This window comes from Oryx dammah, unplaced genomic scaffold (assembly GCF_014754425.2).
Source record: "Oryx dammah isolate SB20612 unplaced genomic scaffold, SCBI_Odam_1.1 HiC_scaffold_24, whole genome shotgun sequence".
In the NCBI taxonomy this organism is placed as follows: Eukaryota; Metazoa; Chordata; class Mammalia; order Artiodactyla; family Bovidae; genus Oryx; species Oryx dammah.
Window position 1 is genome coordinate 57516695 of NW_024070208.1, and position 72089 is coordinate 57588783.

Below are 72089 nucleotides of genomic sequence, written 5' to 3' on the forward strand. Positions count from 1 at the left end.
CAAGCCACTTCAGTATTCTTGCCTTGAGAACCCCATGAACAGTATGAAAAGGCAAAATGATAGGATACCAAAAGAGGACCTCCCAGGTCATTAGGTGCCCAATATGCTACTGGAGATCAGTGGAGAAATAAATCCAGAAAGAATGAAGGGATGGAGCCAAAGCAAAAAACAATACCCAGATGTGGATGTGACTGGTGATAGAAGCAAGATCCGATGCTGTAAAGAGCAATATTGCATAGGAACCTGGAATGTCAGGTCCATGAATCAAGCAAATTTGAGGTGGTCAAACAAGAGATTACAGGGTGAACGTCGACATTCTAGGAATCAGGGAACTAAAATGGACTGGAATGGGTGAATTTAAATCAGATGACCATTATATCTACTACTGCGGGCAGGAATCCCTCAGAAGAAATGGAGTAGCCATCATGGTCAACAAAAGAATCCGAAATGCAGTACTTGGATGCAATCTCAAAAACAACAGAATGATCTCTGCTCATCTCCAAGGCAAACCATTCAATAAAGACCTACAAGATCTTTTAGAAGTAACGCCCGCCAAAAATATCCTTTTCATTATAGGGGACAGGAATGCAAAAGTAGGAAGTCAAGTAACACCTGGATGCAGAATGAAGCAGGGCAAAGATTAATAGAGTTTTGTCAAGAAAATGCACTGGTCATAGCAAACACCCTCTTCTAACAACACAAGAGGAGACTCTACACATAGACATCACCAGATGGTCAACACCAAAATCAAATTGATTATATTCTTTGCAGCCAAAGATGGAGAAGCTCCTGACAGTCAACAAAAATAAGACCAGGAGATGACTGTGACTCAGAATATGAAATCCTTATTACCAAATTCTAACTTGTATTGAAGAAAGTAGGGAAAACTGCTAGACCATTCAGGTGTGACCTAAATCAAATCCCTTATGATTATACAGTAGATGTGAGAAATCGATTTAAGGGCCTAGATCTGATAGATAGAGTGCCTGATGAACTATGGAATGAGGTTCGTGACATTCTACAGGAGACAGGGATCAAGACCATCCCCATGGAAAAGAAATGCAAAATCCCAAAATGGCTGTCTGGGGAGGAATTATAAATAGCTGTGAAAGGAACAGAGGCAAAAAGCAAAGGAGAAAAGGAAAGATATAAGCATCTGAATGCAGAGTTCCAAAGAATAGCAAGAAGAGATAAGAATGCCTTCTTCAGTGATCAATGCAAAGAAATAGAAGAAAACAACAGAACGGGAAAGACTAGAGATCTCTTCAAGAAAATTAGAGATACCAAGGGAATATTTCATGCAAAGATGGGCTCGATCAAGGACAGAAATGATCTGGACCTAACAGAAGCAGAAGATATTAAGAAGAGGTGGCAAGAATACACAGAAGAACTGCACAAAAAAGATCTTCATGACGAAGATAATCATGATGATGTGATCACTCATCTAGAACCAGACATCGTGGAATGTGCAGTCAAGTGGGCCTTAGAAAGCATCACTACCAACAAAGCTAGTGGAGATGATGGAATTCCAGTTGAGCTGTTTCAAATCCTGAAAGATGATGCAGTGAAAGTGCTGCACTCAATATGCCAGCAAATTTGGAAAACTCACCAGTGGCCACAGGACTGGGAAAGGTCAGTTTTCATTCCAATTCCACAGAAAGGCAATGCCAAAGAATGCTCAAACTATCACACAATTGCACTCATCTCACATGCTAGTAAAGTAATAATCAAAATTCTCCAACCAGACTTCAGCAATACGTGAACTACAAACTCCCTGATGTTCAAGCTGGTTTTAGAAAAGGCAGAGGAACCAGGGATCAAATTGCCAACATCTGCTGGATCATGGGAAAAGCAAGAGAGTTCCAGAAAACCATCTATTTCTGCCTTATTGACTATGCCAAAGCCTTTGACTGTGTGCATCACAATAAACTGTGGACAATTCTGAAAGAGATGGGAATACCAGACCACCTAACCTGCCTCTTGAGAAATCCGTATGCAGGCCAGGAAGCAACAGTTAGAACTGGACATGGAACAACAGACTGGTTTCAAATAGGAAAAGAAGTATGTCAAGGCTGTATACTGTCACTCTGCTTATTTAACTTATATGCAGAGTACATCATGTGAAACGCTAGACTGGAAGAAACACAAGCTGGAATCAAGATTGCTGGGGGAAATATCAATATCCTCAGATATGCAGATGACACCACCCTTATGGCAGAAAGTGAAGAGGAGCTAAAAAGCCCCTTGATGAAAGTGAAAGAGGAGAGTGAAAAACTTGGCTTAAAACTCAACATTCAGAAAACGAAGATCATTGCATCTGGTCCCATCACTTCATGGGAAATAATGGGGAAACTTAGAAACAGTGTTAGACTCTTTTTTGGGGGGCTCCAAAATCACTGCAGATGGTGACTGCAGCCATGAAATTCAAAGACGCTTACTCCTTGGAAGAAAAGTTATGACCAATCTAGATAGTATATTCAAATGCAGAGACATTACCTTGCTGACTAAGGTCCGTCTAATCAAGGCTATGTTTTTTTCTGTGGTCATGTATGGATGTGAGAGTTGAACCGTGAAGAAGGCTGAGTGCCAAAGAATCGATGCTTTTGAACTGTGGTGTTGGTGAAGACTCTTGAGAGTCCCTTGGAGTGCAAGGAAATCCAACCAGTCCATTCTGAAGGAGATCAACCCTTGAATTTCTTTGGAAGGAATGATGCTAAAGCTGAAATTCCAGTACTTTGGCCACCTCATGAGAAGAGTTGACTCATTGGAAAAGACTCTGATGCTGGGAGGCATTAAGGGCAGGATGAGAAGGGGACAACCGAGTATGAGATGGCTGGATGGGATCACGGCCTCGATGGATGTGAGTCTGAGTGAACTCCGGGGATGGTGATGGACAGGGAGGCCTGCGTACTGCGATTCATGGGGTCGCAAAGAGTCAGACATGACTGAGTGACTGAACTGAACTGAACTGAACTAAGAATTATATTGGAGAAGGGTTTTTTCATTTGTTGTGCCAATAATTGCTGCTAATTCCCTTTCCTGGGTGTGAAAAGGGTGTCTCAGGTCAAACCTCTCTGCTGACAGACTAGCTAGTGTGATGGAATTATCCATACTCCTGCCACTACCACATGATTGTTTACCACCTCTCAACCATATACAGCACAGAGAGTTTTGGAGTATTTTGAAAGTCTTAATTAGCATAGGGCTTTTCTCATTGTTGAGTTAATGATTGCCACCAGGCCTCCATATCCTTAGGCACCTGGGAATATATTAATCAATGTATTTGGAATATAGAAAAGGAAATATAGTATTTTTTAAGTTTAGCAATGCTAGGCTTTTTGAATTAATGAATTTTCTCTTTTGTAATAGATCACTGTACTTTGTTATAAATCACTGTGTCCTTGCTATGTAAAAATGTAACTTTATCACTATCTTAAGACTAAATAGATCTTAAGGGGAACATTGGTGAAAGGATTTTCATTTGTTGGCTTGATGTTTGCTGCTAAATCTCCATGTTCCCTGCCCTTATAATGAATATAACTAGCATATAGGAGAAATAAGTATTAACCTTTAAGCATATAGGAGAAATAAGTATTAACCTTTAAGATTAATCATGTTAACCTTGGGTTAAATAAATTCCTTTCTTGATTGTAACTCGCTACACCCTCACACTATAGGAATGTAACTTTATTTGGAGGGTGGTGCCTGGTTTAAGAAAAAACACGCTTGGAAGAAATAAGTTTTTTGGTTATCAGAAAGGATCATAAAATGTCAGCAGGTCTCATGGCCAGAAGATGATGTAAAATCCCTAAGACCTTTTTATGTGAAGCACCTGATTTTGATAAAGGTCAGGACTGCTGACCCCCGCGTGACTCTGTATTCATCCTTATGTGTAACAAAAGGTATATAAGCAAACCCCAAAATAAAGAAATTGGATCAGTTTCCAGAAAGACTGATTCCCCCATGTCGTTTCTTTCTTGCTCTCCATTTTTCTGGCTGAATTCCCATCTGGAGCATGGATGCTATTCCACATAAACCAAGTTATTCAACCTCTTTTTCTCCACTAATTTTCCTACTACACTATCCATTTCTAATCTCTCTATATATCTGTAATTAAATATGTATCTTTCCAAGGACACCGACTCCATCCCCACCTTCGAATCACCCTGGATCCACCGGGGCTGGACCCTGGCAGAGATGGAAACCCATTCCAGTATTTTTGCTAGGAGAATCCCATGGACAGAGGAGCCTGGTGGCCTACAGTCTGTAGGGTGGCAAAGAGTTGAATCATTGCTAAAGTGTTTTAGCAGACACGTCTTAATGAAGACATCAAGCAGTAGGCTTGGGATAATTTCTATAAAGCAAGTCACATAAAGTTTTCTTTAATGTGACAAACCAACTTTTATGGATTTTTGTAATGCAGATGCTATCGAAGTTACCACTCAGTAAAGAAAAAAAGATGCACAAGCAAAATTTAGTATATTTGACTTAGGCATTTAGCTGATATGACATGTAAGTCAAACATTTGATTTCTTTTGTAGTTATTAAAAATTTCCATTACAGGTTGATACATATTCATTTTTTTTTTGCAACTTTCAGTGCAGTGTTTATTATTATTATTTTTTAATTTATTTATTTATTTTTAATTTTTACTTTACAATTCTGTATTGGTTTTGGCATAGATTGACATGAATCCACCACAGGTGTACATGCGTTCCCAAACATGAACCCCCCTCCCACCCCTCTCCCCACAACATCTCTCTGGGTCATCCCCGCGCGTCAGCCCCAAGCGTGTCATATCCTGCATCAGACATAGACTGGCATTTCGATTCTTACATGTTATTATACATGTTTCAATGCCATTCTCTCAAATCATCACACCCTCTCCCTCTCCCTCTGAGTCCAAAAGTCCGCTATACACATCTGTGTCTTTTTTGCTGTCCTGCATACAGGGTCATCATTGCCATCTTCCTAAATTCCATATATATGTGTTAGTATACTGTATTGGTGTTTTTCTTTCTGGCTCACTTCACTCTGTATAATTGGCTCCAGGTTCATCCATCTCATCAGAACTGATTCAAATGTATTCTTTTTAATGGCTGAGTAATACTCCATTGTGTATATGTACCACAGCTTTCTTATCCATTCATCTACTGATGGACATCTAGGTTGTTTCCATGTCCTGGCTATTATAAACAGTGCTGCGATGAACATTGGGGTACATGTGTTTCTTTCAATTCTGGTTTCCTCTGTGTGTATGCCCAACAGTGGGATTGCTGGGTCATAAGGCATTTCTATTTGCAATTTTTTAAGGAATCTCCACACTGTTCTCCATAGTGGCTGTACTAGTTTGCATTCCCATCAACAGTGTAGGAGGGTTCCCTTCTCTCCATACCCTCTCCAGCATTTATTGCTTGCAGATTTTTGGATCACAGCCATTCTGACTGGTGTGAAGTGGTACCTCATTGTGGTTTTGATTTGCATTTCTCTAATAATGAGTGATGTTGAGCATCTTTTCATGTGTTTGTTAGCCATCCGTATGTCTTCTTTGGAGAAATGTCTATTTAGTTCTTTGGCCCATTTTTTGATTGGGTCGTTTATTTTTCTGGAATTGAGCTGCAGGAGTTGCTTGTATATTTTTGAGATTAGTTGTTTGTCAGTTGCTTCATTTGCTATTATTTTCTCCCATTCGGAAGGCTGTCTTTTCACTTTGCTTATGTTTTCCTTTGTTGTGCAGAAGCTTTTAATTTTAATTAGATCCCATTTGTTTATTTTTGCTTTTATTTCCAGAATTCTGGGAGGTGGATCGTAGAGGATCCTGCTGTGGTTTATGTCAGAGAGTGTTTTGCCTATGTTCTCCTCTAGGAGTTTTATAGTTTCTGGTCTTACACTTAGATCTTTAATCCATTTTGAGATAAACATCTTTGTGTGCGGTGTTAGAAAGTGATCTAGCTTCATTCTTTTACAAGTGGTTGACCAGTTTTCCCAGCACCACTTGTTAAAGAGATTGTCTTTACTCCATTGTATATTCTTGCCTCCTTTGTCAAAGATAAGGTGTCCATAGGTGTGTGGATTTATCTCTGGGCTTTCTATTTTGTTCCATTGATCTATATGTCTGTCTTTGTGCCAATACCATACTGTCTTGATGACTGTGGCTTTGTAGTAGATCCTGAAGTCAGGCAAGTTGATTCCTCCAGTTCCATCCTTCTTTCTCAAGATTGCTTTGGCTATTCGTGGTTTTTTGTATTTCCATACAAATCTTGAAATTATTTGTTCTAGTTCTGTGAAAAATATCGCCGGTATCTTGATAGGGATTGCATTGAATTTGTAAATTGCTTTGGGTAATATACTCATTTTCACTATATTGATTCTTCCGATCCATGAGCATGGTATATTTCTCCATCTATTAGTGTCCTCTTTGATTTCTTTCATCAGTGTTTTAAAGTTTTCTGTATATAGGTCTTTAGTTTCTTTAGGTAGGTATGTTCCTAAGTATTTTATTCTTTTTGTTGCAATGGTGAATGGAATTGTTTCCTTAATTTCTTCTTCTACTTTCTCATTATTAGTGTATACGAATGCAAGGGATTTCTGTGTGTTGATTTTATATCCTGCAACTTTACTATATTCATTAATTAGCTCTAGTAATTTTCTGGTAGAGTCTTTAGTGTTTTCTATGTAGAGGATCATGTCATCTGCAAACAGTGAGAGTTTTACTTCTTCTTTTCCAATTTGGATTCCTTTTATTTCTTTTTCTGCTCTGATTGCTGTGGCTAAAACTTCCAGAACTATGTTGAATAGTAGTGGTGAAAGTGGGCACCCTTGTCTTGTTCCTGACTTAAGGGGAAATGCTTTCAATTTTTCACCATTGAGGATAATGTTTGCTGTGGGTTTGTCATATATAGCTTTTATTATATTGAGGTATGTTCCTTCTATTCCTGCTTTCTGGAGAGTTTTTATCATAAATGGATGTTGAATTTTGTCAAAGGCCTTCTCTGCATCTATTGAGATAATCATATGGTTTTTATTTTTCAATTTGTTAATGTGGTGAATTACATTGATTGATTTGCGGATGTTGAAGAATCCTTGCATCCCTGGGATAAAGCCCACTTGGTCATGGTGTACGATCTTTTTAATGTGTTGTTGGATTCTGATTGCTAGAATTTTGTTGAGGATTTTTGCATCTATGTTCATCAGTGATATTGGCCTGTAGTTTTCCTTTTTTGTAGTATCTTTGTCAGGTTTTGGTATTAGGGTGATGGTGGCCTCATAGAATGAGTTTGGAAGTTTCCCTTCCTCTGCAAATTTTCTGGAAGAGTTTGAGTAGGATAGGTGTTAACTCTTCTCGAAATTTTTGGTAGAATTCAGCTGTGAAGCCGTCTGGACCTGGGCTTTTGTTTGCTGGAAGATTTCTGATTACAGTTTTAATTTCCGTGCTTGTGATGGGTCTGTTAAGATTATCTATTTCTTCCTGGTTTAGTTTTGGAAAATTGTATTTTTCTAAGAATTTGTCCATTTCTTCCAGGTTGTCCATTTTATTGGCATATAATTGCTGATAGTAGTCTCTTATGATCCTTTGTATTTCTGTGTTGTCTGTTGTGATCTCTCCATTTTCATTTCTAATTTTATTGATTTGATTTTTCTCTCTTTGCTTCTTGATGAGTCTGGCTAATGGTCTGTCAATTTTATTTATCCTTTCAAAGGACCAGCTTTTGGCTTTGTTGATTTTTGCTATGGTCTCTTTTGTTTCTTTTGCATTTATTTCTGCCCTAATTTTTAAGATTTCTTTCCTTCTGCTAACTCTGGGGTTCTCTAATTCTTACTTTTCTAGTTGCTTTAGGTGTAGAGTTAGGTTATTTATTTGACTTTTTTCTTGTTTCTTGAGGTATGCCTGTATTGCTATGAACTTTCCTCTTAGCACTGCTTTTATAGTGTCCCACAGGTTTTGGGTTGTTGTGTTTTCATTTTCATTAGTTTCTATGCATATTTTGATTTCTTTTTTGATTTCTTCTGTGATTTGTTGGTTATTCAGAAACGTGTTGTTCAGCCTCCATATGTTGGAATTTTTAATAGGTTTCCTCCTGTAATTGAGATCTAATCTTAGTGCATTATGGTCAGAAAAGATGCTTGGAATGATTTCGATTTTTTTGAATTTATTAAGGTTATATTTATGGCCCAGGATGTGATCTATCCTCGAGAAGGTTCCATGAGCACTTGAGAAAAAGGTGAAATTCATTGTTTTGGGGTGAAATGTCCTATAGATATCAATTAGGTCTAACTGGTCTAATGTATCATTTAAAGTTTGCGTTTCTTTGTTAATTTTCTGTTTAGTTGATCTGTCCATATGTGTGAGTGGGGTATTAAAGTCTCCCACTATTATTGTGTTGTTGTTAATTTCCCCTTTCATACTTGTTAGCATTTGTCCTACATATTGCGGTGCTCCTATATTGGGTGCATATATATTTATAATTGTTATATCTTCTTCTTGGATTGATCCTTTGATCATTATGTAGTGGCCTTCTTTGTCTCTTTTCACAGCCTTTGTTTTAAAGTCTATTTTATCGGATATGAGTATTGCCACTCCTGCTTTCTTTTGGTCTCTATTTGCATGGAATATCTTTTTCCAACCCTTCACTTTCAGTCTGTATGTGTCACTTGTTTTGAGGTGGGTCTCTTGTAAGCAGTATATAGAGGGTTCTTGTTTTTGTATCCAATCGGCCAGTCTTTGCCTTTTGGTTGGGGCATTCAATCCATTTACGTTTAAGGTAATTATTGATAAGTATGATCCCGTTGCCATTTGTTTTATTATTTTGGGTTTGGGTTTATACTCCCTTTTTATGTTTCCTGTCTAGAGAATATCCTTTAGAATTTGTTGGAGAGCTGGTTTGGTGGTGCTGAATTCTCTCAGCTTTTGCTTGTCTGTAAAGCTTTTGATTTCTCCTTCGTATTTGAATGAGATCCTTGCTGGGTATAGTAATCTGGGCTGTAGGTTATTTTCTTTCATCACTTTAAGTATGTCTTGCCATTCCCTCCTGGCCTGCAGAGTTTCTATTGAGAGATCAGCTGTTATCCTTATGGGAATCCCCTTGTGTGTTATTTGTTGTTTTTCCCTTGCTGCTTTTAATAGTTGTTCTTTGTGTTTGATCTTTGTTAATTTGATTAATATGTGTCTTGGGGTGTTTCGCCTTGGGTTTATCCTATTTGGGACTCTCTGGGTTTCTTGGACTTGGGTGATTATTTCCTTCCCCATTTTAGGGAAGTTTTCAACTATTATCTCCTGCATCTGTAAGATGTGCTGTGTACAGAATTGTGTTGCTGAATAAAATCTACATTACGATAAATAATATGTAATAGATGATCTATCATAGTACATTGTTTTGTTTAGCATATATTAGAGCTTGATTTTCTTAGAAAGTCCCATTTTAGTATGCTAGAAAGCTGAGCGCCGAAGAATTGATGCTTTTGAACTGTGGTGTTGGAGAAGACTCTTAAGAGTTCCTTGGACTGCAAGGAGATCCAACCAGTCCATTCTAAAGGAGATCACCCCTGGGATTTCTTTGCAGGGAATGATGTTGAAGCTGAAACTCCAGTACTTTGGCCACCTCATGCGAAGAGTTGACTCATTGGAAAAGACTCTGATGCTGGGAGGGATTGGAGGCAGGAGGAGAAGGGGACGACAGAGGATGAGATGGCTGGATAGCATCTCTGACTCGATGGATGTGAGTCTGAGTGAACTCTGGGAGTTGGTGATGGACAGGGAGGCCTGGCGTGCTGCAATTCATGGGGTCCCAAAGAGTCGGACATGACTGAGCAACTGAACTGAGTGACTATTTGGAAAACTGAACATAATGCATTCTACAATCATTTGGGGAAAAACAGGATTATGCTGTATATAAATGTGACTAGTTGCTCAGTCCTGTCTGACTCCCTGTGATCCCATGGACTGTAGCCTGCCAGGCTCCTCTGTCTATGGGGATTCTCCAGGCAAGAACACTGGAGTGAATTGCCTTGCTCTCCTCCAGGGGATCTTCCAAACCTAGACATCAAACCTAGGTTTCCTGCATTACAGGTGGATTCTTTACCATCTGAGCCACCAGGGAAGCCTATGAATATATTATAATTTGAAATTAAACATTTACTATTTATATACAAAATGTATGCTGTATATAAATAGTAAATGTTTAATTTCAAATTATAATATATATATTATATATATAATTATATATATATATAGTCAGATGCTTGAATCTCAAAGGGTTCAGGTTACTTAACATTTTTATCAATACTAACATACATACAGAAACTGGAATCAAACGAATGGTCTATGTACATTTGAATAAACATATTCAATATAATCATATAGAAAATAACCGATTCAAATAAAAAGAATGAAGTATTTCTACCCACTACAATATGAAGAAAATTTTCTCAGTGGAAGAAGCAAGATATAGAAGAGTAGATATTGTTATTATTCCATTCATGCAAAATTCTTTAAGGGACAAATCTATTGCATAAAGATATAAATCAAAATTTTGGTTGTCAAGATGGTGGGTATGAGGAGACATAAATAAATAAGGTCCAAGGGATTTTCTGAGATTACATATAAATATACACTACACACTTAAACCTGGTGTTGGTTATACATGGTATATTTTGTCAAAACTCAATGAACTATATACTAAAGCATTTGTAGTTTATCATAAAGAATTTATCATTCAAAAATAAGTAGAAATTGTGGTCTAAGGAGAAAAAAGCAATTCAAAGTGTCAACAATTTGCTCATTAACCAGAAAATGTAACTGGAAGAAACTGGTTGGCATTTTTATGAAAAAGAAAAAACATATAACTATATAAAATAACACATCACCAAAAAATACAATCTTCAAAAAGTAGCAACATATTATTAAACATATATGACTAAGAAATTCATTAAAGTAAGCTCATGTGTTCCCAAAATAATTTTTTTTTTTACTTGTCGAGGTACAGTATAAAATATGTCATTGATGCTGTTCTTTACTAAAATGCATATATTTTTGAAAGGAAATTATTTATGCAAAAATAACGATTTGCATGTTCATCAATGTAAGAAAAAAAATGTTTTGGTCTCATGTAGTTCTTTGGAAGGAATGATGTTAAAGCTGAAACTCCAGTACTTTGGCCACCTCATGCGAAGAGTTGACCCATTGGAAAAGACTCTGATGCTGGGAGAGATTGGGAGCAGGAGGAAAAGGGGACGACAGAGGATGAGATGACTAGATGGCATGAGTGAACTCCGGGAATTGGTGATGGACAGGGAGACCTGGCATGCTGCAATTCATGGGGTCACAGAGTCGGGCACGACTGAGCGACTGAACTGAACTGAACTGAATACTAATTATTTGAGAATTTCTTATCTCTCTATAAGTGCCCAGCCTTGAGCATTAAACAATGCTGTCATTCTATTTCTGAGTAGATAACATTAAATCATCCTCATGATCTACTTTGACCTTCACTTTCTGCAAACCTGTCCTCTCTTCAAAATACGCTTGGAAGTTATGTGACACCACAAACCTCATATTTACAGACAGATACTTGAATCTCTAAAGGTTCATTTTACTGGACATTTTTATCAATACTAATCAATTTCAAAAAATTCATGTTTTTTGATCTTTATATTACATATACTATTCTTACAGCAAAGGTTCACACTGTCTCTAATTTGGATGATTTAAATACAGTCTTTACGAGTCTACCTGACCCTGAAAAGTGAAAGTCACTCAGTCGTGTCTGACTCTTTGCAACCCCATGGTCTATTACAGTCTATGGAATTCTCTAGGCCAGAATACTGGAGAGGGTAGCCTTTCCTTTCTCCAGGGTATCTTCCCAACCCAGGGATCAAACCCAGGTCTCCCATATTGCAGGCAGATCCTTTACCAGCTGAGCTACGAGGGAACCTGACCCTAGCCACACATTATCACAATTTTTAAACTTTGATTTCTTATTTATCAATCTAAGAATGTTATCTAACCACAATTTCATGATATATAACAAAAATATTTATTAGAGCAGATCTATGGCATAATTGGGCTTTTCTGGTGGTTCAATGGTAAAAGAATATACCTGCCAATGCAGGAAACACAGGTTCAATCCCTGTGTTGGGAAGATCCCCTGGAGAAGGAAATGGCAACCCACACAAGTATTCTTGTCTGGAAAATCTCATGTACAGAGGAGCCTGGTGGATTACAGTCCATCGAATTGCAAGAGTAGGACACGACTTAATGACTAAACTGACACCACATAGCATAATTATTTAGAAGTTTAGTAATATTGCAGACATTCTAGGACAGTCAGTCTATTAGCTACATAATTTTAATAGAGCTTTTAAAGTACTTATTTGATTTATAAATGTGAATGTTATTGCTGGGAACAGGTTTTTTTTTAATATAAATTTATTTATTTTAATTGGAGGAACAGATTTGGTAAAACTGATGTTCACTCACTCAGTCGTGTCCAACTCTTAGGGACATCATGGACTGCAGCACACCAGGCTTATGTGTCCTTCACTATCTCTCAGAGTTTGCCCAAATTCTTGTCCATTGAGTCAATGACACCATCCAACCATATCATCCTCTGTCATCCCCTTCTCCTCCTGTCTTCAATCTTTCCCAGCATGAGGGTCTTTTCCAATGAGTTGGCTCTTTGTATCAGGTGGCCAAAGTATTGGAGCTTCAGCTTCAGCTTCAGCATGTCTTTCCAATGAATATTCAGGGCTGATTTCCTTTAGGATTGACTGGTTTGATCTCCTTGCTGTCCAAGGAACTCTCAAGAGTCTTCTCCAGCACCATAGCACCAGAATTCTTCAGTGCTCAGCCTTCTTTATGGTCCAACTCTCACATCAGTACATGGTTACTACTGGGTAACCATGGCTTGACTATACAGACCCTTTTTGACAAAGTCATGTCTCTGCTTTTAATATGCTGTCTAGTTTGGTCATAGCTTTTCTTCCAAGAAGCAAGCGTCTTTTAATTTCATGACTGCAGTCACATTCTGCAGTGATTTTGAAGGCAAAAAATAAAGTCTGTCACTTTTTTTCATTTTTTTCCATCTATTTGGTAAAATGGTTAGAATAAAGGCTTTGATGGTCCTTGCAATGACTTACTATGTATATATACCTCATATCTGAGACTTTGAATACTGCTGGAAATTTAAACATGATTAAACTAAGGATGAAATAAAGTTCAAGTAAGTAGTCCATTCAAAGAAAAGAAAATAGTGATTTTGTTTTAAAGATTTACTCATATTGAGCATTTATATGTAAAGATCGCATGGTAAACCAAAATTTGAACTATTTGTATTCATATTTCTTGTAATGCCTTCATCAATATGAGAATTTACTACATGTCATGTGCTATCTGATAATATTTACAAGATAGATATATTATTAATAAGGGAAGAATTTGCATGTATCATTACAACAGTGATGAGGGTCTCTTTTTTTAATTCATTGGGACTAAGAAAAAAGTATCCAGTAAACATGTACAGTTACTCCACAAATAAATATACAATATAAAATAAATTCTAATATAAAACTGGAAATCTGAGGTCTCTGTTGTATATTTATTATGAGATATTAATATCTAATATTCAATGTTTTCCCATAATATTATATTGAGTACCTATAAGATAAGAAAACAATTTAGCAAAACAATAAATTCCAAAAATTATTACCAAAAACATAAGCTACAATAAGTGTACACTAAAATTTGTGATCTGAGGTTCCCACAAATCTAAAATGAATTCTACATAAATAATGGAAGATTTTGATAAGTAGCAATAGATAACTAATATAATCTAGGCTATGACATATTTGGGGCATATTGTTATTTTCTGGCTACTTACAGCTATTAAAAGTAATTCTGCTGCTGCTGCTAAGTCGCTTCAGTCATGTCTGACTCTGTGCGACCCCATAGACAGCAGCCCACCAGGCTCCCCTGTCCCTGGGATTCTCCAGGCAAGAACACTGGAGTGAGTTGCCATTTCCTTCTCCAATGCATGAAAGTGAAAAGCGAAAGTGAAAGTGAAGTCGCGACCCCATGGACTGCAGCCTACCAGGATCCTCTGTCCATGGGATTTTCCAGGCAAGAGTACTGGAGTGGGGTGCCATTGCCTTCTCAGTATAAATCTCCAATTATGTTGTGCATTTAAACTTTTCCTTTTATTCCAACACAGACAAAACTTTGGCTCAAAGAACTTGGAATTCCTCCTTCTTTGATCTTCTTGACACTAGTTCCTCTGGACACACTTTTTTTTTTTTTTTTTAGTATTGCTTACTTTTAAAATTTACATATATGTGATTATGTGTGTCCTATTTACTTATTTATTTTTATTTGACTATGTGACATGTGGGATCTTAGTCCCTCAAATAGGGATTGAACTTGCACCTCCTGTATCCCTGCACAGAAAGCACAAAGTCTTGACCATCAGACTGCCAGTGAAATCCCAATACTGTTTTTTTTATATGAGGCTTGTAAAGAAGCAATTTCCTTTCTGTTGGTGGTTACTGCTTTTCTGCCTTATATTGTCTGGCTACAGATATTTTCTGAATGATAAACACCCCAATGCTGTACTTCTTCTGGTTGCATATAGGTTTATGATGTAAAAAGCTACCCAGCCACTCAATCAGTTGATGGAGAAGGCTTGGTGTTTATCCAACATCTCCCTCTCCACCTTTCCAACCACAGCTCCCACCATCATAGGTTCTTGGGTTCTTATTCCTAGCCTCTTTTTTACTACAAATTCTAGCCTGTTGAGAAGACCTTTTGTTAGGATACTACAACATGACTCAACTATACTTACTTTCCACAATGTCCATATTATCCATCCGAAAATCATGTAATCTCCCACAATATATAATAGGAGTGGTGGCAACTCCTGGGTCAACAATACTTTCTGATTTTCCCTCTCTCTGAAGTTTCTTTGACCTGCTCCAAAATGCACAAGTGTTGATTTTAAAATCCTGTACCCACACAGATATAAAATGCAAAAGGAAAAACCTGTTTATGGCTCTAACAGAAATCCCAAATTTTTCCAACTGTTTTTCCCTGGAGGAACCCTTCTATGTTTACAAGAATATAATTATAAAAAGGGAAAGAGTAACCTTTCAGCAAACAAAGGCACCCCTAAAATAATGGTGACAATGGCTCCTCTTGCTTCTAAAGTGGGAAGGGATTTAGTGGATTTATTATTAAGGTCCTTTCTGCTTTATTTTCAAAAGTCCTACTGAAGGTATCTTGCTATAATACTGGTTATTGTAAGAATATGGATGGTGCTTGCTTATTTTTTTTTTTTTTGTCAATATTAGACTGTAACTGCAATTAACTTGCTGTGTGTTTAAGCAGTAATACATGATGATGTGATCATTCACCTAGAGCCAGACATCCTGGAATGTGAAGTCAAGTGGGCCTTAGGAAGCATCACTATGAACTAGTGGATGTGTTGGATTCCAATAGAGCCATTTCAAATCCTGAAAGATGATACTGTGAAAGTGTTTCATTCAATATGCCAGCAAATTTGGAAAACTCAGCAGTGGCCACAAGACTGGAAAAGGTCAGTTTTCATTCCAATTCCAAAGAAAGGCAATGCCAAAGAATGCTCAAAGTACTGCACAATTGCACTCATCTCACACGCTAGTAAAATAATACTTAAAATTCTCCAAGCCAGGCTTCAGCAATACGTGAATCGTGAACTCTCTGATGCTCAAGCTGGTTTTAGAAAAGGCAGAGGAACCAGAGATCAAATTGCCAACATCTGCTGGATCATGGAAAAAGCAAGAGAGTTCCAGAAAAACACCTATTTCTACTTTATTGATTATGCCAAAGCACTGTGTGAATCACAATAAATTGTGGAAAATTCTGAAAGAGATGGGAATATCAGACCACCTGACCTGCCTCTTGAGCAACCTGTATGCAGGTCAGGAAGCAACAGTTAGAACTGGACATGGAACAACAGACTGCTTCCAAATAGGTAAAGGAGTACGTCAAGGCTGTATATTGTCACCCTGCTTATTTAACTTATATGCATAGTACATCAGGGGCTTCCCTGGTGGCTCAGAGGTTAAAGCATCTGTCTGCAATGCAGGAGACCTGGGTTCGATCCCTGGGTCAGGAAGATCCCCTGGAGAAGGAAATGGCAACCCACTCCACTATTCTTGCCTAGAGAATCATATGGGCGGAGGAGCCTGGTGGGCTATAGTTCACGGGGTCACAAAGAGTCGGACACAACTGAGCGACTTCACTTTCATGAAACACTGGACTGGAGGAGCCACAAGCTGGAATCAACATTACTGGCAGAAATATCAATAAACTCAGATATGCAGATGATACCACCTTTATGGCAGAAAGTGAAGAAGAACTAAAGAGCCTCTTGATGACAGTGAAAGAGGAGAGTAAAAAAGTTGGGTTAAAGTTCAAATTCAGAAAACAAAGATCATGGCATCCGGTCTCATCACTTCATCGCAAACAGACGGGTAAACAGTGGAAACAGTGGCTGACTTTATTTTTCTGGGCTCCAAACTCTGTGCAGATGGTGATTGCAGCCATGAAATTAAAAGATGCTTACTCCTTGGAAGGAAAGTTATGACCAACCTAGATAGCATATTAAAAAGTAGAGACATTACTTTGTCAATAAGGGTCTGACTAGCCAAGGCTATGGTTTTTCCAGTGATCATGTATAGATATGCGAGTTGGACTATAAAGAAAACTGAGCACTGAAGAATTGATGCTTTTGAACTGTGGTGTTGGAGAAGACTCTTGAGAGTCCCTTGGACTGCAAGGAGATCCAACCAGTCCATTCTGAAGGAGATCAGCCCTGTGTGTTCATTAGTAGGACTGATGTTGAAGCTGAAACTCCAATACTTTGGCCACCTGATGTGAAGAGCTAAATCATTTGAAAAGAGCATGAAGTTGGGAAAGATTGAGGGTAGGAGGAGAAGGGGACGACAGAGGATAAGATGGTTGTATGGCATCTAGACTCAATGGACATGGGTTTGAGTGGACTCCCAGAGTTAGTGCTGAACAGGGAGGCCTGGTGTGTTGCAATTCATGGGGTCGTCAGGAGTCGCACTTGGCTGAGTAACTGAACTGAACTGAACAGAGACAAAATTAGCATTTATTTTATTTTATTTTTTTTTTTGTATTTTCACTAACTATGTGTATTTGAGGAAGTCACTTAAGTCACCTCATGTCTTTGAAACTCAGTTTCCTCAACTCACAAGTTTGTGTGTGTGATACTAGGCAGCTATCACTGCAGCTGACAGTGGCAGGCTACGACCACGCAGGATTGGCCAAGAGGAGCTACCTCACGCCCAACGTCAGGGGCAGTGGCTAGGAGGAGCTACCCCATGCTGAAGGTTGGGGCAGCGCTGAGAGGAGCAACCCCACGACCAAGGAGTGTGGCTGCTCAGGCATAGGAGGGCCGAGAGGAGCTACTCCACGTTCAAGGTCAGGAGGGGTGATGGTGAGGAGATACCCCTTGTCCAAGGTAAGGAGCAGAGGCTGCGCTTTGTTGGAACAGCCATGAAGAGATACCCCACGTCAAAGGTAAGAGAAACACAAGTAAGACGGTAGGTGTTACAAGAAGGCATCAGACTGCAGACACACTGAAACCATAATCACAGAAAATTAGCCAGTCTAATAACATGGACCACAGCTTTGTCTAACTCAATGAAACTAAGCCATGCCCTGTGGGGCCACCCAAGATGGGTGGGTCATGGTGGAGAGGTCTGACACAACGTGGTCCACTGGATAAGGGAATGGCAAACCACTTCAGTGTTCTTGCCTTGAGAACCACATGAACAGTATGGAAAGGCAAAATGATAGGACACTGAAAGAGGAATTCCCCAGGTCGGTAGGTGCCTAATATACTCCTGGAGATCAGTAGAGAAATAACTCCAGAAAGAATGAAGGGATGGAGCCAAAGCAAAAACAATACCCAGATGTAGATGTGACTGGTGATAGAAGCAATTTCCAATGCTGTGGAGAGCAATATTGCATAGGAACCTGGAATGTCAGGTCCATGAATCAAGGCAAATTGTAAGTAGTCAAACAATAGATGGTAAGAGTGAAAGTCTACATTCTAGGAATCAGCGAACTAAAATGGACTGGAATGGGTGAATTTAACTCAGATGTGCATTATATCTACTACTGCGGGCAGGAGTCCCTTAGAAGAAATGGAGTAGCCATTATGGTCATCAAAAGAGTCCAAAATGCAGTACTTGGATGCAATCTCCAAAACAACAGAATGATCTCTGTTCATTTCCAAGGCAAACCATTCAGTATCACAGTAATCCAAGTCTATGTCCCAATCAGTAATGCTGAAGAAGCTGAAGTTGAATAATTCTATGAAGACCTACAAGACCTTTTAGAACTAACACCCAAAAAAGATGTCCTTTTCATTAAAGGGGACTGGAATGCAAAAGTAGGAAGTCAAGAAACACCTAGAGTAACAGACAAATTTGGCCTTGGAATACAGAATGAAGCAGGGCAAAGGTTAATAGAGTTTTGCCAAGAGAAAGCACTGGTCATAGTAAACACCCCCTTCCAACAACACAAAAGAAGACTCTGCACATGGACATCACCAGATTGTCAACACTGAAATCAGATTGATTATATTATTTGCAGCCAAACATGGAGAAGCTCTATACAGTCAGCAAAAAAAAAAAAAAAAGATTGGGAGCTGATCATGAACTCCTTATTTCAAAATTCAGACTTAAATTGAAGAAAGTAGGGAAAACCGTTAAACCATTCAGGTATGACCTAAATCAAATCCCTTGTGATTATACAGCTGAAGTGAGAAATATATTTAACGGGCTAGATCTAATAGAGTGCCTGAGGAACTATGGATGGAGGTTCATGACATTGTACAGGAGACAGGGATCAAGACCATCACCATGGAAAAGAAATGCAGAAAGCAAAATGGCTGTCTGGGGAGGCCTTACAAATAGCTATGAAAAGAAGAGAGGCAAAAAGCAAAGGAGAAAGGAAAGATATACCCATTTGAATGTAGAGTTCCAAAGAAGAGCACAAAGAGATAAGAAAGCCTTCCTCAGTGATCAATGCAAAGAAATAGAGGAAAACAACAGAATGGGAAAGACTAGAGATCTCTTCAAGAAAATTAGAGATACCAAGGGAACAAAGATGGGCTTTAAAAAGGACAGAAATGATATGGACCTAACAGAAGCAGAAGGTATTAAGAAGAGGTGGCAAGAATACAGAGAAGAACTGTACAAAAATGATTGTCACGACCAAGATAATCACCATGGTGCAATCACTCACCAAGAGCCAGACATCCTGGAATGTGAAGTCAAGTGGGCCTTAAAAAATGTCACTATGAACAAAATAGTGGAGGTGATGGAATTCCAGTTGAGCTATTTCAAATCCTGAAAGTTGATGCTGTGAAAGTGCTGCACTCAATATGTCAGCAAATTTGGAAAACTCAGCAGTGGCCACAGGACTTGAAAAGGTCAGTTTTCAATCCAATCCCAAAGAAAGGTAATGCCAAAGAATGGTCAAACTACCGCACAATTGCACTCATCCCACATGCTAGTAAAATAATGCTCAAAATTCTCCAAGCCAGTCTTCAGCAGTACGTGAATCCTGAAATTCCTGATGTTCAAACTGGTTTTAGAAAACGCAGAGAAACCAGAGATCAAATTGCCAAATTCCGTGGATCATTGAAAAAGCAAGAGAGCTCCAGAAAAACATCTATTTCTGATTTCTTGACCATGCTAAAGCCTTTGACTGTGTGGATCACAATAAACTGTGGAAAATTCTGAAAGATGGGAATACCAGACCACCTAACCTGCCTCTTGAGCAACCTGTATGCAGGTCAGGAAGCAACAGTTAGAATGGACATGGAACAACAGACTGGTTTCAAATAGGAAAAGGAGTATGTCAAGGCTGTATATTGTCACTCTGCTTATCTAACTTATATGCAGAGTACATCATGAGAAATGCTGGGCTGGAAGAAGCACAAACTGGAATCAAGATTTCCAGGAGAACTATCAATAACCTCAGAAATGCAGATGACACCACCCTTATGGCAGAAAGTGAAAAGGAACTAAAGAGCCTCTTGATGAAAGTGAAAGAGGAGAGTGAAAAAGCTGGCTTCAAGCTCAACACTCAGAAAACTAAGACCATGGCATCTGGTCCCATCCCTTCATGGGAAATAGATGGGGAAATATTGGAACCAGTGTCAGACTTTATATTTTGGGGCTCCAAAATCACTGCAGATGGTGATTGCAGCCATGAAATTAAAAGACGCTTACTTCTTGGAAGGAAAGTTATAACCAACCTAGATAGCATATTCAAAATCAGAGATTACTTTGCCAACAAAGTTCCGTCTAGTCAAGGCTATTTTTTTTTTTTTCTAGTGGTCATGTATGGATGTGAAAATTGGACTGTGAAGATAGCTGAGCTAAGAATTGATGCTTTTGAATTGTGGTGTTGGAGAAGACTCTTGAAAATCCCTTGGACTGCAAGGAGATCCAACCAGTCCATTCTAAATGAGATCAGTCCTGTGTGTTCTTTGGAAGGAATGTTGCTACAGCTGAAACTCCAATACTTTGGCCACCTCATGAGAAGAGTTGACTCACTGAAAAAGACTCTGATGCTGGGAGGGATTGGGGGCAGGAGGAGAAGGGGACTACAGAGGATGAGATGACTGGATGGCATCACTGACTAAATGGACTTAAGTTTGAGTGAACTCCGGGAGTTGGTGATGGACAAGGAGGCCTGGCATGCTGCAATTAATGGGGTTACAAAGAGTCTGATATGACTGAGCAACTGAACTGAACTGAACTGAATTGCATGGCTAATCAATCCTAAAGGAAATCAAACTGAATAAGCATTGAAGGACTGCTGCTGAAGCTGAAGCTCCACTATTTTGGCCACCTGACGCAAAGGTCAACTCGCTGGAAAAGACCCTCATGCTGGGAAAGATTGAAGACAGGAAAATGGGGTGACAGATGATAGGGTGGTTGGATGGCATCACTGACTCAATGAATGTGAGTTAAAGCAAACTCCAGGAGATAGCAAAGGGTAAAGAAGCCTGTTATGCTGCAATCTACAGGGTCACCAAGATCAGACACGACTGAGGAACTGAATGACAATAGAATTATCAACAGCACTTCAATGATCTTTTATGAAAATTTATTTGTTGGCCTATATTCCTAATGGTAGAATCACTGAGTCATAGGATGATTGTGTGTTCAACTTTTTGAGAATATGCCAAAATATTTCCACAGTGACTGAAACATTTTACATTCCTGTGATCAATGTAGGCATGTTCTAAATTATCCATGTCCTTATGAACACAATGCATTTTTTAAAAATTATAGCATCCTAGTGGGTGTGAAGTGGTATCTCTTGATTTACATTTGCTTAATTATTAATCAGATTGAGCTTCTTCCTATGTACTTACTCAAAATTTATCTTCTTTGGACTAGTGTTTTTTCGACTCTTTTGCTCATTCTTCACTTGAATTGTTCAAACTTTTTTTATGGTTGAGTTGTGAAAGTTCCATTATATATTCTGGACACCAAAGTATCAGATATACAATCAGAAATACAATCTGTAATATTTTTACCATTCTGTAGGGTTTTTTTATTTAAGTTTCTTGACAAAGTCCTTGATGGGAAAAAGTAGTTTCTTTTGATCGAGCCCAAATTTTCTAATACTTTTCCTTATTATTATATGTAAATTTTCATTGACAGATGCAAAGTCATGAAGATTTACTCCTATGTTTTCTCTAAGAATTTTAGAACTTGCAAAGCAATTTGAATGGCAGCGGTGAAATACTAGGGGTGTCTTTTTCTTAAACTTTGCAGAAAAGTTTTCAGTCTTTTGCCTGAATATGCTGTTAGCTTTTGGTTTTTTCATAAATACCCTTTACCATCTTGAAGAAGTTAAGTCTATTCCTGCTTTTCTGATTGTTTTTAATCACAAAAGAGTGTTGGAGTTTTTCAAATGCTTTTTTCTATATCAATATAGATATAGTTATTACTTGTTTTTCTTTCCCCTGTCATTTCAGTAATGTTGTGTATTACATTGATTGATTAATTTATATTTAATCAACTTTACATTCCTGAGATGAATCTAACCTGGTCATCAGTTCAGTTCTGTCACTCAGTCATGTCCGACTCCTTGCAACCCCATGAATTGCAGCACGCCAGGCCTCCCTGTCCATCACCAACTCCCAGAGTTCACCCAAACTCATGTCCATCGGGTCAGTGATGCCATCCAACCATCTCATCCTCTGTCATCCCCTTCTCCTCCTGCCCCCAATCCCTCTCAGTATCCGAGTCTTTTCCAATGAATCAACTCTTCGCATGAGGTGGCCAAAGTACTGGAGTTTCAGCTTTAGCATCATTCCCTCCAAAGAACACCCAGGACTGATCTCCTTTAGAATGGACTGGTTGGATTTCCTTGCAGTCCAAGGGACTCTCAAGAGTCTTCTCCAACACCACAGTTCAAAACCATCAATTCTTCTGTGCTCAGCCTTCTTCACAGTCCAACTCTCACATCCATACATGACTACTGGAAAAACCATAGTCTTGATTAGATGGACCTTTGTTGGCAAAGTAATGTCTCTGCTTTTGAATATGCAGTCTAGGTTGGTCATAACTTTTTTTCCAAGCAGTAAGCGTATTTTAATTTGATGGCTGCAATCACCATGTGCAGTGATTTTGGAGCCCCAAAAAATAAAGTCTGACACTGGTTTCACTGTTTCCCCATCTATTTCCCATGAAGGGATGGGACCAGATGCCATGATCTTCGTTTTCTGAATGCTGAGCTTTAAGCCAAGTTTTTCACTCTCCTCTTTCACTTTCATCAAGAGGCTTTTTAGCTCCTCTTCACTTTCTGCCATAAGGGTGGTGTCATCTGCATATCTGAGTTGTTAATATTTCTCCCAGCAGTCTTGATTCCAGCTTGTGCTTCTTCCAGCCCAGCATTTCTCATGATGTACTCTGCATATACGTTAAATAAGCTAGTCATTGTGTATGATATTTTTAATATGCAGTTTGAATGGGTTTGTTAATATTTTATTCAGGAGTTTTGCATCTATATTCATAAGATATTTATCTGTAGTTTTCTTTTTCTCTAATGTGTTTGTCTGACTTTGATAGGATAATGCTGGCCACACAGAATTAGTTAGCAAAAGTTACTTTCTGCATGCTGGGGACACAGAATATCTTACGTGCTGTAGTTCTTTCCCCATCTCCATTTCCTTCTACTGAAATATGAGTGAAAAATAAAATTTTACATCATTGAAACTATTTTATTTTGTGGTTTCTTGGTTAAAGAGGCTTATGCTGTATCATAAATAATTCAAGATTCAAAAGAGTCATCCATATATAACTGTAATTCAAAATGTGCCAAAGTGAAATTAAATAATAATTTTAGATGGACAAAAACCAAAATATCAGAACAGGGTCCCTGGCTCTTCCATTTCTTGGAGTTAGATAATGACAGAAAGAATAAATGAAATTTCATAAAATAAAATATACTGATGAGAAATCAAGACATAAGAATAGAGAAGTAAATGATGTATTTATCTGAAAGAGTAGTTCTCCACTGAAGGATACAGTCTCCAGGAAACATTTGAATATAAAAGAAGAGGTTTATTCCTTTGTTGTTGTTTTTCTTGTTCTCATAACTCAGGGAGAAATTGACAAAAACACTCACATCAAAATGTACTTTGTTAAATATAACTCTGCTTTCTCCTATTTTCCATTTTGAAATAAAGTTATTCCAAGACTTTTACATGTAATGATGTAAAAAATAATCTTACAATGAATTTATATCAAAACCAGATTCCAGATAAAAATTGGATCAACATATACATATATAATATGGTTCTGTGTTAGTGAATAACTGTTCTATCTCATAGGTATAAAATATATAGCAAACAATATATAAAATACATAGCAAACATCTGAAATATATAGCAAAATACCTATTAATTTGTGACACGGACTCATTTTTTAGTTCTATTTATCTTTTTGTGTGTGTACATTTAAAAAAGGCATAGACTAAAAGAAGTGTGTTGATTTGAAATATATAATTAATGTCAAAATGTTTCTTAATTAAAAAAAAAAGTTGCCTATAGACATTTGCTTCTATTCTAGGAGGTAGTGAGTATTTAATTTGCTTAATTTTTTAAAAATAACATCATCACCGTCATGTTCATTATCATCTTATATAACCTGTGGATTTAATCTGTGGTCAAAATAGTGGGCAGAGACAGAAAGTAGGCTAGAGACCATGATTAGCAGTAGGTTTGGGCTCCGTGAAGTTAATCACAGCATGTAAAAAGGTGTGATAGATTCATATTCAATATGGATAGTTATAATACACTAAAGGAGTCTATGTACCACTCCAGTAGTCTTGCCTGGAAAATCTCATGAATGGAGGAGCCTTGTAGTCTGCAGTCCATCGGGTAGCTAAGAGTCAGACAGGACTGAGAGACTTCACTTTCACTTTTCATTTTCATGCATTGGAGAAGGAAATGGCAACGTGCTCCAGTATTCTTACCTGGAGAATCCCAGGGATGGGGGAGTCTGATGGGCTGCTGTCTATGGAATCGCACAGAGTTGGACACAACTGAAGTGACTTAGCAGCAAGGGGGTCTATGTAACCATCCTGGAGCTAAAGAGCAAAATATCAAATGTATTAATATCTAAAGGGTGCTAATGTCAAAGATTGTGGCCACTTTCTTTGAAACATTGCTTTTTTGGGGGGGCGGGGGGTGGGTCAGGTGGTTGACATGCAACAGACCTCCCACGATACTATTTGGTTTCTGATCATCACTCAGCAATCTGCTCACTCACAGGTCCTCAAGAAAAGAAAGTGACAAATCTGATTGATATCAATTGGTTCCACAAGTCTACAATTTTATTTTTGTCTTTAAGACAAAGAATATTTCTTATGCATTGCTCTTCTTGTTAGTATCAGTAGCTTCTCTTACCTTCCTGATGAGTAGTGGTACTGAGGATGATCATGAAATTAAAATGGTTTTTCTATTCATATCCTGCCTGAAGTAGTGAGGTAACTTTAACAAAGCTCTCTCCTTTCCAGAAGGCCCTTCACTTTTTGAACTTCAAAAACATGCATGTTGGGAGATGAATGTGATTATGATCAGATTCTTACCTTACTTTACTTTGCCTTTTATCTTACCTTAATTTACATAGGTTTGGTAAAAACATTGGCTATGCCATTTACTCCAGTTAAGAACTCAGTAGGCATAAAGATATGAAAAATTCAGCAAGAAATGTCACACTAAACCTCCATAAGCAGTAACTGCTAAATGTCTTCTGCAGTGCAAAATGCAATGTAACTGAGATACTGCTAAACTGAGATCACACAAACCAAAAGAGTGCCTTGAAAAAAAAAAAAAGTTATTTATTTCTTAATGACCCAATGTGGTTGCTTTCCTATTCAATACTTCCACTTTGGCTTTGATGACATAGCTCCAGTTTTGTTTGAAAGTTCATTAATGGCAACGTGTTCAGGGAATGAGACTGTCTAGTTCAAGGGTACAAAATAATTTGTTTAGGACAACAGAGATTATCTTATTCCCTTACTGCTATTTGTTTATTTTTGCAGAAGAAATTTTCTGACCCAATTCTAGTTAATGAGAATTGAAAGTCCTTTGGGGAGTTTCTAGAAAATTATGTATTTCCCTGCTAACAAAAAGTATTAAACAGGAATTTGATTGTTCTCTCTCTTGGATAGCTTCATATTTTTACTGTTTATTCCCACAATAGACATCCTGCAATCCTAAAACCAGAATCTATCAATATATTGAGGATGGCACAGCAAAATGATGATGAAACGGGTGCCAAATATGTTCATATGGCTCTAAATTATCCCATCTTGAAATGACCCTATTTCCATTAAATCTGCTATTTGAGACAATGACCATTTTACTGAGTAAGCCACTTTTTAGTTGGTTTTAAGTAATTTTTAGTCTTTACAATTGTATCTGATTTAACTATGTGTGGCTGAATGAATCTACTGGTGTGGTGGTGGTGAAGTATCTGCAGCTGAAGAAATGACATAATAATCTTTATCTGGCAAACATCTGATTTGCATCCAGGCATGCATGACTAATACCAAGAAATAAAAGAAGCAAATAACCATAAATGAGTAATGTGTAACTGAATCAGCATACAAAACATAACAATGTGCAAAATTTGCAGACATGAAAAACTTAAAAATCTTTGAAAGTTCTTGACAGAAAGCCCAAAATTTATAGTTTAAAAGGGAATACAGAGAAAGGATGAGAAAGGAAGATATACCTCAATGAACTTAATTTTAAAATTATTTTTCTGGACATATTTGATATAGAGACTGCATCTATTCTTTCCTCAATATGTCCTAACTCTTGTTTCTTTAAAAATAAAAAAATCTCTGAATTTGCTTCAAATTGAATATTGTTAATATGAAAAAGGTTAACCAATTTTCCTCCTACTTTTTATTATATAAGATTTATAAAGATAACCATTAATATTTATAACCCAGATCACATATTTCCTGTGTTGGATCAGCTTGGTATTAAAAACATTTGGCACATTATATAATGTATTCTACAATGATATTTATTAATTAGTTAATTGGCTTGTGTGACCTCTAATTTTAATCAGTATGCGTTTTGAATCTAATTCATAAATGTTTTATAAAATTCATTAACATTTAAGCATTTTGCAATTACAGGTCTTAATTGTTAATTTTCAGATAGGATTTTATGTAATCTTTCCTTGCACAATTTATACAAGGAAAGAGATGGGCTAATAGTTAATATTCCTTTAAAATTTAATTTAGAAAATTAAATTGGTAGAACTCTGATCCTCGTATTCTTCTGCTTCAATGAAATTACTTGTAAGAGTCAGCGAGGTTAATAATTTGTCCAGACGTGGAAAATCATATACACATTACACATAGACTCACATACATATATATATTATTTTCATCATTCTCTCACAAATAATTCAATATAACCATTCAACCCAGGCCATGTTCCCAATTTCATAATCTGAATGTATTACAGTGCTTCTTAAAGAATAACTACATTATTCCCATCAATTGTGACATCTCTGTTTATTTCCAACATCTTAAAAACCCAGTCCTCTCAGATATGACACCAAAAGCCCAGGCAGCAACAACAAAAACAGGTAAGTGGGATGACATCAAAGCAAAGACTTTAGCATTGCAAACAACTCAGAAAAAGGCAATTTATGGAATGAGGGGAAAATATTTGCAAATCACATATCTCATAACAGCTAATATTAAAAATATACAAGGAACACCTTTAGCTGAAGAGCAAAGACAAAAATAAACCAAGTTTTAAAATATAAAAAGGACTCCAAATGAAAATTAAAATCATAATGATGCACTAAAACACTCTTTAGGACAGCTCATCAAAAAACTGAGTAATGACAAATAATAGTAAAGATGTAGAAAAAAATAGAAGTTTGGAAAACTGCTGGTGAGAATGCAAAATAGTGTAGTGTAGTTGCTATGGAAAACAGTATGGAGGCTCCTTAAAAACTAAAACAAACAAACAATAAAAGAGCTTCAATATGATCTGCCAATCAGAAATCTAGACATGTAACAAAAATAAAACTGGTCAGTATTTCAAATAATAACTTAAACTGCCATGTTCATTAGAACATTATTCACGATAGTCAGAATGTGGAAATTGACTAAACATCCATCAAATGAATGGAGAAAGAAGATATTACATTTACAATATATATATACAATTGGATATTATTCAGCCTTAAACTTAATGGCAAACAAACTGGAAAAAAGTGGAAAGAGTGACAGATTTTGTTTTCTTAGGCTCTAAAACCCACCAAATTAAAAGATGCTTGCTCCTTGAAAGAAAAGCTATGATAAACCTAGACTGTATTAAAAAGCAGAGACATCACTTTGTTGACAAAGGTTTGTATAGTCAAAGCTACGGTTTTTCCAGTAGTCAAGTATGAATGTGAGTGTTAGACCACAAAGAAGGCTGAGCGCTGAAGAATTGATGCTTTTGAATTGTGGTGCTAGAGAAAACTCTATATAGAGTTCTTTGGACTGCAAGGAGATCAAACCAGTCCATCCTAAAAGATACCAACCCTGAATATTCATTGGGAGGACTAATGCTGAAGCTGAAGCTCCAATACCTTGCAACCTGATGTGAAGAGCCAACTCACTGGAAAAGAACTGATGCTGGGAAAGATTGAAGACAGGAGGAGAAGGGGGCGACAGAGGATGAGAAGGTTGGATGGGATCACTGACTCAATGGACATGAGCTTGAGCAAACTCCAGGAGATAGTGAAGGACAGGAAAACCTGGTCTGGGGTTTCAAAGATTCAGACACAACTTAGCAACTGAATAAAAAGAGCCTTAAAAAAAAGAAAAAAAAATCTGCCACATATGACAATATGTATTAACATAGAGGACTTTACTAGGTGAAATAAGCTAGTCATAGAAGGAAAAAAAAAAAAAAAACCTGTGGGATGTGACTTATGTGAGGTATCTAAAATAGACAAAGTCACAGAAACAGAGTAGAATGGTGAATGACAGATGTTGTTGGGAGGGGGAAATGGAGAGATGCTATTTAGCTTAAACACAAGATAAGTTCTAAATACCTGACATATAACATTTTGTCTATAATGAACAACACTGCACTGTATACTTAAAAACAAAAATAAAAAATCTAATCCTCTCAAATCACCTTTTATGACTAAGATTTCCATAATAATGGTATTGTATAATTTCTAATCCGACTGAATCCCCACATCCCTTTCAGATCTGTGAGCACTGTAGTTACTACTAGCAGGATTCCTCAAGTCTTACTATTTCTCTAATGTCCTTTCATTTCTTTCTTGTTTTTAGCCATTTTGTCCATGAAAACACTGTATCATCCATAACTTATTAAGCAAGTTGTGTTTTTCTTTTCCACTTCCCATATTAAGGTTCAATAAGTGGGACTAGCTCACTTGTCTTTTGCTACAAGCAAAACAACTAGACCTCCTTCTTAACTCACAAGCATGAGTTCCATTAAAGAACACTGTTTGGCTATACTAACTGTTTCTGTCCCTCCCAGATTTCATTATCGTTTTTTCAATCATATTCCTTAACTTATTGGGGTCTTTACCACCCAACTTGATGTATTTTATAATGTTTTCTTGTGATATATTTTATTATGGTGACTGTTACCACCATTTTAGATGACTCATTCAACAAATATACCTGTTAAATTCTTTACCCAAGTTGAAAAAAAAAAAAATCCTTTTTCCAGCACTTCCTATATTTCTTCCTTGCTTGCTCTAAAACAAATACTTTTAGCCATATGATACTCACTGATGCACTACCCTTAAATATTTTCTATTTACAGCAAGTCTTTCTTTTCACCAAATCAGATCACATAATTTGACAATAACAATACACTATAACCACTGTGAAAAATATACTTTTCTCCTTTTTATTATATACATGGTGTAGGGGGGCAATATCTCACTAAATAAGACAACTTCTGTCTAACGTAACAAAACTAAGTAAATAGCTCACCTGTAGAGCTCAATATTGTTGGAGAAAAATCACCCCAAATTAATTACTTTACCAAGAACTTTGACCTCAAGCCTCATATGTGCAGTTAAAGCTTCCCATTAATTTTACATTGCTGTTGTTGTTCAGTCACTCAGCTGTGTCTGACTCTGCAACCCCATGGACTGTAGCCCAAGCAGGCTCCTTAATTCATGGGATTTCCCAAGCAGAAATACTGGAGTGAGTTGCCATTCCCTATTACTCCCTTTGAAAATCAGGGCATCTTACCAAAGTTTGCCAAAATTACCACATATCAATATTGCTGATATGATAAACACTTTTCAGTTTATAAATATTTGAAAAATACAGTAGATAATACAGGAAATTGCCCTCAATTTTCCAATTTAATTTAAAATTTACATTCAATTTATAATTTTTTATTTACACATTTTAAATATGTTTTCCTTTTCTCTCAGTTCTTTAGGTGGATAAATGCAACTGAACAGGACCTTATGGGGCTCTCTCAGAATAGGACCCCTGTCCTCTGCCTGCCTCTTGTCTGCAGACAATTTTTAGTCTACCAGGCCTTCCCCAAGTTCCAAAGAATAGATTTAATCAGAAAAGTGAGAAAATGCAGAAAGAAAAATCGTCAAGCAAGAAAAAACAGTAATAATTTAATCATTAAACAAAGTCAAGGACAATAACTTTCTCCTCAAAAGCTATAGATAATATTCTGAGCCATGTGTTGCATGCTGTTTTGCAGAAACTGAACACCCACAAAGTAGAGAGAGTTGACTGTTCAGTTCAGTTGAGTCACTCAGTCGTGTCCCACTCTGAGTTTACCCAAACTCATGTTCATTGAGTTGGTGATGCCATACAACCATCTCATCCTCTGTTGTCCCCTTCTCCTCCTGACTTCAATCTTTCCCAGCATCAGGGTTTTTTCAAATGAGTCAGCTCTTAGCATCAGATGCCCAATGAATTGGAAATTCAGCTTCCACATTAGTCCTTCCAATGAACACCCAGGACTGATTTCCTTTAGGATGGACAGGTTAGATCTTCTTGCAGTCCAAGGGACTCTTAAGAGTCTTCTCCAACACCATGGTCCAAAGCATCATCTCTTAAGCATTCAGCTTTCTGTATAGTCCAGCTCTAACATCCATACACGACTACTGGAAAAACCATAGCTTTGACTAGGCGGACCTCTGTTATTAAAGTAACATCTTTGCTTTTTAATATGCTGTCTAGGTTTGTCATAACTTTCCCTCCAAGATGTAAGTGTCTTTTAAATTTCATGGCTGCAGTCACCATTGAAGTGATTTTGGAGTCCAAAAATATGAAGTCAGCCACTGTTTTCACTGTTCCCCCATCAATTTTCCATGAAGTGATGGGACCGGATGCCATGATATTGATTTCTGAATGTTGAGCTTTAAGTCAAATTTTTCATTCTCTTTCTGACAGAGTGAACCATCATATCTGAGGTCATTGATATTTCTCCTGGCAATCCTGATTCCAGCTTGTGCTTCATCCAGTCCAGCTTTTCTCATAATGTACTCTGCATATAAGTTAAATAAGCAGGATGACAATACACAGTATTGACATACCCCTCTTCCTATTTGGAACTAGTCTGTTGTTCCATGTGCAGTTCTAACTGTTGCTCCCTGACCTGCATACAGATTTCTCAAGAGGCAGGTCAGGTGGTCTTGTGTTCCCATCTATTTCACAATTTTCCAGTGTGTTGTGATCCACACAATCAAAGGCTTTGGCATAGTCAATAAAGCAGAAATCGATATTTTTCTAGAACTCTGTTGTTTTGATGATCCAGCAGATGTTGGAAATTTGACATCAGGTTCCTCTGCCTTTTCTAAAACCAGCTTGAACATCTGGAAGTTCACCGTTCACCTATTGCTGAAGCCTTGCTTGGAGAATTTTGAGCATTACTTTACTAGCGTGTTAAATGAGTCAGTTGTGTGATAGTGTGAGAATTCTATGACATTGCCTTTCTTTGGGATTGGAATAAAAACTGACCTTTTCCAGTCCTGTGGACACTGTTGAGTTTTCCAAATTTGCTGACATATTGAGTGCAGCACTTTCACAGCATCATCTTTCAGGATTTGAAATAACTCAACTGGAATTCCATCACCTCCACTAGCGTTGTTCGTAGTAATGCTTCCTAAGCCCTACTTGACTTCATATTCCAGAATGTCTGGCTCTAGGTGAGTGATCACATCATCATAATTATCTGGGTCATCAAGATCTTTTTTGTATAGTTCTTCTGTGTGTTCTTGCCACTTCTTAAAATCTTCTGCTTCTGTTAGGTCCATATCGTTTCTGTCCTTTATTGAGCCCATCTTTGCATGAAATGTTCCCTTGATATCTCTAATTTTCTTGAAGAGATATCTAGTCTTTCCCGTTCTATTATTTTCCTCTATTTTTTTTTTTTTGCATTGATCACTGAGGAAGGCTTTCTTATCTCTTCTTGCTATTCTTTGAAACTCTGTATTCAAACAGGTATATCTTTCCTTTTCTCTCTCTCTCTTTTTTTTTTTTTGGTTATCTTCTTTTCACAGCTATTTGAAAGGCCTCCTCAGACAGCCATTTTGCTTTTTTACATTTCTTTTTCTTGGGGATGGTCTTGATCCCTGTCTCTTGTACAATGTCACGAACCTCCGTCCATAGTTCATCAGGCACTTTATCAGATCTAGTCCCTTAAGTATATTTGCCACTTCCACTGTATAATCATAAGGGACTTGATTTAGGTCATACCTGAATTGTCTAGTGGTTTTCCCTACTTTTTCAATTTAAGTCTGAATTTGGCAATAAGCAGTTCATGATCTGAGCCACAGTCAGCTTCCGGTCTAGTTTTTGCTGAATGTATAGAGATCTTCCATCTTTGGCTGCAAAGAATATAATAAATCTGATTTCACTGTTGGCCATCTGGTGATGTCCATGTCTAGAGTATTCTCTTGTGTTGCTGGAAGAGGGTGTTTGCTATGACCTGTGCATTCTCTCGGGCAAAACTCTATTAGCCTTTGCCCTGCTTCATTCTGTACTCCAAGGGAAAAAAAATTGCCTGTTACTCCAGGTGTTTCTTGACTTTCTATTTTTGCATTCCAGTCCCCTATAATGAAAAGGACATCTTTTTGGGTGTTAGCTCTAGAAGGTTTTGTAGATCTTCATAGAACCGTTCAACTTCAGCTTCTTCAGCATTACTGGTCAGGGCATAGACTTGGATTACCATGATATTGAATGGTTTGCCTTAGAAATGAACAGAGATCATTCTGTCATTTTTGAGATTGCATCCAAGTACTGCATTTCAGACTTTTTTGTTGACCATGATGGCTACTCCATTTCTTCTAAGCGATTCTTGCCCACAGTAGTAGATATAATGGTCATCTGAGTTAAATTCACCCATTCCAGTCCATTTTAGTTTGCTGATTCCTAGAATATCAGTGTTCACCCTTGACATCTCCTGTTTGACCATTTCTAATTTATCTTGATTCATGGACCTAAATTTCAGGTTCCTATGCTATATTGCTCTTCATAGCATAGGACTTTGCTTCTATCACCACAACTGAGTGTTGGTTTTCCTTTGGTTCTGTCTCTTTATTCTTTCTGGGCTTATTTCTCCACTGATCTCCAGTAGCATAGGGCACCTACTGACCTGGGGATTTAATCTTTAATTGTATTATATTTTGCCTTTTCATACTGTTTGTGGGGTTCTTAAGGCAAGAATACTGAAGTGGTTTGTCATTCCCTTCTCTGGTGTCCTGCAATAAACACTTTACTTTCCTTCATCGCAACCTGACATCCATAGATTGAATTTACAGTGCATGAGCAATTGGACCCATGTTTGGTTTGGTGTCATAAATAGCTTTTGCCTTTATTAAAGTCCAGTCTGTTCTATTTATGTTCTGGGAAACTCATCTTATGTCACTTTCTTAAATATTAATTCCATAAGTATTATATCTATACCTTATTTTAACCAACTCTTCTAAATTATTATATAATTCATTCCCATATACATGAACCATCTCATTTCCTATTTTTTTAAAATATGTTCTTCTGGTCCCATTCAATCACCTCACCAATCACCTATTTATTTCTGTTTTTTTTTTTTAATTTAAAATCTGACCAAAATATTTCTATAGTTTAATTGTCTACTCTCTCATGTTCTGATTATCTCATCAAATTTCTGTTATTCTCAAATAAAGCAAATCTTTTCAAATTCTTAATGAGAATGGACTTTTTGGTAGTTTTTGAAACTTATTTTCTTGAAATATTTTTGTCCTGGTTTCCATGACACCATAGATCTCTAATTCAACTTATTTCTCAACTGGCTCTTAATTTGACCTATTTGTTTCTCTCATCTTACCACACAATACCTTTCTGATATAAATACATATATTTTTCTAAAACATTGAAATCTTAACAATTCAAAATACTTTGTAAATAAAGACCTCAGTTAATATCAGTTGTTAGGCTTTCCATATTTCCACTACATAGTGTTCATAATTATATTGTAGAGCTTATTAGCTTGCCAAATAATACATATCATTTATAGATAAATTATATTTTTACATAGATAATCATGGGTTAGGATTCATATTTTCTCATTGTCACTGAGGAAGGCAGATCTATGCATTTCAGAGATTTTTATTATAATTTCTTCCATTTTACTTTTACACTTAATATTATCTTTTATTTTTATTATTATTTTTGTTTATTTTACTTTACAATTCTGTATTGGTTTTGCCATACATTGACATGAATCCACCATGGGTGTACATGCATTCCCAACATGAACCCCCCTCCCACCCCCCTCCCCACAACATATCTCTGGGTCATCCCCGTGTACCAGCCCCAAGCATGCTGTGTCCTGCATTGGACATAGACTGGCGATTCGATTCATACATGATATTATACATGTTTCAATGCCATTCTCCCAAATCATCTCACCCTCTCCCTCTCCCTCTGAGTTCAAAAGTCCACTATACACATCTGTATCTTTTTTGCTGTCCTGCATACAGGGTCATCATTGCCATCTTTCTAAATTCCATATATATGTGTTAGCATACTGTATTGGTGTTTTTCTTTCTGGCTCACTTCACTCTGTATAATCAGCTCCAGTTTCATCCATCTCATCAGAACTGATTCAAATGTATTCTTTTTAATGGCTGAGTAATACTCCATTGTGTATATGTACCACAGCTTTCTTATCCATTCATCTGCTGATGGACATCTAGGTTGTTTCCATGTCCTGGCTATTATAAACAGTGCTGCGATGAACATTGGGGTACATGTGTCTCTTTCAATTCTGGTTTCCTCAGTGTGTGTGCCCAGCAGTGGGATTGCTGGGTCATAAGGCAATTCTATTTGCAATTTTTTAAGGAATCTCCACACTGTTCTCCATAGTGGCTGTACTAGTTTGCATTCCCACCAAGAGTGTAGGAGGGTTCCCTTCTCTCCACACCCTCTCCAGCATTTATTGCTTGCAGATTTTTGGATCACAGCCATTCTGACTGGTGTGAAGTGGTACCTCATTGTGGTTTTGATTTGCATTTCTCTAATAATGAGTGATGTTGAGCATCTTTTCATGTGTTTGTTAGCCATCCGTATGTCTTCTTTGGAGAAATGTCTATTTAGTTCTTTGGCCCATTTTTTGATTGGGTCGTTTATTTTTCTGGAATTGAGCTGCAGGAATTGTTTGTATATTTTTGAGATTAGTTGTTTGTCAGTTGCTTCATTTGCTATTATTTTCTCCCATTTGGAAGGCTGTCTTTTCACTTTGCTTATATTTTCCTTTGTTGTGCAGAAGCTTTTAATTTTAATTAGGTCCCATTTGTTTATTTTTGCTTTTATTTCCAGAATTCTGGGAGGTGGATCATAGAGGATCCTGCTATGGTTTATGTCGGAGAGTGTTTTGCCTATGTTCTCCTCTAGGAGTTTTATAGTTTCTGGTCTTACACTTAGATCTTTAATCCATTTTGAGTTTATCTGTGTGTATGGTGTTAGAAAGTGATCTAGTTTCATTCTTTTACAAGTGGTTGACCAGTTTTCCCAGCACCACTTGTTAAAGAGATTGTCTTTACTCCACTGTATATTCTTGCCTCCTTTGTCAAAGATAAGGTGTCCATATGTGTGTGGATTTATCTTTGGGCTTTCTATTTTGTTCCATTGATCTGTATTTCTGTCTTTGTGCCAATACCATACTGTCTTGATGACTGTGGCTTTGTAGTAGATCCTGAAGTCAGGCAAGTTGATTCCTCCAGTTCCATTCTTCTTTCTCAAGATTGCTTTGGCTATTCGAGGTTTTTTGTATTTCCATACAAATCTTGAAATTATTTGTTCTAGTTCTGTGAAAAATATTATCTTAATACATATTCAGTTCAGTTAATTTCCGTTCAGTCTCTCAGTTGTGTCTGACTATTTGTGACCCCATGAATTGCAGTATGCCAGGTCTCCCTGTCCATCACCAATTCCCAGAGTTTACTCAAACTCATGTCCATCGAGTCGGTGATGCCATCCAGCCATCTCATATTCTGTCATCCCCTTCTCCTCCTGCCCCCAATCTCTCTCAGCATCAGGGTCTTTCCAATGAGTCAACTCTTCGCATGAGGTGGCCAAAGTACTGGAGTTTCAGCTTTAGCATCAGTTCCTCCAATGAACGCCCAGGACTGATTTCCTTTTGAATGGACTGGTTGGGTCTCCTTGCAGTCCAAGGGACTCCCAAGAGTCTTCTCCAACACCACAGTTCAAAAGCATCAGTTCTTCAGCACTCAGCTTTCTTCACAGTCCAACTCTCACATCCATACATGACTACTGGAAAAACCATAGCCTTGACTAGGCAGACCTTTGATGGCAAAGTAATGTCTCTGATTTTCAATATGCTATCTAGGTTGGTCATAACTTTCCTTCCAAGGAGTAAGTGTCTTTTAATTTCATGGCTGCAATCACCATCTGAGATTTTGGAGCCCCAAAAAATAAAGTCAGCCACTGTTTCCATTTTTACCCCATCTATTTGCCATGAAGTGATGGGACCAGATGCCATGATCTTAGTTGTTTGAATGTTGGGCTTTAGGCCAACTTTTTCACTCTCCACTTTCACTTTCATCAAGAGGCTCTTTAGTTCCTCTTCACTTTCTGCCATAATGATGGTGTCATCTGCATATCTGAAGTTATTGATATTTCTGCTGGCAATCTTGATTCCAGCTTGTGCTTCTTCCAGCCCCATGTTTCTCATGATGTACTCTGCATATAAGTTAAATAAGCAGAGTGACAATAGACAGCCTTGACATACTCCTTTTCCTATTTGGAAGCAATCTGTTGTTCCATGTCCAGTTCTAACTGTTGCTTCCTGACCTGCATATAGGTTTCTCAAGAGTCACATCAGGTGGTCTGGTATTCCCATCTCTTTCAGAATTTTCCACAGTTTTTTTGTGATCCATACAGTCAAAGGTTTTGGTAGTAATTCTGCTTGCATTGATATGATTTTCTACTTTGTTCCTCATATAAAGTATACAGCAATTTTAATAAGATTCAGGATTATGTTTCAGATTTATCTGGCAATATGGCTCTCTGGAATAATCACTTTTATTTTTACTTCAATAATTCCATTACATAATTCATCAAATAGAGAGTGCTCTCAGTTTGCATCTGAGTATCTGAGGTCAATGGTCTAGATAATTTTCTAGTCTATATCTGTAGAAAATCCAAGAATTATATTATTTCACATGAGTCAGAACAAAAACATTGTAATACCATTGTGAAATGATTTTTTTTCTTTTTCATATTACTTATTTTTATGTAATATCCTAATGCAATGGGAGCACTAACTTTGGCTGTAGCTACATAATTTGGAATAATAACAGAACATCTAAATCATCAAGATTTTTGCTCTGCAAAAACAGTCTAATTATTAAAAGATAAATATTCAACTACTATTGTTTATTAATTGAGGCCATCCATACCAGAAAAAGAAAATGAAATTTTAAATACATATTTACAGGCCTTGAATAGAACATTGATTCAAATATTCCAGAAAGTAAATTTTATTTAAATAAGATAAATTTTATTATCTGCAAAACCAGATAAGAGCTAAAGAATTATTGTGTGCTTTCCATGTACCAGATATTAACTTGCTAGAATCTTGAAACTAGGGTATCCAGCTTTGCTTACTTATCAAATGCTTTCCAGAAAACAATGTTATTTTATTCATTCACTCAAGAAAGCTATGATATCAGCACTTCTTTGTTAATTTTCATTTTACTCCTAGGTATAGTATCCAAGAAGAGGATTGGAGATATTAATTTGTCAATTTCAAATATTACACATTTTTTATTATGTATAATGAGTCTGTAACCAAAATAAAGCAAAACAATAAAAACTAAATAAAAAATCACTATAATATTACTAGAATCTTCAATGTTGTACTATTTTATAACTAGAGATTATTCTTTGAAACAGCAAAATGCATGTGCTGAGTAGAGCAAGTTGATGTCTTCCCTAATAGAAATTATGAACTCTAATCCTTGAGGTACAAATAATCCTCCATTCTCCCTATCCATGTATTATACTTACACTGTTATTGTTGTGAATATTCCTAACAGCCAAAAAAAAAAAAAAAATTGTGCAGAGCAGGACTTCCTAGAAATAAGCTTCTGTTGGTTTTCTTAGAAGGAGAAAAAGCAAATGCCCTCTGTACATGAAGGAGAAGATGTAGCTGTGGAGTGAAATATTCCATAGGCCTCTGTGGATTAAGTGGCAACGTTTTCTAATCAGTATTGCCTGGAAGACTGTCCCATCTCCTGAAATTCCTACCTTATAAAGTTGCTTTTTTTTCTTTCACCTTCAATGCCAACTCTCTGATTTGAAGTTGCATGTCAGTTTGTGGTGGGAGGTAAAGGAAAAAAAAAAAATCATCTACTTAAACACAGTGCTGCTTCCCTGGAATATGTGAGTGACTTAGCCATTTAGCTAAATTCTATCAAAATCAAATTTTCAAATCTAAGCAGACCTTGTGAAGTAAAATATTTATTTTTATTCTTAAGTAATCTTGAGTTCCTAACTAACTTATTTACTACAAATAAGGTAAGAAACTAAGACTCAGGTCTCTGGTTTAATGGCAATAATTCTAGTTTAGTTACTTAATTATCTGGTTGTTGTGTCATTAATTTAACATCCAATCTTGAAATATACCTCAAGTCAATCATTAAACTGCAATCACTTAGTTTATTTAAGGTTCACCATGTAAAAATTTTAAAACTTATTATATTACATCAAATGACAGTTTTTTTCTTGAACAGTTTATAAAGTTAAGTGAAAGTTAAGTTGATCAGTCGTGTCCAACTTTTTGTGATCCCTTGGACTGTAGCCCACCAGGCTCCTCCATCCATGGGATTCTCCAGGCAAGAATACTGGAGTGGGTTGCCATTTCCTTCTCCAGGGAATCTTCTGAACCCAGAGATGGAACCCATGTATCTCACATTAGAGGCAGACGCTTTAACCTCTGAGCCACCAGGGAAGCCATGAACAGTTTATATGTCATCAAGTTCCCTTGAACTAAGGGAGTCTTAGTTCTTATAGATTTAATGGCCTAGACCTGATAGATAGAGTGCCTGATGAACTATGCTTGGAGATTCGTGACATTGTACAGGAGACAGGGATCAAGACCATCCCCATGGGAAAGAAATGCAAAAAAGCAAAATGGCTGTCTGGTGAGGCCTTACAAATAGCTGTGAAAAGAAGAAAAGCGAAGAGCCAAAGAGAAAAGGAAAGATATAAGCATCTGAATACAGAGTTCCAAAGAATAGCAAGAAGAGATAAGAAAGCCTTCCTCACTGATCAATGCAAAGAAATAGAGGAAAACAACAGAGTGGGAATGACTAGAGATCTCTTCAAGAAAATTAGAGATACCATTAGGGAAAATTTCATGCAAAGATGGGCTCGATCAAGGACAGAAATGGTATGGACCTAACAGAAGCAGAAGATATTAAGAAGAGGTGGCAAGAATACACAGAAAAACTGTACAAAAAAGATCTTCACCACCCAGATAATCACGATCGTGTGATCACTCATCTAGAGCCAGACATCTTGGAATGTGCAGTCAAGTGGGCCTTAGAAAGCATCACTGTGAACAAAGCTAGTGGAGGTGAAGGAATTCCAGTGGAGCTGTTTCCAATCCTGAAAGATGATGCTGTGAAAGTGCTGCACTCAATATGCTAGCACATTTGGAAAACTCACCAGTGGCCACAGGACTGGAAAAGTTGTTTTCATTTCAATTCCAAAGAAAGACAATGCAAAGAATTTTCAAACTACTGCACAGTTGCACTGATCTCACATGCTAGTAAAGTAATGCTCAAAATTCTCCAAGCCAGGCTTCAGCAATATGTGAACCGTGAACTCCCTGGTGTTCAAGCTGGTTTTAGAAAAGGCAGAGGAACCAGGGATCAAATTGCCAACATCCACTGGATCATGGGTAAAGGAAGAGAGTTCCAGAAAAACATCTATTTCTGCTTGATTGACTATGCCAAAGCCTTTGACTGTGTGGATCACAATAAACTGTGGAAAATTCTGAGAGATGAGAATACCAGACCACCTGACGTGCCTCTTGAGCAACCTGTATGCAGGTCAGGAAGCAACAGTTAGAACTGGACATGGAAAAACAGACTGGTTTCAAATAGGAAAAGGAGTATGTCAAGGCTATATATTGTCACCCTGCTTATTTAACTTATCTGCAGAGTACATCATGAGAAATGCTGGGCTGGAAAAAGCACAAGCTGGAATCAAGATTGCCAGGAGAATTATCAATAACCTCAGATACGCAGATGACACCACCCTTATGGCAGAAAGTGAAGAGGAGAGCAAAAAAGTTGGCCTAAAGCTCAACATTCAGAAAACAAAGATCATGGCATCTGGTCCCATCGCTTCATAGCAAATAGATGGGGAAACAGTGGAAACAGTGTCAGACTTTATTTCTGGGGGCTCCAAAATCACTGCAGATGGTGATTGCAGCCATGAAAATAAAAGACGTTTACTCCTTGGATGAAAAGTTATGACCAACTTAGATAGTATATTCAAAAGCAGAGACATTACTTTGCCGACTAAGTTCTGTCTAGTCAAGGCTACGGTTTTTCCTGTGGTCATGTATGGATGTGAGAGTTGGACTGTGAAGAAGGCTGAGTGCTGAAGAATTGATGCTTTTGAACTGTGGTGTTGGAGAAGACTCTTGCGAGTCCCTTGGACTGCAAAGAGATCCAACCAGTCCATTCTGAAGGAGATCAGCCCTGGGATTTCTTTGGAGGGAATGATGCTAAAGCTGAACCTCCAGTACTTTGGCCACCTCATGCAAAGAGTTGACTCATTGGGAAAGACTTTGATGTTAGGAGGGATTGGGGGCAGGAGGAGAAGGGGACGACAGAGGATGAGATGGCTGGATGGCATCACTGAGTCGATGGATGTGAGTCTGAGTGAACTCCAGGAGTTAGTGATGGACAGGGATGCCTGGCGTGCTGCAATTCATGGGGTCGCAAAAAGTCAGACACGACTGAGTGACTGAACTGAACTGAAAGCGAGTCTTTTTTATTGTAATAAGACTTGATGATAAGACTTATTACATATATATTGATGCATTTATGCCTAGGCTTGCATTCTAAAATATTACTGATTTCTTCCCCAAACTCTCTAAAACGTATCATCCCTTTCTGTAGAGTAATGCATCAACCATTAAGAAACCATTGATAACTATTTAGATTTGATTTAACTTAATAGAAGATTTAATCAATCAAACATATAGCACTTCATTGTTTTAGGAAAGAACGTCATAATTTTTTTTCAGTACAAAGGGGAAAATGCATTAGCCCTCAAATCACCTTACAGGGAACTTGATTTTGTTTTTTATAGCAATTTGAAAAACAACTGATATATGGTCAAATTTTCTTCTATTAAACTTGCATATTTCTTCATTCAGTGTTTAGGAAATACTCTGTACCAATTATTACAATTTAAAAACAGAATACTGTACTATAGATTTATATTTAAAAACTAATTCATTTCAGATATTTTATTTTTACTTAATTTAAATAAAATGGAATATTTTTCTTGTTTATGTCTTTTAAATCGCATGTCTTTAGTACTTAAAATCTGAAATCTGTCTATAACTACTATGCTCACTGTTAAAATCAGTATTTCAAACATGATTAAGAATGCTGCCTTTCAGAAATTCATAGTATGTTGGGATTAAAATCAAATGAATAATTATAGTAACATCTTACAAATGACCTTCTACAGTTGTCCAAAATAAAAAGTGAAATTAATTTTATCTGGAAGCAATATTAAGAAATCTATTAATCAAGTTAGATTGGGAAGCAAGATTTAAAAACTCTAGAAAAATATTTAAAAAAATAATTTTAAAAATTTATAAAGGATAGTAGGAAGGCTAATAAATTATTTCAAATGGCTGCAATGCAGTGATGGTTTGTGTGTATATATATATATATACATATACACACATGCATAATATGTGTACATACATAAGTATATGTAGGTATATATTATTTATGTTTATTATTTTTCCAGGAGTTAAACAGAAAAAAAAAATGAACTATAAACAGGTAACCTTTGTCACTGACTTTATTGCCCGCCCAAAGGAGAATGGATTTTACTTTGTAAAATGGTAATCTGCTTGAGAGTTCTGTGAAGGGAGGCATTTTGATCAGATGCCTCCTTTAAGAATGATCACTTAACACAGTGTGGAAACTGGCTTAGAGAAGGACAGGTTAAGAAAGGAAAGCAAGAAGATAGATGTTATTATTGGAATCTAAGTAAGAAAGGATTAGAAGATGTTGTCCTGATGCAGGATATGACACGCTTGGGGCTGACGCGCGGGGATGACCCAGAGAGATGTTGTGGGGAGGGGGGTGGGAGGGGGGTTCATGTTTGGGAATGCATGTACACCTGTGGTGGATTCATGTCAATCTATGCCAAAACCAATACAGAATTGTAAAGTAAAAATTAAAAATAAATAAATAAATTAAAAAAAAAAAAAAAAAAGAAGATGTTGTCCGGGTTCCGAGGACAATTTATATTTTACTATAAACAACAGAATAACAGAGTGGCAGGTATATCAAACCTACATATTAACATGGGTTTGTTATTTAAAGTTCACAGTAGGCACCTCATAGATATTGAACTAAAATAACTAAAACACTACATAAAGTCAAGTACAATGGGCTTTCAAATAAACTTTGGAGCAATGATATTTGCAATATATTATTTTCCAATAAAATTAAAAAAATATTGCTTCACTATTCTTTAAAAAAGATTCTGCTAATGCTTTGATACCAATTAAAAGTAGGAACCTTGATAATTTAAATTATATTAATACATGAAATATCTTTCATTTTATATCTCATGTCTCCATTCATATCAGAAACCAGGAAGCATCTATTTGAAATTCTATTTTTGGTACATGTCTTAGTTGGCTTGGCTATTGTAACAAAATACCAGGGACTAGCAGGAAGCCTGAGATGAGAGGATCAGGATGGTTGAGTTCTGCTGAGGGTCTGCTTCCTAGTTTGTAGACAGGATGGTCTCACTGTATCATCACACAGCCCAAAGACAACTCTGCTGTCTTCATTCCCTTATATGGGTATCAATGATTCATGGGAAATCCATCCAACATGACCTCATCCAAACACAATTTCCTTCTCAAGACCCCACCTCCAAACACTGCGACACTGGGGATTAGGGATTCAACATATGAATTAGGGCATCTCTGATGGCTCAGGGGGTAGAGTCCACCTGCAATGCAGGAAACAAGAGGAGAGACAGCTTCACTTCGTAGGCCCGGAAGATCCCTTGGAGAAGGAAATGGGAACCCACTCCAGTATTCTTGCCAGAACAATCCCATGGACAGAGGAGCCTGGCAGTCTACAGTCCAAAGGACTGCAAAGAGTCAAACACGACTGAGCAACTAAGCACACTGAGCACTGAGCACATATGAATTTGGTCAGGAGAAGGTACACATTCATTCATTTCATGGAAATACATGTAACTGGGAGTTAATACACATAAATTAATTAAAATAATTGTCAATCTCAAACTACTATTTACTTAGCAAGGCAAAAAAATTTTTTTAATGTATAAAGGAAAGAATTCCTTCTACTTTCCCAGTTACATTCTGCTACTGTAACGCATCTATTTGCTGTGCATCTTTTCATACAGTTCTGTGTTCTTAAAGAGAAAATCTTACATAAGACAAATTGATATGCATTTGTCATCCTTACACATATAGTATATGATGGTGTGTTCTATGGTGAGCTAAAATACAGTTGAAAAAATAGTCAAATATCGTAAGCAATGCATTCTTTGTATTTCTGTTTGTATTGCATGATCATGTCTGGGCTACATTTTTTACTTTTCTTATGATTTTTATCTGATGCTATTTCCACAGCTGCCCACCTTCCTAACTAGGGAAAGGGAAATTATCTGATGAAATTTAAACACATTATGCTGAAGTCACACAAATCAGCTGAAGTGTCTCTCTAGTCCTCAAGTATGTTCAGGGCCTTTATCCTTCAATAATGACATTTTTTCTTTACACAAGCTTCATGAGATTCTGAACCTAATTTTAATTTCTTACTTTTATATCTCTACTGCCAAGCTCAGTGCTTGATCATTATATGTTCTTATAAATATTTATAAATGCATGGCTGTTAAATATCTATTAGTGTACATTGGCTTAACACTCAACAAATTCCTCTTCATCTCCTAATCCCATGCAGAATCTATTCAGGTGCTCAATTCTTAGAAACTTCGGTCTCATAGGAATTTGGTTTTCTGTCTACAGGGAAGTTAAACATTCAGGAAGGGACTATTAAAAAATCAAAGCATTGCCTGTGGCTATTCTGTCTTCACTTTTTGTCTTTGATCTGCTAGTCATCCTATGTGATGTAGTCTCTTTCCTCTAGCTAACCTTATTTTTCTTTCTTTTTTGAAACATATTTTGCTGATTACATCATTTGCCAAGATGGGATGTGTATGTGTTAGCAGGGATCAATCAAATGGCAAGTAAGCTCTTTTAAGCACAGAATGGCATCAGGATAATTCTTACTGTAATTGGTAAAAGACTGTTGTTCTTAAGAACACAAATATCATTTCCCCTGTTTTCCTTGCAAAATTAATCTTTGGGAAGGGGATGGAGATATAATTTAGAAACAGTCAATGTTTATGCATACATTAACTTTCAATATAAATTTTGTTTATATCCTTATATATGCATGCACACACACATACACATATTATATAAGCATTTTTGTTGTTGTTCAGTTGCTAAGTCCTGTCAGGCTCTTTGTGACGCCACAGACTGTAGCCCCCCAGGTTCCTCTGTCCATGGGATTTCTCAGGTAAGAATACAGGAGTGGGTTGCCATCTTCTCCCCCAGGGAATCTCTCAGACCAAGGGATAAAATCCATGTCTCCTGCATTGGCAGGAGGATTCTTTACTGCTGAGCTGTGAGGGAAGTCCTTATATATAAGCACATATTTATGTAAACATACATGTATGTGAATGGGCATACACACATACAACTGGCAATGGTTCATCCTTTCTATCATTTTAAAATAATAATTTATTTTATTTGGAACCCTTTTGGTATATAGAAGTGCAGGCAGCTTGGGAGTACTTGCTTAAAGCTATAGCAAAATATTTCCCAAAGATTATTCAAATATTTTTATTCATCCTGAAAGACATATCTGCAGGGAAAAACTCTTATCTTTTCAATTCCATACATGTTTAAGCTTCTAAATTTTGTTATTGCCAGCAGAGATTTTCTGTCAAGCACTTTAATTTGATGTTTGATTTCAACCTGTTAATGACTTACAGTACACTTAGGGTACATTAGGCAAAGTGAGCTCAACAAATTTAAATTTGGGGACTTGTGTTTGGAATGTACATTAAGAGAACAATGGTTCTGATCATTTTTAATGGTTTTGTTAAAGACAATGTCAATAGTATATTGGTACGGAGTTTAATTTTAATCAACACTCATATTCACTTCAATTTATATGGGGCCATTTTTTCTGATTATTTTTAAGTTCACTGAGAGACATTTCATAAAACGAAATTATTTCTCAAACATTAAAAAAGAATAGCTCTCATGAACATTTATTTTCAGTTATTTGAGGGGAAATTGAGTACAGAGATAACATTTCAATTTATTTCTTTTAAATTCACCTTTATATTTAAACAAGTAATTATTTTTTAAGTATATTAATTGCTATGCAGCTTATTTGAGTTTTCTTAAGCACTAATGTTAAGAAGGCACAGGACATTACTTTTATGCTTGTGAAGCATTAACCTGTATTTGGGATCTTGCTAAACAATCTTATTAGATAATCTGTCGTTATTTTCTTTTTTTCCCATTCAGGTAATTATTTCTTTTGTGAATTAAAAATGATTGCTTTTCTATAAAGTAATTATCCTTCAATTAAAAATAAGTAAATTTTAAAAAATGATTGCTTACTTCAAGTCTCTTCCCTATTATTTGTTCCACCCCCACTTATTCAGCTGGTTAATTCTAATCACTGTTGCCTGCCCTGAACAACAATTCTATTTGGTCAACCCAGCAAGAACTTGCCTTCCTCTTAATGTCTCCTCTTAGTTATTTCCATTCATCAGCAAAGTTGCCCCCACACCCCAACATGCACCTTGGTTGTAATCCCCATCTGTTCTTACTGCAGTCAAAGTTGAGCCCAACAGGACTTCTCTCCCCTATTTAAATCTTCTTGACATGTTTCTCAACACTCCTGAATAAAACATCCTTCACCATATTAACAAGTGTCAGAATAATTCTTAATACTAATTTATATTAGGATTTCTGTATCTGTGTTTAGAAGTGGGAGTAGCATAGCCTAGATCAGTTCTTCTATCAAAATTTAAAATTTATTTATCTCCTTTCCTTGAAAAGTTGATATAAGGCAGGAATTTTCCCTTCTTTGTTTCATTAGTTTTCATAACTTCATAGGATTATATTTGTGCATAAGTGGCTTTAATAATTACTGATTTTTTACCTGCTGCTAGGTATATTCAGTTTTCTAAATTTTACTTAAATGTCATTTATGCTTTTCTCAAAAATCACCCATTTGTCTTTTTTTCAAATATATTGGACATAAAGATTCCTACAGTAGTTTCTATTGAGATTTATGTTCTTTTCCCTGTGTGTGTTGTTAAGCATCTTTCTCATTCCCTACATAATTATCTTCATCTCTTTTTCCTTGATCAGTTTTATCAGGGGATTTTTATTTTATCAGTTTTTTTTTTCTTCTCAATTACTAGTTTCTTTGGTTTCTACTGCAGACATTTCTTAAACAGTGTGTACTATTTCTCAGTTCTCTATGCTATGACTTTACTCGGAAGTTTTATTTTGTAACAGTTTGGTCTAATATCTAGGCTGTCACTTTTCAATTTTCCTTTGATACACATGAATACGCTTAAAGCTAAAAATTAACATTTATGTACTATTGTTTTTCATCTGACAAGTTTTGATGCTTAGTACACCATCTGTTGTCATTAATGTATTTTTAAGTATTTTGTAACATTCATTCTGACAAATTCTGGTGAACTATTTAAAATATTTTTTTGGTATTTTTCATGTGTTGAAAATAGTTTTAAGAAACAATTTGTTATTCAATTAGATTGCTAAATATTGTTTTGTGTTCTGTAGAAAACTATGGCCTTAATCATATTTCAGTCAATTCAGTCATTCAGTCATGACCGACTCTTTGTGACCCCATGAACCTCAAAACGCCAGGTCTCCCAGTCCATCACCAACTCCCGGAGTACACCAAAACCCATGTCCATTGAGTCAGTGATGCCAACCAACCATCTCATCCTCTTTCGTCCCCTTCTGCTCCTGCCCTCATACTTTCCCAGGACCAGGGTCTTTTCCAATGAGTCAGCACTTTGCATGAGGTTGCCAAACTATTGGAGTTTCAGCTTAAAAATCAGTCCTTCCAATGAACACCCAGGACTGGTCTCCTTTAGGATGAACTGGTTGAATCTCCTTGCAGTCCAAGGGACTCTCAAGAGTCTTCTCCAACACCACAGTTCAAAAGCATCAATTCTTGGGCGCTCAGCTTTCTTTATAGTCCAACTCGCACATCCATACATGACCACTGGAAAAACCATGACCTTGACTAGAAAGACCTTTGTTAGCAAAGTAATTTCTCTGCTTTTGAATATGCTCTCTAGGTTGGTCATAACTTTCCTTCCAAGGAGTAAGTGTCTTTTAATTTCATGGCTGCAATCACCATCTGCACTGATTTTGAAGCCCAGAAAAATAAAGTCTGACACGGTTTCCACTGTTTCCCCATCTATTTCCTATGAAGTGATGGGACCAGATGCTATGATCTTAGTTTTCTGAAAGTTGAGCTTTAAGCCAACTTTTTCACTCTCCACTTTCACTCTCATCAAGAGGCTTTTTAGTTCCTCTTCACTTTCTGCCATAAGGGTGGTGTCATCTGCATATCTGAGGTTATTGATATTTCTCCCAGCAATTTTGATTCCCACTTGTGCTTCCTCAAGCCCAGCGTTTTTCATGCTGTACTCTGCATATAATTTAAATAAGCAGGGTGACAATATACAGCCTTGACGTACTCCTTTTACTATTCAGAACCAGTCTGTTGTTCCATGTCCAGTGCTAACTGTTGCTTCCTGACCTGCATACAGATTTCTCAAGAGGCAGGTCAGGTGGTCTGGTATTCCCATCTCTTGAAGAATTTTCCACAGTTTATTGTGATCCACACAGTCAAAGGCTTTGGCATAGTCAATAAAGCAGAAATAGATCTTTTCCTGGAACTCTCTTGCTTTTTTGATGATCCAGTGAGTGTTGGCAATTTGATATCTCGTTCCTCTGCCTTGTCTAAAACCAGCTTGAACATCTGGAAGTTCATGGTTCATTTACTGCTGAAGCTGGCCTTGGAGAATGTTGAGCATTACTTTACTAGTGTGTGAGATGAGTGCAATTGTGCAGTAGTTTGAGCATTTTTGTCATTGCCTTTCTTTGGGATTGAAATGAAAACTGATCTTTTCCAGTGCTGTGGCTTCTGCTGAGTTTTCCAAATTTGCTGGCATATTGAGTGCAACACTTTCACAGCATCATCTTCCAGGATTTGAAATAGCTCAACTGAAATGCCACCACCTCCACTAGCTTTGTTCGTAGTGATGCTTCCTAAGGTTCACTTGACTTCACATTCCAGGATATCTGGCTCTAGGTGAGTGATCACACCATCGTGATTATCTGGGTCGTGATGATCTTTTTTGTACAGTTCTGTGTATTCTTGCCAACTCTTCTTAATATCTTCTATTTCTCTTAGGTCCCCACCATTTCTGTCCATTATTGAGCCCATCTTTGCATGAAATGTTCCCTTGGTATCTCTAATTTTCTTGACGAGATCTCTAATCATTTCCATTCTGTTGTTTTCCTCTATTTCATTGAATTGATTGCCGAGGAAGGCTTTCTTATCTCTCCTTGCTATTCTTTGGAACGCAAAATACAAAATACTCAAAAATACAAAATATATTTTGTATTTTTTCACACTTTAATGATTTTATAGATAATTTTTGTAAATGTTTATGTTTAGAATTAATAGATACCTTACATTTCTTATGTATACTTTCCTACATATAAAAATAAAATTTTTCATTTGGTTTTTAAAATATTATATATGCTTATCAATTTTTGTCTTATACAGAAAATGTTATTTCAAGTTTTAATGGTCTTTGCTTTCCATATGTTACCCAATCTTCCTAATACCTATTTACTGTTGACTTAATTTATGTATTTAAACAAGCATATTTGAAGTAGCACAAATCTATTTTTTCCTTATATCTAGGAATTTCTTTCTTTCAAAGGAATGTAATACACTTTAGTCATTTTAATGATTATTACAACTAGATTAACTCTATCATCTTAATTTTTGTTCTATTTACTGTTTTCCTTTATTTATTCCTTTAGTTACTTTATATGATTGATCAAATTTTATTTACCCCACTCTCTTTTGAAATCTCTCAATTATTTAATTAACATACTTTCTCAGAGATGGCTTACTGGAATTTTATTTTTCCTTCTCTTTTATTCTAAGTTATGACTAAGTTTATTTTGGCTGGCAATAAAATAGTGTATTATAGTCTCCAACTTGTCCTATGCTGAGTGTGGTTTGCATGTGAGTGTGTGTACTTTGATATTGCTCAGTTGGGCTCAATTGATCATTCATGGCTGACTCTTTTGCAGCCCCATAGACTGTGGCCTGCCAGGCTCCTCTGTTCATGGAATTTCAAGGCAAGTATACTGGAGTGGTTTGCCATTTCCTGCTCCAGCACATCTTCCCAACTGAGGGAGTGAACCTTCATCTCTTGCATTGGTAGGTGAATTCTTTACCACTGTGCCACCTGGGAATCTCAGGTGGGTATTAAAGTAATACTTTGATGTTACAGAATGAGAAAATTATATTCTTAAACTCTCTGTGACTTATTATGTACTCATGATTTACAAACAAGCTACTGTAACAAATATAATCTTCTTTTTCATCCATTCAACAATATAATCTCTCTACTGACTTTTGTTGCCCTACGCAATTTTAGTCAACTCTGCTCTCCTTAGTAGTTCATTATATGGTTACTTAAAAAGTCAAGGTCTCTTATAATACTGCTTTAGAGGCTAATATCATTCTGGAAACAGATGAAGAAGAGTTAATTTAGTAACATCAAAATAAGGTGCATAGTTTAATTTTTAAGGAAATAAAATGTAAAACATACATTTCCTGATGAACCCAATATTTTACATTTATATTTATTATAGTAACCTACATAAGCTTAATCATCTATATTAATGATAGCTTTTTAAAAAGTATGAGTAATTATATATAATTTTTCTTAATAATAGTTTATACCACAAATGAGCCACACTTTGTGATGACTACCATTATCTACACTTCAGCATCAGAAGATATGATCAGAAGATGTTGGACTTTCCTGGTGGCTCAGATGGTAAAGTGTCTGCATAAAATGTGGGAGACCCGGGTTCAATCCCTGGGTCAGGAAGATCCCCTGGAGAAGGAAATGGCAACCTACTCCAGTACTCTTGCCTAGAAAATCCCATGGATGGAGGAGCCTGGAGGGCTACAGTTCATGGGCTCACAAAGAGTCAGACACGACTGAGTGAGTTCACTTTCACTCACATTATATTTTGGAAATTAAAAAATAATATTTTCTCAGTTGCTGAACTGATGATGAAGGGAAACCATGATGTCATTTTGCTCAGTTAAATGGGACTTCATTCCAATTATGAAATGTTCCAGAAAAACATCTATTTCTGCTTTATTGACTATACCAAAGCTTTTGACTGGGGGGAACACAATAAACAGGAAAATTCTGAAAGAGATGGGAATACCAGACCACCTGACCTGACTCTTGAGAAACCTATATGCAGGTCAGGAAGCAACAGTTAGAACTAGACATGGAAAAACAGGCTGCTTCCGAATAGGAAAAGGAGTAGGTCAAGGCTGTATATTGTCACCCTGCTTATTTAACTTATACGCAGAGTGCATCATGAGAAATGCTGGGCTGGAAGAAGCACAAGCTGGAATCAAGATTGTGGGTGAAATATCAATAACTGCAGATATGCAGATGACACCACAATTATGGAAGAAATTAAAGAGGAACTAAAAAGCCTCTTGATGAAAATGAAAGAGGAGAGTGAAAAAGTTAGCTTAAAGCTCAACTTTCAGAAAACTAAGATCATGGCATCCGGTCCCATCATTTCGTGGGAAATAGATAAGGAAACAGTGGAAAAAGTGTCAAACTTTATTTTTTGGGGCTCCAAAATCACTGCAGATGGTGACTGCAGACATGAAATTAAAAGACACTTACTCCTTGGAAGAAAAGTTATGACCAACCTAGATAGTATATTCAAAAGCAGAGACATTACTTTGCCAACTAAAGTTCGTCTAGTCAAGGCTATGATTTTTCCAGTAGTCATGTATGGTTTTGAGAGTTGAACTGTGAAGAAGGCAGAGCGCCCAGGAATTGATGCTTTTGAACTGTGGTATTGGAGAAGACTCTTGAGAGTCCCTTGGACTGCAAGGAGATCCAACCAGTCCATTCTGAAGGAGATCAACCCTGGATTTCTTTGGAAGGAATGATGCTAAAGCTGAAACTCCAGTACTTTGGCCACTTCATGCGAAGAGTTGACTCATTGGAAAAGACTTTGATGCTGGGAGGGATAGGGGGCAGGAGGAGAAGGAGATGACAGAGGATGAGATGGCTGGATGGCATCACTGACTCAATGGATGTGAGTCTGAGTGAATTCTGGGAGTTTGTGATGGACAGGGAGACCTGGCGTGCTGCGATTCATGGGGTTGCAAAGAGTCGGACACGACTGAGCGACTGAACTGAACTGAACTTAACATTTATGCATTTAGCCAAGTTTACTTTCTTAATTTCTCTCATCATTATAGTAGTGAAATTAAGTTTGATCACTGCACATTCTATAGGAAAATCTATTGTACAGCTTGCAGGAAACTTTATCATGGTTATTTCATAAAAATAAATTATTTTAATATAACACTTTTAGAAAAAAATGCTGTCAAAAAACACAGAAGCATGCAAACATACACAAAGGCACTGCCATCAGCTATGCTAATTTATGTTTTTCGTGGTTACAAAATGAAAAGATAACAGGAGGCAGTTGGAATTTGCCCAATGTCCCACCAATGATTGAATTGTACATGCACTGTTCTTGCTTCCCTGAATAGCATGACTATCTCTGTTATCATGCTGCTGCTGCTAAATTGCTTCAGTCGTGTCTGACTCTGCATGACCCCATAGAAGGCAGCCCACCAGGCTCCTCTGTCCTTGGGATTCTCCAGGCAAGAATACTGGAGTGGGTTTCCATTTCCTTCTCCAGTTCATGCATGCATGCTAAGTCGCTTCAGTCGTGTTGACTCTCTGAGACCCTATGGACAGCGGCCCACCAGGCTCCTCTGTCCACAGAATTCTCTAGGCAAGAATACTGGAGTGGGTTACCATTTCCTTCTCCATCTGTTATCATGACCTATACACAATCAGAAAATGGGATGAACAAAAGTAAATGATAATTAAAATGAAGATCCCATCTAAATTTGGGGGTCATTCTGATGAGATGTCTTGTTCTTCAGACAAGGTGTGCTGTGCTTAGCTCAGCTGTGTCAGACTCTTTGTGACTCCATGGACTGCAGCCCTCCAGGCTCTTATGTCCATTGGATTCCTCAGGCAACAATACCGGAGTGGGTAGATGTACCTGTCTCCAGGGGTTCTTCCCAACCCAGGGATAGAACCCAGGTCTCCCATATTGCAGGTAAATTCTTTACCGTATGAGCCACCAAGGAAACCCTCTTTAGTCAAGGGATGAGGCTAAATGGAAATAATATTAATTAATTAAGAAAACTTGAGTCAATGTTTTCAGAGATTTGGAGATAGTTCAGGCAATATGTTTTTCCCCATTGTATTTGGTCATGTCATTGTAAGTAGTATGGCATGAAAGGTGTAGTCACATTGCCTCACCTTCTAAGAATCTTCATCTCTCTTGTCTTTTTTTAAAAAACTTCATTTTAGTTTTTTTTTTCTAATATGTCTAATAAAATCCCATTGAAGTCATATTTTTCTTTGTTTTTTAGTAGAGTTGATTTACGATGTTTGTGTTAGTTTCTCTGGATTGTCTTTGAAAGCTTTTTGGTTTAGAACAATTACATCAACCTCTGGCTTAAAACTTTATTTAAAAAATGGAAAGTAATGCAGATGTGAAAGATGATTAATAAATTTACTGTTAACCTTAAAGCTAGAACTTGCCCTTTAAATTTCAGTGGGTGAGTGAGTACCTATATTCATGGCTATAGCAGCATGAAATCAGACCCAGTAGTCCAACTCTCTCAGATTTATTAATGGTATCTCATATTCATTCTGAGAATATTCTTATATTATTTTAGAGAAATTATGTTTTAAAGGTAACATGATGATATAATTTATATATATATATATATACACACAGATTATGTCTTCTATTTAATTTGTTAATTAACTTCTAGTGTTAAATTTAGATTGATCTGAAATTTGCGGCTAATGTTTGACTACTAAGTTTATCTTAAGACTCACACTTCTGCTTTTCCTGGGACATTAAGTTTGCTGCTGCTGCTGCTAAGTCGCTTCAGTCATGTTCGACTCTGTGTGACCCCATAGACGGTAGCCCACCAGGCTCTGCCGTCCCTGGGATTCTCCAAGCAAGAACACTGGAGTGGGTTGCCATTTCCTTCTCTAATGCATGAAAGTGAAAAGTGAAAGTGAAGACACTCAGTCATGACCGACTCTCTGAGACCCCATGGACTGCAGCCTACCAGGCTCCACCGTCCATGGGATTTTCCAGGCAAGAGTACTGGAGTGGGGTGCCATTGCCTTCTCTTACAATAAGTTTGTCCCAAGGATGAATTGTAGTCTTCCCTCTTCTCGATACTGATAACAGGGCCATAGACTGCTGAAGCTAAAATCAGATCAAAACAGATATATGCTGTATAATCCTACTAAAGTTGGCTTAAAGCTCAACATTCAGAAAACGAAGATCATGGCATCTGGCCCCATCACTTCATGGCAAATAGATGGGGAAACAGTGGAAACAGTGTCAGACTTTATTTTTTGGGGCTCCAAAATCACTGCAGATGGTGCTTGAAGCCATGAAATTAAAAGATGCCTACACCTTGGAAGGAAAGTTATGACCATAACATAACATAGACAGCATATTCAAAAGCAGAGACATTACTTTGCCAACTTAAGTCCGTCTAGTCAAGGCTATGGTTTTTCCAGTGGTCATGTATGGATGTGAAAGTTGGACTTTGAAGAAAGTTGAGTGCTGAAGAACTGATGCTTTTGAACTGTTGTGTTGGAGAAGACTCTTGAGAGTCCCTTGGACTGCAAGGAGATCCAACCAGTCCATTCAAAAGGAGATCAGTCCTGGGTGTTCTTTGGAAGGACTGATGCTAAAACTGAAACTCCAATATTTTGGCCACCTCATGCGAAGATTTGACTCATTGGAAAAGACGTTGATGCTAGGAGGGATTGGCAGCAGGAGGAGAAGGGGACGACAGAGGATGAGATGGCTGGATGGCATCACTGACTCAATGGACATGAGTTTGAGTGAACTCCGGGAGTTGGTGATAGACGTGGAGGCCTGGCGTGCTGCAATTCATGGGGTTGCAAAGAGTTGGACATGACTCAGCAACTGAACTGAACTGATCCTACTTAAATCCAATAGATTGTGGCAAGCTTGAGATTTTCTAAGCTTGAAAAGGAATGTTGATATATGATAAATTTCTTTTAAAATATATATAAATATTTATAAAATGAATATAAGATATTTACTTAAAATGTAAAATACTATTCTTTAAATAGGGGTAAGACAATGTTTTGGAAACATTAATTGGCTGGCTAGAGTAATCAAGAACACTGGAAAATAGCTTTTTTGAACTCCCTAATGAATTTCCTGAATTTATCCTTCTTAGTTACAAGCTTTCAAAAAGGAAATATATCCTAGTTTATTACATGTAATAGGGAAAAAATAATTGCACAAATTTATTTTCCTTAAGTTCACAGTCTAGGCCCAAGGGTAAGATATGTCACAATGCCTGATATCCTTCCTAAGATGAGTACAGTAATAAAATAATTGTTGGATACTTATAGTTCTTTTTAACTATAATAATTTGTCAAACAGGAAGTATAATTTTTCTTAGAAAACTGAGTAACTATCTGAACATGTAAAAATGTTACACAGAAAGCCCAATTACTGACCAAATTTCAATTATAATACAGTTTTCTCTAACTCCATATCTTACAGAGAAACTAGATCTTCTAATTGTATAATGAAATGGTTTTAAAATTGAAGAGACCACAAATACTCATGTTCTATGATGACTCAGATTTTCAGGAATCAGTTTCTACTCAGACGCCAGACTTCTTCTTTCCCCAGTGCGTAATTACTGAGTAAATATTGGTCCCTTTGGAAAATGGCTGGGTGGATAACTTCCATATACATTTCACTTGGCTTCCTCTCTTACTCATTTATTGCATCTGAGTTTATAAACCAGCTTGGATCTCAAAGCCTGAAGACTACCATCAACATCCTGATAATAAATCTTTGATTGTTTTTATTTGATAAGGAATACTCTTGCTCATTTCTATTTGATTCCACAAATATTATATTCTGTTGCTTCCATAACTCTTTGTGGGTTATACCTCTCCTGCTCTTTCTTATTTATGAGCTTTGGATAATTCTGTCCATCCCGATGAATATGAAAGAGGAGAGTGAAAAAGCTGGCTTAAGAACACATTCACAACACTAAGATCATGGCACCCTGTCTCATCACTTCAAGGCAAATAGATCGGGAAACAGCAGAAACAGTGACAGGCTTTATTTTCTTGGGATCCAAAATCACTGCAGATGGTGACCTCAGCCATGAAATTAAAAGATGCTTGCTCCTTGGAAGAAAAGCTATGACAAATCTAGACATCATATTAAAAAGTAGAAACATTACTTTGCTTACAAGGCCTGTCTAGTCAAAGCTGATTTTTCCAGTTGTCATGTATGGATGTGAGAGTTAGACCATACAGAAAGCTGATTGCAGAATTGATGCTTTTGAACTGTGGTGTTGGAGAAGGCTTCTAAAAGTCCCTTGGACTGCAAGGAGATCAAACCACTCAGTTCTAAAGGAAATCAATCCTGAATATTCATTGGAAAGACTGATGCTGAACCTGAAGCTCCAATACTTTGGCCACCTGATGCAAAGAACTGACTCCTTGAAAAAGATCCTGATTCTGGGAAAGATCGAAAACAAAGAGGAGAAGGGGACGACAGAGAATGAGATGGTTGGATGCCATCACCAACGTTATGGACATGCGTCTCTGCAAGCTCCTGAAGTTGGTGATGGACAGGGAAGTCTGGAGTGCTGCAGTCCATGGGGTCACAAAGAGTTGGACACAACTGCATGACTGATCTGAACTGATCTTCTAACAGTTAATCACACCCACCATTTTTATTGCTGGGTGGCTCAGACGGTAAAGCATCTTTGTTACAATGTGGGAGACTGGATTTGATCCCTGGGTCGGGAAGATACTCTGGAGAAGGCAATGGCAACCCCCTCCAGTACTGTTGTCTGGAAAATCCCATGGACGGAGGAGCCTGGTAGGCTACAGTCCATGGGGTTGCAAAGAGTCGGACACGACTGAGCAACTTCAGTTTCACTTTTCACCATTTTTATTATTATTATTTGTGGTCTTTATGCCTCTTGTTTCAGTGTTCATGCCTTTGCCACTCCAAAGGTAAGGCTTGATCCCAAGAGAAAAATCAGTACTGAATACTTTTATGACATCTGTGCCTTCATCATGGTGTACCATCAGCAAAGGTGCTTCTGCTATTCCACCCATCCTTTGCATGAGACACAAATTTGTCATTATCTCCAGTAATCATCACAGTCATGAATTTGCTTTATTTTTCTGGACGTTAACCAGGATACTAAATCTTGTATCTAGTTATATCACTTCCAAAATGATAAATTCTCTCCTCCACACTTACCTTCTGTCCCACTTTATAAAGCATCCTCAGATCCAAACCTACCCAGGAGCTGCCGATTCTTTGTGACTTAATTTCCTATTAGTTCTTTATGAGGTCCAGTATTTCCTCACTAGGTTTATTATAATTATTTTGAATCTTAATCTTATTTATAGACCTAGTTGCCAAGAAAAAAAAAGATAAAGGGTCATTTCCAAAATGCATGTGTTATCATTCAGAGAGGCTTCTGTGATGTGATAAGGAAGGTAGGGATACATGTTCTTAGTAGAAAAGTTTGGGTCACTTCTAGTATGCTCAGAGATTTCAGAAAAATCTGGGAATTCAGGTTAATGCATCCCCAATCATGGTGCTGATCTTATCAGAGCTGACCTTCTTTTATTGGGGATAAAATTTATTTGGAGCACAAGCGCCCTATTAAGTGTTGTTCCTGTTGCTCAGCTTTTTCTATATTTCAGCTGTACTAAAAACCACTTTGAATGCTACCAAGGAAGCTCTCTGGTGTTCACCCTTAGCTTTCTCTTGGAAATTAATACCCTTCAGCTATTTATTACTCTTATCTAGAGTGTCAGTGGATCTTAGCAAGAATCACTTAATTTTACTGTGTTATTATTATAATTTCTGCATTTTCTCTAAGGACTGATATATCACACCCCTTAAATCATTCCTGTTGACCCTGAAAGAACTGCAAATCATCAGCGATTGTTTTAGCAAATGGACGACACCTTTTGCCAGAGTCTACCTGTGTTCCACTTACCACCCAATAACCATATTTTTGACTGTCCCAGATGCAATGTCTCATTTTACCATTAGGTGTCTTGAGTTATTCTGTGTTGTAACGCTGCAGATTAGGTTCTCCACAAGGATTCTTTTAAGAAAGATAGTCCAGCATGTATGATGTCTTTTGTGGATTGTCCTTTAGATTAACACTTGTGGAAGAAAAAGATAAGAAGGAGGGTTTCAATGAAGATCACATGTTGCCCATGGTTATTCCCACAAGGGATAGTGGAGCTGGAAGGGTCATACAGAATAGACACAAGTACCTAAAAGGGTCGGGTTTTTACAAAGAACACACACAGAATATGGGCCATACTAGTAAAAGATACAATGTGGAACAAACAAGCAATCTGCTGGTAACAAAATTCTGAGAAAATCTAACAGCCCTCTCAGCAGCTTGGGCCAGAGTCCTCTGCTGAAGGGGAATCAAGCTGATGCATGATACAGAACAACAATCATCTCATACTTTAGTATTTAAAATGACAAGATATCTTGAAAAGTATTCAACAAGGACCAGAACAAAGGAAGCTATGCACAATATTTACTTATTATAACACTCAATATTGAAAACATGTCAGCTTTCCCCAAAGTGGTCTATACTCTCAATGAAATCCCAATAAATATCTCTTATGATTTTTGTGGATATTGCCAAGGTGCTTGCCAAATGCATATCAGAATGTGAAATACAAAAAAAAATTCCAAGTCAGTTTTGAAGAAGGAAAAATTTAAAAAACTGTCCAGTTTATACAACCACAAATTAAGATCTGCTTTAAAGAATTATAATAAAGATGATGTTTGACAGAAGGCTCTGTATGCTAACAAATATAATAGAACAGAATTCAGTAAGAGAACCAAGTATGTTTTTATCAACCTACTTATAACAAAAATGACACCACAATCCCATGGGGAAAAGATAGGTCTTCTTAATGGATAATGCTATGTCAAATTGCTGGCAAAATGCATACACAATGATCATTTTCCCTTCCTCATGTATACATGCATGCTAAGTCACTACAATCATCTCTGACTCTTTGTGACCCTAAAGACCATAGCCCACCAGGCTCCTCTGTCCATGGGATTCTCCAGAAAAGAATACTAGAGTGGGTTGCTATCCCCTCCTTCAGAGGATCTTTCCAATTCAGGGACTGAATCCGAGTCTCTTACATCTACCTGCATAGGCAGACAAGTTCTTTACCACTAGTGCCTACTGGGAAACCCAAAGAAATTCAATTCCAGATGTACAGAAAATCAATGAGACATCAACAGTAAGTAGGTTAATGCAGTCAACTCACTAGTGCAATCTCATTTTGGAGAAATGAAGCCGAGTATATTGTAATTATTTGTACATATGTCCTCCCACCTCCATCTGTGGATTCCTTGGTATCACTGAAGATGACTATGTATACCCAATACCTGCCAAGTGTCTAGTCCACAACACTAATAGTTACCAATAATTGCCAACATCTGCTGGATCATGGAAAAAGCAAGAGAGTTCCAGAAAAACATCTATTTCTGCTTGATTGACTATGCCAAAGCCTTTGACTGTGTGGATCACAATAAACTGTGGAAAATTCTGAAAGAGATGGGAATACCAGACCACCTAACCTGCGTCTTGAGAAATCTGTATGCAGGTCAGGAAGCAACAGTTAAAACTGGACATGGAACAACAGACTGGTTCCAAATAGGAAAAGGAGTATGTCAAGGCTGTATATTGTCACCCTGCTTATTCAACTTCTATGCAGAGTACATCATGAGAAATGCTGGACTGGAAGAAACACAAGCTGGAATCAAGATTGCTGGGAGAAATATCAATCACCTCAGATATACAGATGACACCACCCTTATGGCAGAAAGTGAAGAGGAGCTAAAAAGCCTCTTGATGAAAGTGAAAGAGGAGAGTGAAAAAGTTGGCTTAAAGCTCAACATTCAGAAAACGAAGATCATGGCATCTGGTCCCATCACTTCATGGGAAATAGATGGGGAAGCAGTGGAAACAGTGTCAGACTTTATTTTGGGGGGCTCCAAAATCACTGCAGATGGTAACTGCAGCCATGAAATTAAAAGACACTTACTCCTTGGAAGAAAAGTTATGACCAACCTAGATAGTATATTCAAAAGCAGAGACATTACTTTGCCGACTAAGGTCCGTCTAGTCAAGGCTATCGTTTTTCCAATGGTCATGTATGGATATGAGAGTTGGACTGTGAAGAAGGCTGAGTGCTGAAGAATTGATGCTTTTGAGGTGTGGTGTTGGAGAAGACTCTTGAGGGTCCCTTGGACTGCAAGGAGATCCAACCAATCCATTCTGAAGGAGATCAACCCTGGGATTTCTTTGGAAGGAATGATGCTAAAGCTGAAACTCCAGTACTTTGGCCACCTCCTGGGAAGAGTTGACTCATTGGAAAAGACTCTGATGCTGGTAGAGATTGGGGGCAGGAGGAGAAGGGGACTATAGAGGATGAGATGGCTGGATGGCATCCCGGACTCAATGCACGTGAGTCTGGGTGAACTCTGGGAGATGGTGATGGACAGGGAGGCCTGGCGTGCTGCCATTCATGGGGTCGCAAAGAGTCAGACACGACTGAGCGACTGAACTGAACTGAACTGAACTGAGCAACATTTTGCTAGTGCTGTGCTATTAATAATTCACATATCTCACACAATGCCCACAAAATTTTTAAAATCATTATCTTCATTTTTGACAAGAAGTGAGGTTAAAAGTTATTTTAACTAGATCAAGAGTATGTAAATTATAAACAAAAAAACAGGAATTTCAACTTAAGTATTTTTTATACCCAGAGTTTTCCATTATACTGCATAATAAATATTGGTTGTATTTATGTTATATCTCAGTCAATCCATCTGAACAATGAAATTTTCCTTTTAATATCTATAGAGTTGAAATGAGCAGTTACATATACCACTCAGCTAGGAAATGGAGGTAGCATAATTCCTGAGAGATTGTATGTGTACAAGAAGAGTAAGATTGCTATATTACACTAACTACAAGATAAATAATATGACTATATTATGCAAAAAAAGTGGCAGTTATTTATGACTTTTTTCATAATAACAGATTATATTACAAAATGTGAATAACACTGAGGATGCATTATATGTCTCCAGAACTATGTGAAAACTCAATTAATATAACATATTAAATTGATCTACTTGTGCACATTTACTTTTGGGCAGGAGATTAATTGCCCAACCCTGTAATCTCAAGATATACATTTCTCTTTGAAAATAAATTTAAATATTTTCCAGTTTTTTGGACAAGATGCAATGTCTGCATGTTCTTCATTTAATTCTGTGGTAAATCTGATGGAGGATTAATGGGTATGAGTAAGAATGTTCTTCTGTCAATGTGGAATTATTAATTAGCCTTTATGAGCGTTAAGAGCAGCTAGAAGTTATATGGTTCCCTGTAAGACATGCAAGTTAGCATGTATAAAAGCATTAGAAAAATGAAAAGTACGAACTGTTATAGTCTAGGTAAATTATCTTGATAGTGATAAGTATCTGAAAAAAGTGACATATTTATGTGATTATCACCAGCTGAAACAGCCATATCTTTTGAAACTATAGCCAAAAACTAAATAATTGGACTGTGGAAACCAATATCGTACAGATATTATTGAAAGAGTCAGTCATGTTTCTAAGTGAAATGCATTTTATCATAAAACTTCTTTTTTTTTTGGCAGGGAGAATAGAAATCATTTGCTCAGAAAGAATAATATTTCAATTAAGCATGGTTTATGTGTATTTTATACAGATGCATTAATGTTTCTAGAATGTCAACTTTATAAACAGTAGATACTAATATAGAAACAGCTGATAGAAATAGGCCATGCCTTACAACAAGTGCTAGAGGATGTAAGGGCAGGAAATGACCATGAATTATAAAGCTGATATGTGGGCTCACAAGTCAATTACAGGGACATAACTATAAATATTTCACAGGTGAAAAAAAAAATTATCTTCTTAAAAGTGTTTAGACAACATTTTCACAAAAGGAAACCAAAAGGCAGCCTTTGCTTTCCAAAGTGTGTAAAGCACTACTTCATATTTCTTCTTTAAACATTTTATTTTTTTAGAGCAGTTTTAGATTCACATTGAAATTAAAGGATGTAGAGAGGCTCCCCACATACACCTGTCTTCACACATGAATAGCCTCTCGTATTATCAACATCATTCAGTAGAACGGTACATTATTTTTTTTTTCCCAATGATGAATCTTCATTGACACATCACAATCATCTAAAGTCTATAGTTTACCTTAGGATTCACTCTTGGCACTGTACATTTTGTGGGTTTGGACAAAAGTATAATGATACTCATTGTTCTAATATCATACAGAGTATTTTCACTGCCTTTAAAATCCTCTGTCTTCTACCTATTCATCTCTCTACCCACACCTCCGGAAACCACTGACCTTTTATTATTGTCATAACTCCTCCAAAATATCATATAGTTGAAATTGTATATAATGTAGCCATTCAGACTGGTGTCTTTCACTTTTTAACAGTCATTTAGGGTTTCTCAAGTCTTCATGGCTAACTAGCTCATTTCTTTTTATCACTAAATAATATTCCATTGTCTGAATAGACTATAGTTTATTTATCCATTCATCTACTAAAGCCTGTGTTGGTTGTTTCAAAGTTTTGGCAGTTATAAATAATTTGCTGTAGACATCTGTGTGCTGGTACATGTGCGGACTTAAGGTTTTGACTCCTCTTAGTAAATATTAAATAGTGAAATTGCTGGATCATATGAGAGAAAGACAGCATATTAAAAAGCAGAGACATCACTTTGCTGACAAAGGTCCATCTATTCAAAGCTATGGTTTTTCCATTAGTTATGTATGGATGTGAGAGTTGGACTTTGAAAACTGAGCACCAAAGAACTGATCCTTTTGAATTGTGGTGCTGGAGAGTTTTGAGAGTCTGGAGACTTTGGAGCATCCCTTGGACAGCAAGGGGATCAAATTAGTCAATCCTAAAGGAAATCAGCCATGAATATTCATTAATTAGGAAGCACAGGAGTGAGATGCAAAGATGACTTGGAACAGTCCAGTTCAGTTCATAGCTGCGGGAAACTTTTTTCTGGTGTTTTATTATTATGATGTTTGACATATTTTCTAATATCCCTTTTAATTTTTGTTTAAATGCATGATTATTTAAAGCTTATTTCATAAGTTTTCATTATTTAGGAGTACTTTGGTTTAAATTATTTTTGACTATTGTCAATTTAATTAACTTTTGTCCAAATAATATATTTAGCATGAATTTTTATTTTTATTTTTATTTAGTTTTTGAGATTTAGTTAATGGTCTAGCTAGGTACACATGAAAATAACATGCATTCCACAGATATTTGATAACATATTCTAGAAAAATCAATGAGATCAAGTTGGTTGATGGAATTATTCAAGTCATCAACATCCATACTAATTTATTTTTTAATTTACAGCTGCTTATCATCCACTGTGAAATGGATATTCATTTCCCTACCTATGACTGTGGATTTTTCAATCTGTAGATAACATTTATGCTTATTATGTTCTCTTGATGAAGGAGGTGGTAAAGAAGCCACCTGCTAATGCAAGAGACGTAAGAGACACAGGTTCGATCCCTGGTTGGGGACGATCCCCTGGAGAAGGGAATGGCTACCCACTCTAATATTTTTGCTTGGAGAATCCCATGGACAGAGGAACCTGGTCAGCTATAGTCCATGGGGTCACAAAGAGTCAGACACAACTAAACCAACTTAGCACACATAAATAGTTACACTTTTTATGTTAATACTCTATATCCTAAGAACTACATTGTCTCTTTTTGGTATTACCACATTGACTTTCTTGTGTTTATTGTTAGCATATTAGGCTAATTTCTACTCTTTAGCTTTCAACTTGTCTTTATATTTATAGTGCATCTATTATAAAAAAACGATATAGCTGTCCCCCTGTAGACAATAGAGAGCCCTCAAATTAACATGAGTCATCTTTCAAATGCTACACATCCCCCAGTTCCTGGATGTTTTGGGTTTCTCTCCAGTGTCTTTAAACAAGATTTCCCTCAGCAAAGTTTATATTTTTTAATGTAAAAATGTTGTCTTATAAATCTGACTTTGTCACTGGCAGACCAAAAACGTTTTTAGATTTCTGTCTTTTGGTAGTGAAATACTCCACTTAGAATATTACTTATTACTGTTCCTAATGACACTACTAAATAACAGAATTTAACAGAGTACAATTTAAATATCTTATTGACTTTAGTTAGCCATTCACAAATTAGGCAGTATTTCATCTAGCAGAAAGTGAAGAGTTCTGAGGCGCCCTGAGGAGCAAAAGAATGGATGCTTTCAGGCAAAGTCACCTTTCTTTGGGGGAAGGCAGGAGTCTATCAGAGGGGATTACCTCACTAGTGCTGACCAATGAAGGGTTAATGCAGCCACAATAGGCAAAGCGGAGATATGCCTACAAGCGGGTCTCTCTGCTCAGGATGAACGTCCTTGCAAACGAGGCATTCTGCCAGAGTCTGGACACAGCCTTGAGTTTAATGGTCCCTTGCAAACGAGGGAGCATTCCCTTCTTGTGATAAAGAAGGAATAGAGGGCTTTGTACAGACTGTGCAGTAGACTGGGATTTCACTCCCCTTTGCTGTACGATAACATGTATGCACCTGCGCTGTACTGAAAAGGCTTATTCATGCAGTCTGGAATTCTTCCTGGGGGGCTATATAATAATAAACCACCATTATTGTGGGTGCAGTTCTTTCCTCCAGCCGGAGAGTGTGTTGTCTGTCTCTGTGTGTCTCATTTCTCTTGTCTTTGTGTATCATTTCACTTGTAATCCCCAATAGACCAAGTCATTCCACACTGACTGGTTAAGATTACATTATGAGAGAGGCTGGAGTTGCCATTAGATTAGGTTATTACATCTCAGTTTGGTCAGGAGGGCTTAGCACAAGTGACTTCTTTTGGGCCTGCTGTCTTTTAAAATCACTACACATATAATACAGAGACTCCCTTAAAGTTATTCCAGCTATAGGTTGAACGAATATGCAAACTTTCTCCTTGAGTTTTATATTCCTTCCAAATACAGTTAATTGTTAAAATTTTATCAGATACCACAAGATCCTTAGATCAAATTTTCTGTAGAAATATAACATTATTTGCAAAATGTATGCCTTATTATATTCTACAAAATTAGATTTGTTACTCTTTCAAATAATTAGCACTATTTTATACATAATTTTCTTAGGAATTGCTACAGAAAAATGTCTACTTAAAGATAATATTAACATCATTATTTTAAGTCAAGCAGATAAACTATGTTAGTGTGTAAATGTAATTTACAGGCAACTTTAGAAAACAATTTGGTAGTTTCTCAAAAAGATATAAATAAAACTAATATATGACCCAAAATTTCACTTATAGTTCGGTAACCTAGGGAAGTGAAACATATACTCATGCAAGTTCAGTCGCTCAGTCGTGTCCGATTCTTTGCGACCCCATGAATCGCAGCACGCCAGGCCTCCCTGTCCATCACCATCTCCTGGAGTTCACTCAGACTCATGTCCATCGAGTCCGTGATTCCATCCAGCCATCTCATCAACGGTCATCCCTTTCTCCTCCTGGCCCCAATCCCTCCCAGCATCAGAGTCTTTTCCAATGAGTCAACTCTTCGCATGAGGTGGCCAAAGTACTGGAGTTTCAGCTTTAGCATCATTCCTTCCAAAGAAATCCCAGGGCTGATCTCCTTCAGAATGGACTGATTGGATCTCCATGCAGTCCAAGGGACTCTCAAGAGTCTTCTCCAACACCACAGTTCAAAAGCATCAATTATTCGGCACTCAGCCTTCTTCACAGTCCAACTCTCACATCCATACATGACCATTGGAAAAACCATAGTCTTGACTAGATGGACCTTAGTCGGCAAAATAATGACTCTGCTTTTGAATATGCTATCTAGGTTGGTCATAACTTTTCTTCCAAGGAGTAAGCGTCTTTTAATTTCATGGCTGCAGTCACCATCTGCAGTGATTTTGGAGCCCCCCAAAATAAAGTCTGACACTCTTTCCACTGTTTCCCCATCTATTTCCCATGAAGTGATGGGACTGGATGCCACGATCTTCGTTTTCTGAATGTTGAGCTTTAAGCCAACTTTTTCACTCTCCTCTTTCACTTTCATCAAGAGGCTTTTTAGCTCTTCTTCACTTTCTGCCATAAGGGTGGTGTCATCTGCATATATGAGGTGATTGATATTTCTCCCAGCAATCTTGATTCCAGCTTGTGTTTCTTCCAGCCCAGCGTTTCTCATGATGTACTCTGCATAGAAGTTGAATAAGCAGGGTGACAATATACAGCCTTGACATACTCCTTTTCCTATTTGGAACTAGTTTGATGTTCCATGTCCAGTTGTAACTGTTGCTTCCTGACCTGCATACAGATTTCTCAAGAGGCAGGTTAGGTGGTCTGGTATTCCCATCTCTTTCAGAATTTTCCACAGTTTATTGTGATCCACACAGTCAAAGGCTTTGGCATAGTCAATAAAGCAGAAATTGATGTTTTTCTGGAACTCTCTTGCTTTTTCCATGATCCAGTAGATGTTGGCAATTTGATCTCTGGTTCCTCTGCCTTTTCTAAAACCAGCTTGAACATCAGGGAGTTCACAGTTCATGTATTACTGAAGCCTGGCTTGGAGAATTTTGAGCATTACTTTACCAGCATGTGAGATGAGTGCAATTTTGCGGTAGTTTGAGCATTCTTTGGCATTGCCTTTCTTTGGTATTGGAATAAAAACTGACCTTTCCCAGTCCTGTGGCCACTGCTGAGTTTTCCAAATTTGCTGGCATATTGAGTGCAGCAGTTTCACAGCATCATCTTTCAGGATTGGAAACAGCTCAACTGGAATTCCATCACCTCCACTAGCTTTGTTCATAGTGATGCTTTCTCTAAGGCCCACTTGACTTCACATTCCAAGATGTCTGGCTCTAAATTAGTGATCACATCATCATGATTATCTGGGTCGTGAAGATATTTTTTGTGCAGTTTTTCTGTTTATTCTTGCCACCTCTTCTTAATATCTTCTGCTTCTGTTAGGTCCAGATGATTTCTGTCCTTGATCGAGCCCATCTTTGCATGAAATGTTCCCTTGGTATCTCTAATTTTCTTGAAGAGATCTCTAGTCTTTCCCATTCTGTTGTTTTCCTCTATTTCTTTGCATTGATCACTGAAGAAGGCTTTCTTATCTCTTCTTGCTCTTCTTTGGAACTCTGCATTCAGATGCTTATATCTTTCCTTTTCTCCTTTGCTTTTTGCCTCTCTCCTTTTCACAGTTATTTTTAAGGCCTCCCCAGACAGCCATTTTGGTTTTTTGCATTTCTTTTCCATGGGGATGGTTTTGATCCCTGTCTCCTGCACAATGTCATGAACCTCATTCCATAGTTCATCAGGCACTCTATCTATCAGATCTAGGCCCTTAAATCTATTTCTCACTTCCACTGAATAATCATAAGGGATTTGATTTAGGTCATACCTGAATCGTCTAGCGATTTTCCCTACTTTCTTCAATTTAAGTCTGAATTTGGCAATAAGGAGTTCATGATCTGAGCCACAGTCAGCTCCTGGTCTTGTTTTTGTTGACTGTATAGAGCTTCTCTATCTTTGGCTGCAAATAATATAATCAATCTGATTTTGGTGTTGACCATCTGGTGATGTCCATGTGTAGAGTCTTCTCTTGTGTTGTTGGAAGAGGGTGATGTCCTTTCATTATAGTGGACTGGTATGCAAAAGTAGGAATCAAGAAACACCTGGAGTAACAGGCAAATTTGGCCTTGTAATGCGGAATGAAGCAGGGCAAAGACTAATAGAGTTTTGCGAAGAAAATGCACTGGTCATAGCATACTCATGCAAAGAAATGTGAATATTCAGGCATCATTATTCACAATAGATCAAATTAAACAATCCAAATATCCACCAACTGATAAATGGATATACACGATGTTGTATACTGATAAAACATTATGCTATTTAGCACTGAAAAGGAACAAGCCACTGAAACTTGCTACATCTTGGATGAATGTCAGTTTGCTGCTGCTGCTGCTGCTAAGTCACTTCAGTTGTGTTTAACTCTGTGTGACCCCATAGACGGCACCCAACCAAGTTTCACTGTCCCTGAGATTCTCCAGGCAAGAACACTGGAGTGGGTTGCCATTTCCTTCTCCAATGCATGAAAGTGAAAAGTGAAAGTGAAGTCGCTCAGTCGTGTCTGACTCTCAGCGACTCTATGGACTGCAGCCTACCAGGCTCCTCCGTCCATGGGATTTTCCAGGCAAGAGTACTGGAGTGGGGTGGAATGTCAGTCTACCTTATGTTAAATGTAGACACAGGAAATAATGTATTACATGATTCCATTTATATTACACAGTCACGAGAGGCAAATTTCTAGAGACAGAAAACAGATTACCAGGTGCCTAGAACTGGGATATGGAGAAGGCAACGGCAACCCACTCCAGTGTTCTTGCCTGGAGAATCCCAGGGATGTCAGAGCCTGGTGGGCTGCCATCCAGAGTCGGACACGACTGAAGTGACGCAGCAGCAGCAGCAGCAGCAGCAGCAGCAGCAGCAGGGCTGTGATACGGAGAAGGCAATGGCAACCCACTCCAGTACTCTTGCCTGGAAAATCCCATGGACAGAGGAACCTGGTAGGCTGCAGTCCATGGGGTCGCAGAGAGTCGGTCATGACTGAGTGTCTTCACTTTCACTTTTCACTTTCATGCATTAGAGAAGGAAATGGCAACCCACTCCAGTGTTCTTGCCTAGAGAATCCCAGGGATGGCGGAGCCTGGTGGGCTGCCATCTATGGGGTCACACAGAGTCGGACATGACTGAAGTGACTTAGCAGCAGCAGCTGCTGCAGTAGGGCTGGGATAAGATTGGATATTTACAGTAAATGGGCATATGAGATCTTATTGTAGGATAAGTGTGCTTTAAAATTGATTCATATTAATAGCTGCCTCACTCAGGATAGCTACTAAAAACCACATGAAATGACTCAATGTGAACTGGCAGATTTTATATGTGAACGACTTCTCAATAAAACGATTTAATGAAAGAAGTGAAATAAGAGCGTAGTGAAAATAAGATACACCAATCAAAATCAATTAGATAATCAAACTACTGTATTATTGAAACTTGCAAACATTTTGAAAAGGCAAATTTTGCAGCATTTTCAAATAAATTCATTTGGATTTACACATTCCTCATTTCTAAGTGACAAAAAGGATAATGCTTAAATATGGTAAATGACCTTCTGGATGAGGAGGAGAGATTACCTAAACTGCCTCATACTCCCCTGAAGGAATATTTAAAAACTGCTAATCCCATTGGGAAATTCAAATAGCCTCATTTAGTTTTCATCTTTTTTTTTTCTTTTTTCTTTTCATGCCAACTCTGTAATGAAAGTGCTAAAGAGCAATGAAATGGCCATAGGCAGGAAGCCAGAGGAAAAGGGAGAGAATAAAGAGCCAAATAAGCAACCTTTAAATAACTAAGAGCTGATTGATTGATTCAACCCATTTAGACAATTATCTTAATAGCTCTGTTTGTTAAAATTTCCTGGTAGTCTTGCCAGATATTCTGAAATAGCTGTGATTCAGAAATAATATGAGTTGTATTTAAGTGCAGAAGACAGAGAGTCAGACAATTTCGATTTAAATAGAGGTTCTGTAAATTCTAATCTGTGCAGCTTCTCCCAGGTTCAATTCATACTGATTTATGGATTTAAATGAGGTCACACATGTGAAACATTACCACTGTACCTACTACATTGTATTTACTCAAAACACATTGTAGAATTAATTAACTAATATATAACAGCTGTCATTAATACTTTAGAAAGTCATTCAGGAGGAAATCATCAGAGTACATCACATATACTGAAGGTCAATACAATGACAGAAAACAGTTAAGTTGACCTATTCAAGAAACTTCACTTGAGCAGGGCAAAGGCTTAGTGGTTGACTGCTTGGTCCATATAACTGAGCAATACAGTTCAAACAATTATTAAGTTATTCTACAAACCTAAGTTTTTCTTTTTTTCTATTCAACATAAAAAGATAGATTAAATAGTATAGCCTGTGTACTAAGTTACTCAGTCGTGTCCGTCTCTGTGCAACCTCATGGACAGCAGCCTTCCAGGCTTCTCTGTCCATGTGATTCTCCAGGCAAGAATACTGGAGTTGGTTGCCATGCCCTTCTCCAAAATAGTATAGAGTTATAGAATAAATGAACCCAATTAAGATTTGAGCAATGAACTCCTTCAACCAGGAAAATAATATGTTCACATACACCTTTATAATGATTCTCCCAATCTTATATATCAAAGCCATTCATTAAGCACCTGTTTATCTTACAGGTGTTATATATTAGGTTTTCTGCTAAGGAATACAAATAAATATAGAAGATAATTTGGAGACAGGATAATACCTGCTTTGATAAAGATATCTACAGGTAGTAATGGTAAGAATTAAGGAAGAATAAATAGGAGCCTCATCTGAACAAGCAAAATCTCCCCTTAGGATAGAAGTCTTTAAGCTTTTTGTGATAATGGTCAGAAAGGAAATGTTTCACGCTTTACAAGTTAGGAATTATCAGTCAGAACTACTAAAGTCTACTGTTGTATTTTTAAAACAGCCATAAACAATATATTTAATTTAAAAAAATAAGGAAAAAGAAAAGAAAGGTAGAAAAAGGGCAAAGGATGTTGACAGTGTTCTAAAAAAGAAGAAGAAAAAGAAGATTATTTACAAAAAATAACCCTATTGGCCTGAGTGCCATACTTCACTAACCCTGCCCTTGAAGAAGCTATTTGAAGGATGAATTTAATATGTGAGAAGCAATTAAGGTTGGGAAGTGATATACCTCAAATGCTTACTTTGTTTAAAGGTAAATTTGGTTGAAGTTATTGAAAATGTTGAACACATTTAAGTATAGAAAAAAAATCACTGGATTACATATCAGAATGACCACTGTTCCTTGATTTTGGGTAAGTTATGCTTTGAAAACATAAATTAAAAGAAATACAGTTTAATAAAATCTTAAAGGGAAGTCTTTGACTTAGTATATAGAAATTCAAAGCTTTCCTATTTACTTCTCTAATAGTGTCTGTTGTTTCAATCAAGTGCATTAATAATTTGGAGTTTTACCAAGTAAAATCTAAGAGCTTTTCTTGTTATTATTATTATTTTTAATCTCAGCAAGCTGCAAAATACTCCCCCATTGAATATTATCAGAAATTTGATAAATATCTTAAAGTTCTAAAGTTCTGATTCAGAATTTTAAGAATTGAGTTAAATATGTAAAATATTCAGCAATCTGTGGTGCTCAAACTTCCACTGGAAATTCATCATTCGAAATACCAAAAGTTCAGGTTTAGCAACTCTTTGTATTAAAATAAGTTTCTTGAATCTGTGATTTGTTTAAAACTATTTATGTGTCAAAGCAACCAGTGACCCACATACATAATTAATTAATATTTACTTTTCAGTCAAACATTATACAACAATGATATTGGAAATATATCTCAGTTTATAAACATATAGCTCCCCATGTGGCTCAACAGTAAAGAATCTGCCTGCCAATGCAGAAACCACCCTGAGACATGGGTTCAATCTCTGGGTCTGGAAGGTCCCCTGGAGGAGGAAATGGCAACCCACTCCAGTACTCTTGCCTGGAAAATCCCATGGACTGAGAAGCCTGGTAGGCTATAGACCATGTGGTCGCAAAGACTTGGATACGACTGAGCAACTTCACTTTCACTTTCAATTTAGTAATACAACTCTAATTGTATTAAAGTGATAATGAATCACACTTACAAATAAGAAGATATCATCATAAGAAGGAAATACCCCTTAGAAAGGTTAAGTGCTCAGAGTTAGTGCTGTTCAATAGAAATATAATGAAAGCCACATAGATGATTTATAAATTTTCAGGATCCACATTAAAAAAAAAAAAACAGTAAAAAGAAACAATAGAATAAATATAAAATGATTAATGAAATATTTAGTGTTTTTATTATGCTAAATGCACCCTGGAT